Here is a 72,089-nt window from a genome sequence, read left to right as displayed (position 1 = left end):
CTCTATAAAAAGATATAAGAATTTTATGAATTTTTTTTGCAAAACAGCTTGAAATTTCACTATAATTTATGACATAGAACTTACCAAAATTTTATCCATACGAATTGTATTTTGAGATGGAGGAAAATCCAATGTTTTCTGTCCCTCATAACCAACATTTGGTAGAAGCAAGATATAAAAAACTTCTTTCTAGCTTGACAAATAAATTGCCAAAACTTGGAAGGAAAAAAGGACACTTAAGTGTCCAATTACAGAACTAGTGTTAAGAACTCCATTACTAGTGTGCAAATGGTTCTAAAAGGGAATTGTATATATTATTTCTTTCAAGCACATGGGATTGTTTGAAAATTAAGAAAAAAGGATGCTAAACTGTCCTTTTTGGTATTAAACTATTGTTAAGTCTATCTCGCCAGGTGCATCGATGATCGCATCAACGAGAAGCTTCTCTATTTAGGTAGTTAGATCACCATGCTTGAGGACCGGAGCAAACAATTCATGCGTAATTTTCGTAGCCAAAGAGGACGGCATGCTAATGCCCAACCTTCATAACTTCAGCCTAATCAAAGAGGACTTTGACTATCGTTGCAACGCATGGTATGCGGGGATCCACCGCATGAAGCCAAAAATTTGGATCTGATCGAGGGGTATGGAGGTCAATTTACATTCATTATTGGGGTTTTCTTAGAATTTCAGAGCTCTAACTCTATGTGGCGATGGCTAGAGGGAGCTTGCGGATATGGAAGGCTTGCAAGGATGCCTTATCGGATGCATGTGAGTGCAGCTAGCCCTGTTCTCTTCTGCAACAGAGAGGGCATTCATGCCATCAATTGAATTTCAATTGATGCACCTACGATGCAAAGAGAGGTGATGGTGGCTGTCGATGATGTCTATAGGTGGTTTTGAGGGTGCAGGATGTTGTCGGTCATTGCATCTGCAAGATGGTGGTGGCGGTAATCTCTATTGCCTCTTAAATCTTCTTGTGCGGGTATGTGGAGTTCTTGCTACACCCTCACTATGGTTGATGGTTTGGGGGTGCCGGCTAAGTTTACCTGATTCAAACTGCAAATATATCTCTACCTTTGGTTGCACAACACAACCTGCTTTGTTGAATCATTGACTTGTTCTTGCATGAACCAAAGCACAATCTCACTCCTCGCAGCCTCAGTAAGCCGCTCCTCCCGTTTTTCCTTTACTTCCTCCAAAGGTCTCCTTAGATTTCCATTAAAAAAGCCACCATCACATTGAAGGTATCAAAAACAAAACAACTTCATAATTTTTTTTTTCTGAGAAAAAGATCCTTCTATTAATTAATGAAAATTGCCCATAGGGCTACAACCACCTTTGCAAGAGAGGGCTACAACAATCAAGAAGGGGAGACTCTCCCAAAGAAAAAACAACATATGTACAATGAGGCCAAATCAAGAGATGGGAGGAGGAAAGAGACACATAGGTGGATGCTAGTGCCATCTGAGAACACTTGGACCATAGTGGAGAAAGTCCCAGGATGCTAGAGTCGAAGGAAATATCTTTATGCTCACCCATGTGGTTGTAGTTGTCATGGAGTCCCTCGAACTGTCCTGTGAGAGTATGGATCAGCTCTAGCAGAAGATCCCAAACTGACTCTGTTGGTGGTACAGGGCCAGCCTCGAAGATGCGGAAGCAACGGCCCCGTCAGATGAACCACAGTATCAGGCCACTCATGAGCTTCCAACACTCCTCTCTCTCACTACACCACTCCTATGGAGTAAGCTCTGTAGCAGGCTGGAGTGTAGGTCGACCCCCCTGTATCACTATCATCCTGGTGGTGGAGGATAGCTCAAACTGAAGTGCCAGGCCCGTGAGAGTAGACTAAGCAACTGCTCCCCATGTGCACTACTGAGTGGTGGAAAGAGCTAGCATCAGTTGAAGAACAGGAAGCCACACCTGCTGTGCTAAAGGATAGTCCCAAAGATAGTGATGCTGACTCTCACAAGATGGTTACAAGCGGCACATACGGCCGAGAGACCACTATGTACAAGCCAACTCCCAACTGTTGTGGCTCGGTGTGGTACCAGCCCCCCACTAGAACAAAGTGACTTGCCTCGGCTGTCTAGTGTCCAAAAACCTCTTTCAAAAAGATGCCAAGAACTCAAATGTGAGACCCTCCTCCTGCCAATGAGGTGTTGCAGTAGAAGGAGCCTCTCTCTACACTTCCTAAATGTGACGTCCCAGCCGAACAGTGTACTGAAAGAAAGGGACACCTGGATGGTCCACTGAGGAGAAAGGGTCCCTCCACATCCACTCGTCACGATCCCACTGTACTCGTGCCAGTGGACATCTCTCCCAAGCCCAAAGTCTCTAGTGACCTGTCTCAAGAGCTACTGGGTCGGGATGTATGACACAACTTCTAGGGATCCTTACCTGGAAGAAGTCCTCTGACGATAAACTTCCCAAGAAGGGCTGTGCTTTGCTGTGTTGGGTCTATGATCCCCAACCCTCCCTGAGAACAAGGAAGAGTGATGACTTGCCATGCCACTTTGGCCCGGGCTATCTTAGTGTCAGGCCCTGACCAAAGGAAGTTCCTGATCAGCCTCTCAACCTGTCTGATACAAGAACTCAAGAAGATCCAATAAGAAGTGATGTACCACATAGTAGCCAACAACACCTAGTTGGCCACTACAACTTTGCCTGCAAGAGAAGGTCGTGCGGAGATCCAATGTAGCAACTTCCTCTTGATGGACAAGAGGAGGAGAGCAATCTGCTGCTTGGGAGACAAGTCCAAACCAACCTGACAACCGAAGTACCAAGCTGTAGTCCCTGGGGGAATCCACCTGAAACCCTCACCTGGCATCCAATCAGGCATAGGAGCACTACCAACGAAGAAAGCTATTGTCTTTCTCCAGTTGATCAGTGTGCCAGATGCACAATAGAGCCTACTCACACCTCTGAAGATTGGCCTCCTGGACATCCAAGTACAAGGCTGAGTCGTCTGCAAACTCAGCGTCCAGTAGCTCATCTCCTTCAATAGGGGAGTGCTAAGCCACATAAACCAACCTACTGTGAAACCAAAAACCTGCTCATCGCCTCAGCATATAACAGAAAGAGGAAGGTGGAAAGAGGGCAGCCTTGTCTGATCGAACGTGTGAGCATGAAAGGATCATCTCTACGGGCAGCCTTGTCTGACCGAATGTGTGAGCATGAAACGATCATCTCTACCTCTTGACAGAAGTACCTGACTATGTGCCCGTCTGTACAACGCTGACACCCCTCTCATCCAAGCATCTGAGAAGCCCATCCTACGTAGAGTTCCCTTCAAAAAGTCCCAGTCAACTCTGTCCTAGGCCTTCTCAAAATCGAGAAGAAGAATCACCAAACCCTCACCATGGAGCCGTGCGAGGACAGAAGCCTCCCAAAAAGTAAAGATGTTGTCAAGGATACTACACTCCTTGACAAAACCTATCTGAGTCCCATGTATAATGCTCTATAGAAGTGGCTGAATCCTCAAACTTAGACACTTGGAAAGAATTTTGTAGGCTGACTTGAGGATGGTGATGGGGTGCCACTGTCGAATCTCATCCAAGGAGCCACCCTCCTTCGGATATAAGCTCGTGTTGCATTCAACCAGAAACCATCAAATTGCTCATGTAGCTTACTCTTGCATTGAATCTGTTCTTTAGCGTGTTCCTCTTTCAATTCTGCTACCTAATCTTACATTTGATTTATAACCTTTTGAACCATATATTTGTAGCATTTCTGTTTGATCTATTAAGTTGTAGTCCACTCCATTCATGGCTACTTCGACCTCATCTATAGATTCTTAATCTATTAATATTTTTACCTCCATTGACGTTATGTCCAGATACGATTTTTGAGTTAGTCTGACATACAGTTTGTTTTAAATATACAGATACGATGAGTGAGCAGAGTCATAAAGTGAAGTTGACGGTGTTGGGTGCATTTCTGACACCCTGTTTTTTGTAAATTTGTACATACAGACATGACGCCCGATGTCAAAAGGGCGTGTGGGCTTTCTTTTTGTGGGATTTTTAGCTTGCTTTAGCAAGCACATGTACATGCACTGCAAGTCGCTAGTCTAGTGACAGCTGTCGGGCTACTGTAAGTGCCCGTGAGTGAGTTTTTTGAAGTGAGACTTGTATATAACTTAAACTCATGTACAAACTAAGAAAAGTTCAGCCAAAGATCAGAAATTTGCAGGTTTTAGCTCGTTATGTCTCCTTGGTGCTCTTGGATGCAGTTTTTTGCCCCGACTAGCCTTCTCTACGTGTAGTCTTGCTGGGACAGCTCTCTGTTTGCGTCAATTTTGCTCATGGGGGCATATGGAATCAATTTTAGTCATCTTCAGCTTTCTCGCCAGTCATTTTTCAAGCTTTAAAGTGCCCCAATTGGAGTTTTGCTCATCAGGTTACGACTAGTTCTCTGCAGGGTTATGCTATGGCAGCCTAGTGGCAAATTGTGTGTAGACAGATTCGGAGGGCATGTATCTATGAATTGTGGAATTGATGTTGAAGTTGTGGGTTTGTGATTTTTGATTATGAAAGGAGAGGCTCTTGTCTTCATATGCATTGGTCGGCGTGTGCTGTAAATCCATGCTTTGGCAGGGTTTTGCTCCTATGTGACATAGTCTCTTGGGTGGGCGACGGCTAGTAAATTCCCAAGGGTCTACTCCTATTGGACTTGTGGTGTTTCAAAAGGATTTTGCGAAGCTTTTGGTGTCTTGTAGTTCTCTTTCAATGCTCTTGGGTGACATCACTATAGAGGTGTTTCAGTTTGTTTGTTTCCCAACGGTGTTTTGGTGCCCGCCACCGAGGAATCGCTTCAAGTTACCTTCAGTTTACAAGTTTTGAAGACATGGCGTTTAATTTTCCGGAGTTTAGTGGGAAATTAAATGAAAGTTCCAAAGCTTTCATTGAGAGAATGGAGTTTTCTTGCCTTCTTGCTGACAAGCAAGACCCAGCGTTGGTACTACGAATCTTCTACTTCTGTTTGAAGGGAGATGCTAGGGAATGGTTGGAAGGCTACGAAAAGGATCTACAATCATCCCAAACTCCTCAAGTTATGACTTATGAAATGGTAAGGCATGATTTTCTTACACACTTTCAACAGGTGGAAGACCCACAAAAGGTATGGCAGTCTATTCAAGGCTTAGTACAAGATGAAGGCCAAACCATAGAAGACTTTGTCAAGGCATTCAATGCGTTATGGGCAAAGTGGTGTACATCTTTGGGGGCTGAAATTCCTCCAGCCATGTTGAAGAAGGATAGGTTTCTTGCAAGCTTGAGGAGTAACCTACGCTTGAAGGGAGAGCTTAAGCAGCCAAGGTCCTTTGAAGAGGCAGTTGAAATTGCAAAGAATAAAGAGTGGAAAGCAGAGCATCTTCATCAACTTGGAATCAATGTGGAGCCAACGCTTGAAGTGAAAGCGGTAGAGCAACCAAGGGTCCTCATCATGGAGCCAGGTTATGATCAACAAGCTTCTCATGATGTGAATGCCTTTCTCAAGGAGATGCAAGAGGTGGTAGGTCTTATGAAGAATCTTAGTGTGCATATGATGGGAGGTGGAAGAGGTCAAAGTTATGGATATGGACGTGGTTATGGAAGCAATGAGGGTTATACAGGTGGTAGAGGAAGAGGCATGGCTGGAAGAGGGGATATGTTTCAATGCTACAATTGTGGTGAATGGGGTCATAAAATCCCTCAATGTGACAAGCCAAAGAGAATGGGTGGCAACATGTTTCCTCTTCCTCCACAAATTCATTCTCGAGCTCAAGATTATGGTATTGAGATTAAAGGGGAAGCAGGACCAAGTGGATTGACAGCAGAAGAGAAGGGCAAAACAAAAGTGGTAAGCATAATCCGTTTGGAGAAGAAAGAGGATGATTTTGGAGCTATGGTCATGCCTGTAGGTAAGAGGGTTACAAGAGATCATGAAATGAGTGATGCAAGTCCCAGCCATAAAAGAGGGAAACAGGTTGAAACAGGTACAGGTAAAGAGAAGAAGAAGAGAAAGCCCAGGAAACATTACAATGCATCTGACTTTCCATTGGGGGAATGGAAACCAAATTATAGTTTAAGGGCTGATTTGGTGGGTAGAAAGGCTGATGTTACCTTTGGGCAACTCATGGAGATGTGTCCCAAGTTAAAGAGGCAATGGAAGCACGTAGTCAACCCCATGAAGAAGGAGCCTGCAAGGGGGTCAATGAGAGTCTTGTCTTTGAATGAGCTACCTGATATATGTCCTACTATGGATTCATGGCATAAGAGGAAGTGCATTGGAGAGGCTTATATTGATGGAGGTGCATAGGTATGTGTTATTACTCAAGCTTGTGTATCAAAGTTGGGACTCAACATGGTGAAGAATTCAGGTTTTCGCATAAAGCTTGCCAACCAATCAAGGGTGAGGTTCTTGGGAGTTGTAAAGGACTTGGAGGTGGATGTATTTGATGTTAAAGTGATGTTCAATTTCCATGTTATGCCCGCGGGTATTGGTGCTTTCCCTCTCATCCTTGGAAGACCATGGTTACAGGCAACCAAAGCTATACAGGATTGGGGACATGGTACCATCACTCTCTACAATAGAAGGGGTGATAAGAAGAGGTTTGACATGGCTAGCAAGAAATCTTTGGATGCTAATTTTGATGAAAAAAGTGATGAAGAAGAGTACTCAAGTGAAGAAGAAGACAATGGGGATGAGGGCAATGAAGTGGAAGATAGCAGCGATAGTGATCTAGTTGTTTCCTCCTTGTTTCTTGAAGAAGAGCATGATGAGAAACAAAGATTTCTTGGCCTTATGGAGAATGAGGATATCTCTGGTCCTTATGAGCAAATTGAAGAGCTGATGCAACCCAAAGTTCAACCTAATGTCAAACAGGAGCTGATACAAGGTATGTTGTCTTCCGACTTGACTAGTCATGAGAAGGGTGAGTACCTACATATGATACAACAATTTCCCCATTTATTAATCACTTCTTATGAGGAAATTAGAGGCTTTAAGGGAGAGGAAATCCACATTCCAATCAAGGAAGGATCTCAGCCCGTACGCCAAATGCTAAGGAGAATGGGACAGGTACAACTTAAGGCTTTAAAGGAAGAGGTAGACAAGCTTTTTGAAGCAGGTTTCATATATCCTGTGAGCACTGCAGAATGGGTAAGCCTATTGTGGTCACACCCAAGAAGGATGGAAAGTGGAGTATATGTGTTGATTTTAAGCCTCTAAACGCAGCCATGAAGAGGGATCCATACCCTCTTCCTTTCATAGATGACATACTTGATTCTATTGCAGGGCATGAGAGGTATAGCGTATGTGATGGATTCTCTTGATATTTTCAGCTCACCTTGGATTTGGAAGATCGAAAGAAGACCACATTTATCATGCCATGGGGATGCTTTTGTTATTGTGTACTTCCTTTTGGTCTTATGAATGGCTGTGCGTGGTATCAAAAGCGCGTCAACAAGGTGTTCTCTCCCTTTCTTGGCAAGTTTGTGAAGGATCTTATTGATGACTTTTGTGTTTATAGCTCTAGAAAGGATCATTGTGCAAAGCTTGGGATGGAATTGAAGCAATATGATGAAAGTGGAGGTCAACTCAACCCAAAGAAATGTCATCTTGCTCAACCAAGAGTGAAGTTTTTGGGGCATATGACCTCAGAGAATGGGATTGAAGCGGATCCTGACAAAGTGAAGGCTTTGGTGCTCCTCCCATCACCTAAATATACAAACCAACTTTCTACTTTTATTCAAAAGGTGAAGTATATGGCAAGGTTCATTCCTTTGTCCTCTCAACTTCTTTATCCTCTACAACAAGTAGCAAGGTTGGATCCTCTACAATGGACAAATGAATGTGAAGAGGTTTTTCAAGGTATCAAAGAGGTTCTTGGTTCTCTTCCTGCTATGCAAGCTCCTAATTGGGATAAGGAGTTTTATGTGAATCCATCAATAGGTGAGGATGCTATTGGAGCTATGCTTCTTCAACGAGGTAACAATTCCCACTACATGAAGCCTATCTATTGTGCTAGCAGGGTGAAGCTAGAGGTGGAGAGAGGCTATACTGAGGTGGAGCTCATTATGGTGAGTGTGATTTATGCATGTAGAAGGTTTAGGCACTACCTTCTCCCTAAACCATTCACATTCCTCACTAGCTACACTCTTCTACCTCAATTGGTGAATAGCCCTACTTTGTCAAAGAGGCTCATGAAGTGGATTGTGGAGCTACAGGAATTTCAATTCTCTTTTCTTGTTGAGGAGAGTACAAGGGCTACATTGGCTGATTTGCTTACCTATAAGGAAATCCCTCTTCTTCTTAAAGAGGATGCAGTGAAGAAGCAACACATGGAAGCTCCTGACATAGACAATGCCTATCTATTGTTTTTTGATGGCTCTTACAGGAAAGCGCATGGTGAAGCTTCAGGAGGTGTGGTAGTTTATGATCCTCAAGGTGCTTTGGTAACTAAAAGGAGTTTGAAGCTTACAACACAAAGCAACAATGAAGCTGAGTATGCTACTTTGGAGAAAGGTCTCAACCTTTGCCTTGAGCTGGGCATCCGTTGTGTGAGGGTAAGAGGTGATGCTCTTTTGGTGGTTAACACTAGGTTGGTAACCTAACAGGACATAAAAGTGTCCTTTCAGGGTTTTGAAAAAAACCTCCAAAACCATAGTAGATCCACTCATTTTGTAAAATCCTTTCATGAGGTTATAGTTCAAGGCCTACTACACATGTAAAAAATAATAAACTTGTAAAATTTCTCATCTTTTGGTCACACCAAGCCTCCAAATTTGATGGACCAGTACATTTTCATCAAAACAGTCATTTCTTACGTTTTGTTGCATAAAAATAAGATTAGGGATTTTTGTAGGACTTGAGATAAATTCCCTAGTTAACTTCAATGGGTTGGTGATCAGAACATATGATTGCTTCTCACTCACTATTTTTTGTTTTGTCAAAAGAAATAGGTACAAAAAAGTTGATTTTTTACCATTCTGCAAACCTATCATCAAAGTTTCTATAGCCACGCTCAATACAAATAATATATGCATGTTTTCTTAGTTCCCTATTGTCATTTAGGTTTATAAGGAGACATGGAGCATGTCAAAAGAATAATACATCTCTTACCAAGGGGAATCTTGGGGACAAAGAGGAAGTGCTAAATACAGCAAACATGAAAAAACTGGGTTCAACATTATGAGTTGTAGAATCCCATAGAAACTATTCAATATCTAGCCAAATTTGATCCTTATGACTAGATATGGTTACTAGCTACAAAATGCATGTAGTTGTCACAAGAAACTAACAATATTGAAAAAGCTATACTTGATATACTAGAATGTTTCGTTTTCTTCTATAATTGAAAAAATCAACCATCGCTGTATACTATGCAAAATAGGGTATTAGGTGCCCCAAAACTCAAGGAATATTAGCTTTATGTTACAATATGGGACATAGAAAATCAAAACTGCATTTGGATATCATGAAAGCCACCAAAGAAATCATAGAAAAGCTAAAATTGGCTAAAAAACAAGATTTGACAATTTTTGTAATTTGGTCATAACTTACAACTTTAACATTTATTTCTTCCTAGAAGCATCAGGACATGTTGAGGACTACTAAAGATAGTTCTCTAGCATTATAGACCTCACAAACATGAATTCTAGAGTGGTATAGTTGCAAAAAGCTGAAAAAAGCAAAAAACAGGACCCGTTTTTTCACACAGTTTAGGTTGTGAAATGTTGTGCAAGGACAAGGTTAAAGATGGAATTGATATTCCAAAAAAATGTCGAGTTTTTTTCAGCTCATGTGACAACTTTCTAGACAGATATCACCTCAAAATCCATTTCGAAACTCTTGACATAATTCAAGGAAAATGGTCACTTAACAGGACATAAAACTGTCCCATTACCAAACTAGTGTTAAGCAAGTACTTGGGGTGTGGCAAAGTAAGAATCCAAGGCTGAAAAATATGTGTTTTCAAGTGAAGAATCTGCTTAAGCATTTTGAAGCTTGGAGTTTTAAGGCATGTGGACAGGTCTCAAAATGAAGAAGCACATGGTGCAGCGCAAGCTTCAATTGGGCAATTGTATGTGATAAGGGATGATTCTCCTATTTATTTGGGAAGGGAAGATTTACAGAGGGAGGAAGAGTTTCTACAAACAGGTATGCTTCCATCAGAGTTGGAAAAGCCAAAAAAGTACGCCTTCCTACGTCGTGCCAAAAGGTATGTTCTACTTGGTGATGCCTTGTATATGAAGGGGGCTGATCTTGTGATGAGAAAAGTGCCTTGGAAAGAGGAAATTTACAAAATTTTAGAGGAGAATCATGAGGGTTCTTGTGGTGGTCACTTTGCTGCAAAGATCACTTTGCATAAAGTCTTGCAGGAGGGTTATGTGTGGCCAGGTGTTCAACGTGATGTTCATCATTGGTGCAAGTCTTGTAAAGAGTGTCAAAGCATGGCAAATAGGGTTCTCAAATCAGAAATTAGAGGCACCATTGTGGCTTATGATGTGTTTGAGAAGCGGGGTATTGATGCAATAGGTCCTCTACCTATGACAGCTAGAGGCAAATGTTACATACTTACTGCTGTTGACTATCTATCCAGGTGGGCCGAAGCCAAAGCTGTTAAGCCCATCACGAGTAAAGATGTTTCCTTAATTATATATGAAGATATTTGCTGCAAATTTGGCATGCCATTGGAGTTACTTTCTGACAAGGGTCCAGGTTTCAAGGGAGAGTTGGTGGATTATCTATGTGAGAAGCTTCATGTGCATCGCAAGTTTACTACTCCATATTATCCCCAATGCAATGGCATGAATGAAAGGTTTAATAGAGAGCTCATAAGAATGCTTACAAAGATGACAAGAAACAATGTGAAGACTTGGGATTTAGAGTTACCTTGTGCTCTATGGGCTTATAGGACTGCCATCAAATCAGGTACTGGTTTTTCTCCCTTCCATCTAGTTTTTGGCAAAGAGGCTTTACTTCCTATTGAGGTGGAGATACCATCCTTGAAGATGATGATAAAGCTTGAAGAAGAGCCCAAGGATGCATTTCAAATCAAGTGGCAAGGTCCTTTGGTCTTAAACAGTTTCCGAATGGCACAATCAGCTTTGCTGACTTTGGATGGACCCAGCATAAACACCTTGAATGCTAACAGGTTTGAAGAGTTATATTGCAAGGTCGATGACTGTGATTGAGGATGACCTTCTTTTGAAGAATTTTTTGATCATGTGGTTAATGATGAAGATGAGGTGAAGACTCCCTCATGTGGTTTACAGGATCTCTTTCGTGATGCTGATCATGAATGATCTGGCAAGCTGGGGTGTGGCAAACTATGTTGGGCGCATTTCTGACACCCCGTTTTTTGTAAATTTGTACATACGTACATGACGCCCGATGTCCAAAGGGCGTGTGGGCTTTCTTTTTGTGGGTTTTTTAGCTTGCTCTAGCAAGCACATGTACATGCACTGCAAGTCGCTAGTCTAGTGACAGCTGTCGGGCTACTGTAAGTGCCCGTGAGTGAGTTTTTTGAAGTGAGACTTGTATATAACTTAAACTCATGTACAAAATAAAAAAAGTTCAGCCAAAGATCATAAATTTTCAGGTTTTAGCTCATTCTATCTCCTTGGTGCTCTTGGATGCAGTTTTTTCCCCGACTAGCCTTCTCTACGTGTAGTCGTGCTGGGACAGCTCTCTGTTCGCGTCAATTTTGTTCATGGGGGCGTATGGAATCAATTTTAGTCATCTTCAGCTTTCTCGCTAGTCATTTTTCAAGATTTAAAGTGCCCCAATTGGAGTTGTGCTCATCAGGTTACGACTAGTTCTCTGCAGGGTTATGGATATGGCAGCCTAGTGACAAATTGTGTGTAGACAAATTCAGAGGGCATGTATCTATGAATTGTGGAATTGATGCTGAAGTTATGTTGTGGGTTTGTGATGTTTGATTGTGAAAGGAGAGGCTCTTGTCTTCATATGCATTGGTCGTCGTGTGCTGTAAATCCATGCTTTGGCAGGGTTTTGCTCCTATGTGACATAGTCTCTTGGGTGGGCGACGGCTAGTAAATTCCCAAGGGTCTACTCCTATTGTACTTGTGGTGTTTCAAAAGGATTTTGCGAAGCTTTTGGTGTCTTGTAGTTCTCTTTCAACGCTCTTGGGTGACATCACTATAGAGGTGTTTCAGTTTGTTTGTTTCCCAACAACGGGTATGGAACAGAAACAAACTAGCTCACCGGATGCCTTGACAATGAAGACCACATCCAAACAATTTCAGTGTGGCGACGAAAATAAATCCCTCAATCAAAAAACAAGGCAGGGTCACAACTTCTAGAGGCCACTGTCAAACAAAGGGAGTGCCTTCTACAATTACTTCTGTTCGGACCACGCAGCTTCAACATAACCTCACCTTCAAAAACCACTGAACTTATTGTTCAGAACCCATATCTTGCACAACATTTTGTTACCACATGCATATCCTTGATTTGCATCACAGAGCCACAATATACGGCTATGCATATACACATACCTCGTTCCCATGCACTATGACACATGTTCGTCTGGGACGACTCACTCTAGGAAGGGGGGAAAATGTAGCAAGATCATTGTTTTGTATATATTAGCATCATTTATTTTTCTTTTCTTTTCCTTTAATAGTTTTTTAGAACTTTTTAACTCTTAGCAAAGCATAACCATGAGCCATATTGACACCATATAAATGTCAGGTTAAGAACATGTATGTATGAGAGATTACACTAATTTTGGCAAATTTTTGACCAACTGATAATAATTGTAACTATTTTCCTTTACTAAAAAGCTAAAGACGACAAATAATCACCAAAAATTAATAAGTTGAGCCAGGAAGGTCGGAATTGACTTTTGAAAGCAAATGCCAAAACTTCAAAGCAAGGGCTTCGAACATGGCAAATATTGAAAGATTCGGCACACGACGGATTTTGAGCCAACTTTTAAAGGATCAAAACTGCAGACTGAAGGCCATTTGTCAACTAAATATCAAATGAAGAATGGTGCAAACTACAGGTGATATGAATAGAAAGATACGATCAATGGAGGTAAGTATGAATGGGGTAGTCCGGGTAGATTGGGAACATATAGCAGCCAAATGGGGCAAGATAAGCTCATTTGCATTCACACACACACACACACACACACACACACACACACACACACACAGATCCACAAAAGCATAGGGTTTTCCGCCTTGTTTCTGCCCACTACGACCACCTCGGTAGCTCTTACTACACCGAATTTGATAGATATGATCATTAACCCTACAAGAACTTTTGTGTATGCCCCATACTGCACAAACAATACCAAAGCAACAGATCATAGCAGATCAAAGTTGCAAAATATGCAAATTGTCAAGGCCAATTGGGGACTTCAAAAATCACCCAAAACCAAGAACTTTTCATCAGTAGACCCTTGGTAATGGCAGAATCAATGGGAGCAAAAACAGTTGCAAAAGGTGGTGGAACATGGATCGCAGTCCATGTACCCCGAACCTTAAAATTTTAAAAATTTTCACAGTAGCATCCCCATGTGGCTAGGACCCTCCACTAGTTGGAATTGCATAATGCTTCCCAACATGGATTGTGATCCATGTACCTTGATGATAAAATCAGGACATAAGTTTTTCACTAGTTGGGGGATGCAAAAGTATGTTTGACCATGCAGAAATAGTCACAAAAAGGGCTTTTAAAATCATCAAACCCTCATTGTTTGTTACCTTCAGTCTGCAAATGGTCATTTGGTAGAAATCAAAGAAGAAATTGTTTGTTTCTATCAAAAAACTTATGAAGTAGGGTCAGGAGAAGAATATGAAGCTACCGCACTGGCCATAGTAGCAATTGGAACTTCTTAGGGCTCTATTCCAAAGCCAACTGAGACAGAAGGGAGTCCTGAAGAAAGTGAAAGAGTCTGCAAATGGTCATTTGGTAGAAATCAAAGAAGAAATTGTTTGTTTCTATCAAAAAACTTATGAAGTAGGGTCAGGAGAAGAATATGAAGCTACCGCACTGGCCATAGTAGCAATTGGAACTTCTTAGGGCTCTATTCCAAAGCCAACTGAGACAGAAGGGAGTCCTGAAGAAAGTGAAAGACAAGCATCAAGGAGATGTAACATTAAGGGTGTAATTGTGGAAAAAAAAAAGCAAGAGTACCTGCAAAGTTGTGAAAAAATATTGGATCAATTTCCCCTTTTAGAGATAGTTTCAAAAACTGATGAAAAAATGGTAGGGAGCTAGGAAAAGCTGTGCTTTTCATACATAAATCATCCAGAATCAAGGTAGCAATAGATGTCAGTCAAAGGAAGTGCCTAGTGGTTTCAAGAAACCAATATGGTCAAGATGGAAAAAACATGTCCATAAACTAAAAAGCTGAGTAAACATAAGAGAAACATGTCCAAATTTGAAAATATTTCACCAGTATGCTAGGAAGACCTATAGGAACATGTGTGCAAGAGGTTGTATCAAAACCCCTCCCAACATGGATCGCAATCCATATACCTTTTTGCCCAACCAAAGAAAAATTCATACCATCTAGCCTAGTATATTCAACAGAGCCTAGCCATGAAGTTTCAAGTCATTTGGATTCCAAAATCCACATCAAAATGCCAAATTTCTCTAAGTTTGAGGATGATTTCCAAAAATTGACCTAAGTACCAAACCAATGATCCAAATCCCAAAAAGTTTGCACCAAGTCACCATCTTGGTGAGCCCCACCAGCTGGTATCATCAGATCTTCAATATGTTACCAAACATGGATCGCAATCCATGTTCCTCAAACCCTAAAACTAGAGAATTTTTCACAGTAGCATCCCCATGTGGCTACCTTTTTGCCAGAATTCGTTTGTTACTTTATGTCCTTGTGCCTATGCAGTAGGAAAATTTGGTCAAATTTGGGGTAGTTTTGACAAAGTTATGCTCATTTTCACTTTATGGTCAAAGTTTGCGTTTTAACTTTTTGAAAGTTTTGATCAATTGCTAAATCCTATTTCCAATATGAAACTAGCCTCAGGATGCCTTGAAGGAAAGCAGAAAGGGAGTGGGGAGCACCACCATATGAGATCACAGATATATCCTCGAATGAGAAGGCCCATATCACCGAATAGGTGCTTGAAGCAATACCGGCTAATATATTCATCTGAAGATTTCAAGCAGCCGCGACAAAGAGATAGTAAAGACCACCATCTTTCAAAGGGAATTACAGACACTTCATCAAAAGTCAAAAGTACAAGGGGCGAGGTGCCTACAGTTGGACAGCTTTCTACGACTACCACCATGGGAAACGGATTTCAGAAGGGCTCATGAACTCATAAGATCAATTCAGTACAATGGGAAAGCCACCCTGACTGTCAAAGATGGAGCGACAATCAAAGTTTAAATCATTGAAGAAATAACCAATGAAGCTCTCCATCTGCAGCAGGGAACACACAACCTATTGCAAAAAACAAAAGCAATAGATAATGACAAAGCCTTTCTGAAGCAAAGAGGACACAAACTGACATATCAAGATTTGATCTACTCGAAAACAGAATTGCCGTTGCGCCTCATATCGCAACACTTCAAAGTAAAGAAGCCACCAAGATACACCGAACAATTGCTACACATGGCAGTGGTAATGGCAATGGGCTTAGCAAAATGAAGAGTGGTGAGCTGTGACTTTGGCAACTACCTCCTTGACAACATAGTACAAGCAAATCTTAAGGGTAGCCAAAAGAGCAAGACCTACATGAACGTTGGACTAGTGCTGACTCAAATTGCCTACCAAGCATTGGGAATGATTGATGATCTACCAGCTACTACAGAAGCACAAATAGATTTGATCCACAAATCCAAAAGAGCAGTAAAGCCAGTAGCAGGACCATTCACATGGTCAAAACCAAAAGTCAACCAAAGAAGGCAGAGCCCAACAAGAACTGACATTGAAAATGAGAAGATAGAGTTGGATACACCAAACAACAAGGAAGATTGATCTAAAGAAAGAGATACCCTTTCTAAATACCTGTCTTCAGATGAGGAACATAGGAGTGAGTTTTCTATGAGATATACAAGATTGAAGAAAAGAACAGCCCGGGCGGTAGAGGCCATGCCAGTTACCCAAGCCACAAGAACAATGGAAGAAGCACAGGCACAAAGAGAAAGAATCCACCAATAGAAGCACAAGGAGAAAAGAAGTAAGGAAACAAAAGCAGATGATGGAAAAGAAGAAGACATCCCTTTACTATGCAGGCAATAAGCTGCTCTAGAACGGATCAAACAACGGTGCAAAAGACAGGAAGCGAAGGAGAATCTGAACATTGCGAGCAAAATGCGGCAATGGATTTAGAATGAGCTCAAAGGAAAGATGGAGCAAAGAGAAAGAGAGGATGCAAAGCCGCCATGCATCGATGATCTCGAATCATCCGATGAATCTACCAAGATCAATGGAGAAGATGAAAGCCAAGAAGAGATGGGTGAGCAAGGCACACAGAACCAACAAGAATATGATTTTGAATCACCAAAAGACAAAGAGTTACCTTCATAGGCTAGAATAGGAAAAAGAGAAGAATCTGTAGATCTTCCAGAACAAATGGCGGATAAAGTGTTGTCACAAAAAAAGGTAGATCAAGAAAAAGAGACAACACCGAGAACTATCATAGCTTCTGCTGCTCTTGAAGTACTCAAAACAAAGGAAGGAACGACGGATGAGGCTCGAACCTCGGATCAGGGCCACACAAGTCATAGAAAACCACGATCGCCTCATTTGCAAGCTGTAATGAAGGAGAGAGCAGAGATGATCATGCCATTTGACATTGATGCCTATTTAGACCAGATCAAGCTCCAATTCCAATGCCAAAGAGCTCTCTACAACTTGCACAAGCTAGAGCTGGAAGATACCAAGAAAGAGGCAACTAGAGCATTGAAAACACACTGCAGCTACAAAATAAAATAGAGGAGTTACAAAAGGTCCAACTGCAACTTCAATCAGAGTTGCAAAGAGAACAAGATAATGCGACCTAGTACTACAAGGAGGTACAACAATTTAATGAGGCAAACATGACTCTGTAGGTTGAGCAACAATGACTAGAGGAAGAGCTGGTCAGGGAAAGAGAGTAGAGTGAAAAGCTGCAAGAGTCCTACGTGGTGGTTATCAAGACTCTGACCCAGCTTTTAGCCTTGCAGGAGATGCCGAGCTCCTCAAGCTTGAGAGCTAGATCAACCTCGGTGAACAAAGAGATCCAAGATCTAAAGGAGGCCCTTGCTCCAAAAACATATGACAAACAAATCATGACAGCAAGGCATAGAGCACTACAAAAATCCAAAGACAAAGAGATTGAAGATTTGAGGAAGCAGTTGGCAGAGATACAAGGATTTTTGAAGGCTCTAAGGGCAACACAAGCAAAGCCCAAAAAAACATCCCCAGTGGAATTTGAGCAGACAGGAGGAATTGATCATTTCACCTTTGAAGCTCACCAAACAGATGTACCAAGTACAAGCACAGGAAAATCAATGTAGGAATTTGAAGATTCAGCCACAAAATCCATCTCGGATTCAGCAAAAGAAGAAATTCAGTGCTGGATCTCAAAAGTCAGAGACCCCTTACACAAGGAGTACCTACAATATGAGTTGAAAGTGTTGAAGTGAGCTGCCCAGCTCATGATCACTCCAGATGTAGAGAAAAACCTTGGGCATGAAATGATCGCCCTGCCACCCACTGATGCGATAGGAGGCCAGATTATGGAAACAAAAATGCTACCTACCCTTGAGCCAAACAATAGAGGGGATTACAGAGATGTTCTTGTCACCGTGCTACAAATTTAGACTATCATTGAACATTCAACCCCTCTGACAAAAGAAATGGTTTCAACAGCAACCAACAGATGAAACATACTATAGGAATGCTCCATGGCATCTCAGAATCAACCCAACTTAATGTCCCATCAACAGACGACGATCCTAGGATAGCTTTTACCCTTGGCAAAGCAAAAGACCGACAGTGTTGAACTACCGCGTCATAACAAAGTCAAGAAATAACAACCCCCCATCAGAGAAGTATATGGTTCAGATTCTCAGAGGGGTCATCAAAATGATGAAGGAGATACCAGATCTCGCATGCCAGATGCTCATGAAAATCACCAAGATGCTACTCACCTGCATAACGGCATTCAATGATATAGAGGCAACCGAGCATCCTTGGCAAGTTTTTGTGGAAGGCACAAGAGGGCTCTGTTGGAATATGGAGACAAAAATCCCAAGCAAAAATATTTTCATGGGATTATATGCTTGAGTCATGTTATTGCCCTCCCACTACATGCAAAACTTTGAAGAGGCGTTCATGATCGAATTCTTTGAGGTAGACTCCTCCATCTTTAATCCCATGACCAAAGATCTGTCAGCAGTCGGACATATAGTCTATCAGAGAACTCTCGACAATAATCCTTTTAAAGAGTTGGCGACAACAGTGGAGATCAAGGAAAGAGCACAAAACTTCAGGCACCTCACTAGGACTCTAGAAAAGAGATAGATCAATTACTAGAAGACAATCAAAGACATATTGCACAAGGACATGCAATGATTAGGAAGGGGGGGGGATGTTTGGTGGACAGAGTGAACTAACACGTAAAAGGCGGATCTACACCAAACCTTGTTGTACTCGCTCATTTTTTTCACAAGAATCGGTTTTATTCTGCTAATAAGGATTCCCAATTGTTATATATTTTGTCATGCCCTCTTAACCTCTCTATGTCTACACCCCTTAGCTCTTAAGTCAAACAGTTAGTTTTGACTAACACATTATCACTAGCTTGGAGAAGTATTGGATGTCGATTGTGAGAGCTTGTTGCTGCTAAAATTTGTAAACCGCTTTTCTCTTTGTCTGGTTATCAGAATTAAATTCTGAGTAGCACATTGTGTTCCTTGTCTCTTTCTCTACAATCTAAGTGTAATCATTCTTGATTCTGTTGTGGTTCACAACATCTTATTAGGGCAATTAGCCCAAATACTATTTTTTGAAAGCTGAAAGGAGAGCTATGCCACGTTAGCGAAAAGACACAATGAGATCACAACTTTAGATCGTGGCTTTTCTCATTCCCCTTTCTCTCTGCACCCAATGTTCTATTTCTTCTGCTTTAATCAAAGTGCTCTTCTCACCAACGATTCTCCTCATAGAGAGAAAGAAGTTACAAATCTCTCTCTCTTGCTCTCTCTCTCTCTCTCTCTCTCTCTCTCTCTCTCTCTCTCTCTCTCTCTCTCTCTCTCTCTCTCTCTCTCTCTCTCTCTCTCTCTCTCTCTCACACACACACACACACACACACACACACACACACACACACACACACGTACGTGGCATGGCAACCTTCTTGCTTGACACAGACTAAGCTTTCCTTTAATCAATTGTGGCTGCTGCTATTAGTATTGTGAGCTCTCAAATGGCTGCTTGCATGTGCTCTCCCATGTACTTCATTGTCATTTTCACCATCATATATTGTGTGTATTTTCACTTTCTTCTCTATTGGGTTCCACTGTTTGCATCTTTCGTGGAGAGAGAGGCTTTTGCACCGTTTGTCGTAGGCATGTTGTTCATTATCTAGTTCCAATCAATTGGACAACCTCATAATCGTTCAATTTCTTTTGTTTCATTCAAAGTGCTCTTCTCGCCAATGATTCTGCTCGTAGAGAGAAAGCAGGTATAACTCTCTCTCTCTCTCTCTCTCTCTCTCTCTCTCTCTCTCTCTCTCTCTCTCTCTCTCTCTCTCTCTCTCTCTCTCTCTCTCTCTCTCTCTCTCTCACTCACACACACACACACACACACACACACACACACACACACACACACACACACACTCACGTACGTGCTATAGGCATGGAAACCTTCTTGCTTGACACAGGCTAAGCTTCCCTTTAATCAATTGTGGCTACTGCTATTTGTATCTTTTGTGGAGAGAGAGGCTTTTCAACCGTTTGTTGCAGACCTGCTCTTCATCACCTAGTTCCAATCAAATGCGACAACCTCAAAATCTGTTCTATCTTCCCTTTAATCAATTAGCGTGCTAAGCTATGAGTATTGTGAGATCTAAATTAGAAGGCTACTTACATGTGCTCTCAGCTATACTTTGTCCTCGTTACCATCCTGTATTTGCATCTTTCGTGGAGAGAGGCTTTCAAACGATTTGTTGCAACCCTGCTTTTGTCATCTAGTTCCAACCAAATCCGGCAACCTAAGAATCTGTTCTATCTTCCCAGCATCTACTCTCTTTACTTTTCTCCCTCGTATTTTCCACCTGCAAATTGGTTATAGATAACAGCCCTTGTTGGCAAGGCATATGCATTCCCGACTGACCCAAACCCCTCATGGAGTTGCCACCTTGATTGGGTTGTTCTTTTGTGCCCAATGATGTGCTTGACACAAGGACCAAAAATTCCTGTTAGATCCTTCACTGATAGCCCTCTTGCCTCCACCATACGAACCACGATGAGATGGTGTCCTAGTAGGAGGTATCTCCATCCTCTGTTAAAAACACAAGACAAGAGGCTCCTCTCCACACAAAAACGCAATTGCGAGGTGATGAAAACAGTGCTGTCCAGCTATTTTCAGCGTGCTCGTATGCTCTCGATAGGGTCCAAAATGGTGTAAATGGTGTAGGGAGGGTGGGGAATCAATATCAGAGCCCTTGGTGGGCTGAAAACAGTAGTGGACGTATGGATTCCACTGCAGAGTGTCTAGGGAGCGTGGGGAATCAATGTGAGAGCCCTTGGTGGGCTGAAAACAGCAGTGGAAGTATGGCTAAAATCTGGTAATCTTAAGAGGAACTGGATCGGAAAGCACAAGATGACGAGCTGGTGTGAAAGGCAAGGTTAGGGTTGAAAAGTTGAGCACTTTCCCCTTGCTACTAAAATGGTACAGTTGTCGCAGACGCATGTGCATACTCACTCGCCAAGAATACCCATTATCATCATTGACCTTGTATTCCTCTGTTGTGGATCGAAGCCAAGAAACTCTCCAAATAAACAACTCCGACAAGGTGTGGCCTAGTGCTCATTCAAGCCCGCGTTCCCACAAGACGAGTTCAGTCCTACATTAGTTATGTCTTCTTTTTTTGTCCATGTTGCATTCCTTACGCTGTTAATCACCTACGTGCCCTGCTCATGAGGGCCAAGCCCTTCGAGCATCAACCATACCAGAAGCGTCACCACCATCAGTGTGCCCACTCTACATAATTGGGGGCCATGCCCTGTTTCACTGGGGAGGTAAGCACCTTTGATCCTTAGTTAACCTCAGTTCCGGAGGCTTTTCCTTGCGAAGTTGATCATCTTGATCATTCATGTGCACTCCCACACCAGACAACATAGTTGTTGTTGAGCTTATATGTGAAGCTACTCAATATATGGCTTCTTTCTATATGGCACCCAGGTCCCCTCTATATATACATCATCTCATACACACTTTGGGGTTCTATTTATGTGCTCTCTTCTTTCTCTCTCAACATGGTATCATAGCTGTACATTTTTGTTTTCGATTTTTCTCCTGATCAAAACCGATTTTACAGAAACTACTCGCGAGAGGGACCAAAATCGATGTGGTCTACTCACGAGAGGAGCCGAAATCGATGTGGTCTACAACATTGCAGAAGAAAGTTTTTTCAAATTCTGCACCAATTTTGAGTTATCGTTCGCGGACTGCGTACATACCTGAAAAACAACTTCCTCTTTTTGTTTTTGATTTTTCTGCTAATTGAAAACAATTTTGCAGAAACTATTGTGTAGAGGGACTCGAATCGATGTGGTCTACAACTTTACAGAAGGAAGTTTTTTCAAATTCTGCACGGATTTTGAGTTATTGTTCGCAGACTATGTACATGTACGAAAAGCAAGTTTCGTTTTATGTTTTTGGTTTTTCTGCTAATTAAAAACGATTTTGCAGAAACTTCCTCTAAGGGTACCAAAATCGATGTGGTCTACAACTTTGCAGAAGGAAGTTTTTTCAAATTCTGCACCGATTTTGAGTTATTGTTCGCGGACTGCGTACATGCCTAAAAAGCAACTTCGCTTTTTGTTTTTTATTTTTCTCTTGATTGAAAACGATTTTGCAGAAACTAGCCACTGTAGGCATCGGAATCGATGAGAAACTATTCGCTTAAGCCATCGGAATCGATGTGGTCTGTAACTTTGCAGAAGAAATTTTCTCTAAATTCTGCACCGATTTTGGGTTATCGTTCGCGGACTGCGAATATGTTTGAAAAGCAAAATTTTACTTTTTGCTTTTGATTTTTCTCATAATTGAAAACTTCTCAATTATATTTTTTCTTCATTTTTTTCTCATAATTGAAAACGTTCTCAATTATATTTATTCTTCATCCATCATATATTGTTAACTGACGTAACTTTGCTGCATAAGCGAGTTACATGTCCGTTCCGAATCATTCGAGCCGTTGATAATCGTCCAAATTCAAATCGAGCTACTGTTGGTACATGATCTTTTGTTATATGATATACTCTTCATTGATTCGCTCCTATAATTATTCTTTTAGAGATATAGTTTACGTTGTTTTTATTGATAATTTCTCGTGAGTACCATAGTGATTTTGATGGTACCATGATGATTTTTGTTAGTACTTTGTCATGTGATTTTCGTTGATACCATGATGATATTTCATTGATACCATGGTTATTCTCGGTGATTCTATGATGATATTTCGTTGATTCCATTGAAATTGTGTTGATACCATGATGATGTTTTCGTTGATACCATGGTTATTCTCGTGATACCATGATGGTGTTTCGTTGATACCATGGTTATTCTCGGATACCATGATGTTGATTTCGTTGATACCATGGTTATTCTCGTGATGCCATGATGTGTTTCGTTGATACAATAATTATTCTCGGTGATATCGTGATGCTTTTCGTTGATACCATAATGATTTATTCATTTTTATTGATACAATATGATGTTTTTTGTTAATACTTTGATGATATTCATTGATCACTACTCATCGTGTACTTTTAAGTTCCTACTTTTTGTAGACATTATGTTGTAGTGAGTTTATATGTCCGTCAAAAGAGTGGCGTCGCAGACACCATCTCTTATGGCATTGTGAACGTAATTATTTCACTAATGATGCTAATAATTTTCATGACTATGTTTTTTTGAGTCTATGATCTATGTAGGATTGATCAACAAATTGATTTTATGAAGACAAACTTGGTGACAATAAAAGATTTATGAAGATATGTTTGGTGATGCCATATTGATGACAACATGAAGACATGTTTGGTGATGCGATATTGATGACAAGCTACACTGCAGATTCACGGAGACACTTTTGATTACAAGCTAATTGATAGCCTTTATACCTTTTTATTGAACCTTTGTATTCATTATTATATTTGATAGGATAGGAGTAATGTAACTCCTCATAAAACATTCATTGTAAAAGGAGTGATGTAGCTCCTCAGAAAATATTCATTGTAAAAGGAGTGATAGAGCTCCTCGTGAACATTTGTATATTCAATGATTTTTATAATATAACGGTGGGTGTATATAGAGCTGTGGATTTTTCCCTTGATCCCCCAAGGGTTTTTTCATCCACAGTTAGGGACCCTTATTTGAGCGGGGGTGTTGAGCTTATATGTGAAGCTACTCAATATATGGCACCCAGGTCCCCTCTATATATACATCATCTCATGTGTGTATTCTACACACTTTGGGGTTCTATTTCTGTGCTCTCTTCTTCTCTCTCAACATTTGTTGCCCTCTGTCTAGTCTCATGCTGATTCAGCATGACCTATTGCCTGGCTGTCCCCGCGAGCTGATCAATTGTTGGTCCATTGATTCGGGTTTGTCCTGCTCATCCCCTGTTCGTACAACGTGTATTTGCGTAGGGGGAATCCATCGACCATCTGTCCTCAAAATCCCTTGGCTGTCCCGCGTCCCATACCAAGCCATTCCATGCATTCGCCTTTCCAATTAGTTGCATTTGAGGATCGATCATCTCGATTATGAGACCCCTATTGTCTCTTCCCTTATACTTACCAGCCAACTCACATATCTTGTGTGAACTCCTTTGATGAGTGCATAGGTGTGTCCATATCAAACCACAAGTCAACACCTGCTTTGGAGTGTGCAACTTCCTAATGAAGGCTACAATGTATGGATTTCCCAAGGACTGTATGCCTGTAGATGATCAAGTTGATGTCGAAGATACCATGTACTATAGCAGACACTGGTGAGAGACCATACGAACCACAATGAGATGGTGTCCTAGCAGGAGGTAACTTCATCCTTTGTTAAAAACACAAGCCAAGAGGCTACTATCCACCCAAAAACGCAATTGCGAGGTGATGAAAACGATGCCGTCCATCAATTTTCAGCGTGCTCGTACACTCTAGACAGGGTCCAAAACAGTGTAAAGGGTGTAGGGAGGGTGGGGAATCAATGTCAGAGCCCTTGGTGGGCTGAAAACATCAATGGAAGTATGGCTTCCAGTGCAGAGGGTGTAGGGAGCGTGGGGAATCAATGTCAGAGCCATTGGTGGGCTGAAAACAGTAGTGGAAGTATGGCTAAAATCTGATAATCTTAACAAGAACTGGATCAGCAAGGCACACGACGTCGAGTTGGTGTGGAACACAAGGTCACGGGTTGAAAAGTTGAGTGCTAACCTCTTGCTATGCAAATGGTACAGTTGTCGCAGACGCATGTGCATACTCATTCACTAAGCATACCCATTATCATCATTGACCTTGTATTCCATTGTTGTGGATCCAAGCCAAGCAACTCTCCAAATTAAACAACTCAGACGAGGCGCGAGCTGGTGCTCACCAAAGCACGCGTTCCTACAAGACGAGTTCTATCCTACATCATCTATGTCATCTTTGTTTGTCTGTGTCGCAATCCTTATGCTGCTTATCACCTGCATGCCCTGATTGTGACTGCCAAGCCCTTCGAGCACCAACCATATGAGAAACGTTATTACCATCAGTGTGCCCACTCTACATAATTGGGGGCCCCATGCCCTCTTTTCCTAGGGAGGTAACCACCTCTTATCCTTGGTTAACCTTAGTTCCAGAGGCTTTTCCTTTCGAAGTCGATCATCTTGATCGTTCATGCGCATTCCCACACGAGACAGCCTAGTTGTTGCCCTCTGTCTAGTCTCGTTTCGGTTCAACATGACCTGCTGCCTAGCTGTCCCCGCCAACTCACACTTATCAGTTTGTGTGATCAATTGTTGGCCCATAAATTTGGGTTTGTCCTGCTCATCCCCTGTTTGTCCAGCGTGTGTTTTCCCAGGGGGAATCCATCGACCATCTGCCCTCAACATCCCTTGGCTGTCCCCGATCACATACCAAGCCATTCCACGCATTCACCTTTCCAGTTAGTTGCATTTGAGGGTCGATCATCTCGATTACGAGACCCCTATTGTCTTTTCCCTTATACTTACCAGCCAACTTGCATATCTTCACCTTCAGCAGCTCCTGCTCAGTTCCCTTGAGTAACCCGATAAGGGGCTCCTTATCCACAAACCCAGGAAGCCCTGGTCGCCATCCATGACTTCAACAGCTACCCACTTCAGTAAGCACAGTAGAGCCTCCTCTCAGGGTGTGAGAAACAACTTCCAACCCGTTCTCATTGTTAGCGAGGTTGGTCCGAGACCCCCATCCTTCCATACCAGCCAACTCGCCACCGTGTTCCATGCTACTCCAGGTGAGCATTAGGTTCCAATACCAAAGAAAGAACGAGCACAAAATTTTTTTGGGGTTCTATATCCCAAAACCCCCAAGTAATGTCATTTTCAAACACACACTCGGACCACACTTTGTCATATCCTTGCATCTCGTTCGACTCTCTAGTCCGGATACCAACTGTCCATGCCATCGGGACCATCGGGGAGGTCGCCCGCTGTATCACAGGACGCCTCCAAAAAAGGGACATCCAGCCCTCTAATTGCATAATATCTGGCCAGTCAAGCTAGGCCCGGAAGCTCAAGCTGCCTCACTGCCAGTTCATACCCCCAATCACGTCCTGCTACACCTCGCACATCGTTGACCACTTGCATCAAAGTCACACCCATCACTACTGTTAAATCCCTGCTCATTCCACCTGGTTGTGGAGGATCTTTCCACCCATTCCAAGCATCTCCACAATCCAATTTGCGCCCTAGTATACACAAAATCCGTTCACCATTCTAGGTCCACCACCTCATCTTGAGTTCATGGGCTGCCTACCCTCAACTTCTCGCATACAGAACGTACACCGTCATAAGCTTCCACAGTCCCCTTCTTGGGCACACCAAAAACAGCAGTTTGTAGGTCGTTTGCATGGCATATTTCAACTTTTCCCCATCATGTGGGGACATAGGAATCAGCAGGGTCCACCTAGTGCTTCTCAATCTCTTCATTCGCTTCATTGCTTTCCATTGCACGTGGCCCGCTGGTCACCAACATCCCGAAACCTGGTTATTGGGAATACTACAAAAACTTGCATTCACCATGCTGGCGTCACTAGAGACCTCATCATTAGCAGCATCCACATAACATCCCTTCCTTTTGGATATCCTTTGGGCCTCACCTGGCCTTACAGCTAGCTCAACTCCAATTTCTGACACATGCAGCAATCCATTCAACACTACTAGCACTTGCCCTTCACCGTCATGCGGGATATAGGAATCAACCCAATTAGCCTGGCATTCCGCTTTGCTTTCCTCACTCTGGCATTGCTCTATGAACCTGTCAGACTATAAAGGTCCCCAAATCCCCATCCCATGGGGCATGACCAACACCGCATTTGACTTCATGCATCACTTCTTCCTTATAAGAGGCATCGACATAGATGACAAAAACCGCATCTAGCGTCCTCGTCAACTCTTCCTCGCCAATACATTCTTCTCCTTCATCCACACATGGAGCATCCGTACTCTTCTCTTCTTTTGCTTATTCTCCATCTTCGACCAGCTCAGCATGCATCATAGACACCTTTTCAAAAGACCAGGTTATCCCTTGCTCTTGCCAATGGAGCTCGTCATCCATAATCATTTTCTTTCCTTTGAGCTCTTTTCTTGTCCTTTTACTTTCTAGCCTCATCGCATCTACATGCCTGTATTAAATCTCTGTAGTCCTCGAGCGTGTTTGAGTCAAAGCATGCATAGCATCTTGCACCGCATCCCAATCATATTCCGGTTCTTCTCTACTCAAAAATGTGCAAAGCATCATGAGCCATACCATTTTCAGCATATCCAATAAAGTGCGGTCCATGCAAATACGTCTCTACTTTTGGAAGAGTCAACAGCTCTCTTGCTTTCGCTAGGGCACCACATTTTGCATACATGTTAACTAAAGCATCAGAGAATTTTTCAAGCAGCCCAATTTTTGATATCTCATCATGTAAATTGGCACCTTTGTGTAGATCATTGTTCTTGGCACACGCTCAAAGTAAAACCAGAAAAGAAGCTTCCCAAACGGTTGTATTAAAGTCGGTTTTCCCGAGGCTACAGGCTCTATTGCACAAGCCTTGCAAAACCTTGCATTCCCGAAAAGAAAATCAGCGACCTATTGACCAGCATAAACCCTCATATCAGTTAACTCCAAGCCACAAAAGCGCATCCTCATTAAAAAAACAAAGCTATTGGTTATTGTGGTGCTTCCCGCCACCCTCTACATATGAAGTACACCGGCAAAAAGGAGCCTGTCAGGAATTAAGGCTCCAATGTGGAGAAAAGCAATGGATTTGAATTTGGAGGTGAGTGCTTTCCAACATCCATACGCAATCTTGAAGGAATGCCATCTTTGTGACTGATTTTTGGCACAATCCTTCAATTCAAGGAACCAGGCTCAAAAATAGCAAAATACACTCAATGGAACCAGATATACCAAATTTGTTCACTTTTGTTGTAAATTGAAGCTGACTTTAGATGATGGACCTTAAACACCTCAAGTGGTTTTGAGAAGATTTATCACACAACTTCAAGATTGGTGCTTTCATGATGGCACAACTTATTGAAGGGGATGGTCGATGACTCCACAGAGGACTTATAGGAAACACCTGGTCTCCCTCCCAGATTGCCAACCCTACCAAATAGGGGAATTCCACCATCAGTTTTTAATATTGTTTTTCACTACATTTATGGTAGTTCTAGAAGTCTAGGTATACATTGTCAACAACACAAAGGCCGTTCATCGTACTACGTGGTGGTAGTTCTTCGTACTACGTGGTGGTGGTGCAAATTTAGAAGAGCAGTCAGAAGTCTCTATGAAGAAATGTTTTCATGGGCTTATGACATGTAGCACGATGGAATGCTATCGAGATTACGAATGGCCGCCAGGGCTGACCTCTCTTTTGGCTAATCAGACCATCACACAGGCCTTTCCATTCTTGTACGCTTGTGTGATCTCAGTTGTCTCTTGCTGTAAGAGTGGTTGTTTGGTTTGTGACTTCTAATTTTGAGTTTTCTTGACATGTTGTCAGTGGGGCGTGTGGATGGAATTGGAATGCGGACATGTTTGCAGCATACATGGTAAAGAATTGTTGTGTTCCATCGGTAGAGGGTTGGGAGGTAGATTGTAGGGTCCTACATGACACCAAAAATGCGAAGGCAGGAAAGAGACCTGGAGACTAAAAAGGTCAAGCAAGAATTCTCTGAAGAGGACGCCAACATTAGAAAAAGAAGTTTGGCGAATAAGAAGGGTGTAGAAATCCATGCTTGTTTTCTTTTTGAGTTGAATCTTGTGACATGATAAGATTGTGGACCTCTTATCTAGCTGATTCTTTGTTTAAAAGAAAAATGTCACCTGCTGATTACATGATATGTGCAACATGGCTATGGCAAGGAAGCTCTATGCTGCTTTCACCCAATGCAAAGGGAAGAACTTTCTCCAGTTGCTATTACCTATGCTTGCGTTTTGAAGACTTCTACCCTCGCACAAGACCTTCAAGAAGTTCATGATGATAGTTTTTTATCAGAATTATCAAGTCTTGGAATCATCCATTTTAAGATATGCCCAACATGTATGTAGCAAACAATTAGCTCTGTGTTATTTTTAGTGGATGCAAAGAGAGGACCTCTCTCTAGATGCAATCAACAAAATCCATTGCTGCCTTTTGTTGTAACGACCCGCAACATTTTTTAGTTATATTAATATTATTACGTAAACGTACCGCTTCCTCAAGTCCCCCCCCCCCCCCCCCCCCCCCCCCACACACACACACACACACAATAATTTAACCAAGGGTCCCATTTATACTCATTTTCCTTTGTCCGACCACCTTACAATACCATCTGGTCCCGCTTCCATCTACTCCCCGTTTTTTTTAAACGTTCTTGTGTCATGTAGGACCTGCTCCTTCCAACTGAATTGGATGCTCTTGGTGACTAATCCCAGTGGCTGCTCCCACTGAGCATTAGGCTCCAATACAAGAGGATGAGCATAACAATAGCTCCAGGTTCGATATTCCAACATCCCCAATTCCTTACAGTTTTGAGAGAAATTTTGGCCCAAACTTTCTTATATTCCTGCATCTTGCTAGAGACTTGGGTTTCTTCAACCCCGCTGTTGGGGGATATGTGTTCGCTACGTGAGTCCGGCAGGCGTCGAGCCTCTGGCTGTGGGAGGTGTGAAAGAGAGAGAACAAGAGACATTGACAGCTCTGCCAATCATCGCAATCATCAATTAATTGAATATAACTTTGAGTACATAGCCAAGGTTGGCTGTTAACAACACCCTCACTTGGATCAGCTTCTAACTAGGGCTTTAAGCTCCCATTTACAGGATTAACCGGGCCATTAACGACATCGGACTTAACAAAATGCTAATTCAATCTCTAACGGATGACGGTGATGGAAATTTTCCTCTGTCGCTTTATCTGATTCGAATACCTCGCAGATTCTACAAGCTTCAATTCACTTCACTGCCTCAATCATCAAGCTTTGATTATTGTCAAATATTGTGTAGCTTCTTACTCCTTATGCTTTGCACTGGCTTAATTGCCGCTCATAGATTTCGACTTCTCCTCTAAACCACTTGCTCCGACTGCCTTTGGTGCTCCGCTTCAATCTTCTTTCCTTCTTGCAAGCCTCATGCCTCACCCTCTTGCTTCCTTAGTCGAGAGGAAGAGAGAGAAAACATAGTCGAGAAATTCCTCCCTGATGTCGAGAGGAAAAATTCCCTTGCTTCTTTGCTTAGATCCAAGAACGAGCTTGTTTGTCCGAGAACGAGATCCAAAGAGAGCCTCCTTGTGCCTGCTCCTTTTTCGCTTGCTTTGCTTACCGAAGAGTAGCCGAAAACGAGGGCAAGAAAAGGAGAGCTTGCTTGCTCCGAGGTTCTTCCCTTAATAACCCTCTTTGCCTTCGCTTCCCTTCCTCGTCTTTTTTATTGCGTCCAAGCTCTTCCCTGCGTTTTTTTTTCTTTTTGTTCTTCTTCTTCTTCCTTCTCTTTCTCTTCTTTCTTCTTCTTCTTCTTCTTTTTCTTTCTTTCTTCTTTCTTTCCTCTCCACGTGGCACTCCTTCCTTCTCCTTTCTTTTTCTCTTCTCCTTCTTCTTTCTTTTCTTCTCCTTCTTTTCTTTCTCTCCACGGCGCCTAGCCTTTTCCTTCCTTCTTATCTCCCTAAAAAAACCCTATTCAAGCTTTGTTTTTTAAAGAGGGGCAATGATGGCGCCGTAGTTGCCCTCTCTCTTTTTCCCCCTTTTGGCTTCACACTCCCTTTAAAAAAATAGGGTTGCCTCTTTTTGGGTGCGATCATTTAACGAGCGATGAAAAGCGAGCAAAGGAGAAAAAGCGAGTGACACTTAGTGAATAAGTTTTCCAATACCTTGATCACAAAACCCTTCAATTGATTACACACAAAAAGATTGATTACTGCTAGATGGTAGCCTTAAGGTCATAGGTTTCCCTCTATTCCAATTGGAGATCCTATGGTCCTACGTCCATAGGGTTACCATGGTGCATATGTAGGTATCCTAGAATGGCAGAGAGGATGGGGCAAGTAATAGAGCATTGAAAAGCAAAATAAAATTTCAAGCAAGTAGTTATTTTTTGAGGTTTATGAAAGGTTTAACACTAGAATGGTAACAGGACACTTTCATGTCCTTGGATACTTTTGTGTCCTGTTAAGTGACCATTTTGCTTGAATTATTTGAAGAGTATGAAAATGAATTTCTAGGTGCTATATATCCACAAAGTTGCCTTATGAGCTGAAAAAAACTTAGCATTTTGTTTGGAGTATCGATCTCACCATTAACCTTACTCTTGCACAACATTTTTGAACCTAAACTGTGTGAAAAAACGGGTCCTATTTTTGGCTTTTTTTCAATTTTTGGCAGCTATACCACTCTAAACTTCATGTTTGTGAGGTTTAGATGGCTAGAGGTTAGGCCTTCATAGTTCTCAACATGTTTTGATGCTTGTAGGGAGAGCTAAGTGTTAAAATTGAAAGTTATGAACAATTTACAAGAATTGCATAATCCTATTTTTTGGTCAAAATTAGCACTTTTATGATTTTTTTGGTGGCTTTCTTGATATCCAAATTCAATTTTGATTGTGTAAGTGTAATGTATAACATAAAGCTAATCTTCCTTGAGTTTTGGGGGACCTAATATGCTATATAGCATAGTATTTAATGAAAGAATACGATACATTTTAGAGTAGCAAGTATAACTTTCTCAATATTGCTAGTTTCTTAGGCCAATTGTGTGTATTTTGTAGGTAGTAACCATATCTAATCATAGACTACAAACTTGGCTAGATATTGAGTAGTTTCTATGGGTTTCTAGAGGTCATAATGCTAAACCCAGTTTGTTGTATTTAGCACTTTATCATTGCCCCCAAGGTTCCAATTCTAAGAGATCCATTATCCTTTTGACATGCTCCATGGCTCCTTTTGAATCAAAATGCCCAAAGGAAACTAAGAAAACATGTATATAGTATCTGTATTGAGCGTGACTATAGAAACTTTGATGATAGGTCTGCAGAATGGCAAAAATGCAACTTTTTTGTACCTATTTTTTTTGCCCAAAAAAAAATTAGTGAGGTAAAAGCAACCATATGTTGTGGTCACCAAACCATTGAAGTTAACGGGGAATTTTATCTCATGTCCTACAAAAATCCCCACTCTTATTTATATGCAATCAACCGTAACAAATTGCTGTTTTGGGCAAAATGCACTGGTCAATCAACTTTGGAGGCTTGTAGTGACCAAGGGATGAGAAAAATTACAAGTTTCTCATTTTTTCCATATGTAGTAGTTATTGAACTATAAGCTCATGAAAGGATTTTTCAAAATGAGTGGATCTACTATGGTTTTGGATTTTTTTCCCAAAACCCGGAAAGGACACTTTTATGTCCTGTTAGGTTACCATTCTAGTGTTAAGGTTATCTATTTTCCTGTCATAGAAAAGGTGAACTCTTTTAGACAACACCCATTAGCAATGACCTAAAAAAATTCATTTGTACTTGCTATAGTGGTTTGTAACTACGCAAAACTAGTCTTGGCTTGAACCACATGAGTGTGTAGCCAATCTTTGTGCTATATAATCAGCTTGTTCATTTGTGAGCGAGTATCAAAGGAAAACAAACTCTTCTTTGATTTGTCGTATCTTTACGAATGAACTATAAGGGAAGAGAGGAACTTGGTGGAATGCTTTGGTATATGCCAAATGTGTGATCGATCATGGAGGAGGCTATGAGGCATGAACTGTCAAAAATGTGCATAAATAACTTAAACATGCCCATGATGTTGTGCCTAGAATGTCGCCCCAACCATTAATCACATTTCTCTCTCTCAAGTTTTGAGTTCAATACTTGTAGGGTAGATATTTGAGGTCTCTTGGGATTGTTCGAACAACATTAACACCTCTCTTCCCATGAATGTGTGTGAATAATAAGAGACTGAAATAACCTTTCTAACACCCAAGTTTGTAGTTTGGTTTCGAGTTTCTTATGGAGTATCAAATGGTCTTAAAAATCTCCTTTCATTTTTATTATTGATATTATTATGCTTCTTCCTTTTTATCAACAAGTCTTAAAACTCTTTTTTCCTTTTTATTATTAATATTATTACGCTTTTTTCCCTGTGTGTGTGTGTGTGTCTCACATACATCGTAGTTGCAGCTTGTGATGACTTACTCACAAAATTAGTGAGATAGTTTGTCAAGCAAGGGTGAGTACATACAACGTGCAATCCGTTCAATGTATCCTCATTACAAACAATTTGAACAACTGTGCTACCTCTCACACATGTAGTCCAAAATCATGATGTTTGAAATGTATGCCAAATGTGGTTCTCTAACAAAAGCTAAGCTTGACAATTGTTCAAGGAGATATCCAATCCTGATCATGTGGTCTCTTAGTCTACACTGATTGCGGGGCACATCCAGCATGGCCAAGTCAAGATGCTTTGACAACAACATTGCTCATGGTTGTTGTATGGCAACATTTATGGATGCATGAACGTTGTCTCTTGTTGCAATACTCTAAAGTTGGACGTTGTTGCATGGGGAAGATGCAATTTGAGTGGTGGGGCAAAGGGTCCAACCCAACGGTTGACAAAGTCCATTAGTAGGCATTTTCAACACCACAGTGGTGTGTCGTCTCTCTCTCTCTCTCTCTCTCTCTCTATTATATCTTTATGTATTATATTATATACTAGGGAAAATTACCAAAATACACCGTTATCTTATGAAAATTCCCAAAATATCCCTTAAATTTCAAAAACTATCAAAATACCCTTGTATGTATTTTGGTTGGTTTGTTCAAGGTTTTCTAATGATTTTTCTTTTTTGACAATTGAGATCCATTTTTTAGTGCTTAGCATGTAGTTTGTCACAAATTATCTCGCAAAAAAGGATAGTTATGTCTATAAATAATGAAGCAATTTCATCTCCAAAGCCTACATAACCAACTCAAATTCTAGTTTTAGCATCTTGTATTGATAAACGATCAACCTTCTTATGAAAAGATACAATATTTTTAATCTTCGAAGAAATTTAATCTCACAACCAAGGGTGTTTTGGAAATTTTGGAAAATTTAAAGGGCATTTTGGGATTTTATAACAAAATTGTGGGGGTGTCTTGGGAATTTGAAATTTGAGGGGTATTTTTGGAATTTCCACAAATTAGAAAAGTATTTTAGTATTTTTTTCCTATATACTATATACTAAATGACTGAGCCACCTTTTTTGTTAGGGGCTCACCACTTTTTTTGCTCACTATCAGCCACGTGGAGCTCTCAAAACAGGCAATGGAGGCCCGAAGGATGATTGCTCGCAGAGAGAGATAGAGAGATGAGTGAGACGTTGACCCGGTGGTGCAGGACATGGGTGTCGCAGCCGCTCCTCTTCAATGTATTGATGGGCTTTTCAATTTTGCAAACCAAAGAATGGTATCTGAGCATTCTTGGAGATCTTTTGGGTCGTGAGCAGCGCTCATCGTTGAGCGAACTCAAGAAGAATCATGTGTATAAAAGAAGGGAACTAGCCATAAAAGCTTCCATTAGTACGTGGGCATTGGTTACGTGCAGTAAAAGAATGTTCCATATGAAGTGGTAGAGAGGATGGCACAATGTAGCGAGGGGGACGTGCAGGTTGCGAGGAGGAGGAGGGGATGTGTTGCATGCAGAGATGGGGCACATAAAGCGGTCGGGCAGCTTCATTGTACGTCCTGGCTGCTTGCTAATTAGCAATGGCGTAGGTGTTTAACCATGCAATCAAGACTTTGCTACGTACCACTGGACTATCAGGAGAGGCTTTAACGAAGGCTGTGTGACATTATATGGAGATGGATGATGTCGGTTTAGACAGCTCCATCAAGTTTCTTGGGCAATTTAGTTTGCCTATATGTCCTTGAGAGGGTACAGCCTCCCAGCCACAAATATGAGTGGAGACTTCCTCTCATGAAAATCAGACCATAGCGCATCAGTAATCTTGTCGATTGATAAAGTAGTGATGTCATTCTTTTTTTAATATAGAAATCTTAATACATGTATTCCCTTGATGTCTTTGTTTGCTTAGGACTCATATCCCAGGTACATCGCATTGCGAGAGTCATCGGCTTACTCCTGATGTACCTCCTAGTACTCAGGTGACACATGATTCACAGGCTAGTGGCCGTCAATCTCAGAGGTATATCTATTATGGTGATTATGGATTAAATATCAAGCAGTTTTTAAGAAGTCTCATCTCAACTACCGTATGTTTATATTGCATGTAGGCATCATTGGCAGGGTAGCACGCCACCAGGCCGATCGACTCGTGAGACACCACCTCAGTTGTGTCAGCTCCCCCGTTAGTGCCCCCACCTCCACCAATGTGCACGTGCACTGGCAGCTTGGGTATCACATGCGACATATTGCCTGACGGGGCTATCCTCCAGCTCAGAGCCAGCATTGCCCTCAAACGTTGGATGGGAGACCTCTGCTCGTCTTATCTAAAGAAGGTTCATATACCATGGGAGTAAGTAATAATTAACATAAAAAATATAAATTTTAGTTTGTTAGTTGAATTACTAATCGACTTTATTTTTCACTGTAGTGATCAGCATGAGGATGACAAGAAATATGTCATCAACACACTAGAGTATGGGACAAGATGGAGTCACAAGTGGATGGTCAAGCAAATGTGCAAACTCATGAGTCATCGACGCGACACAGCACTGTAAGTAGAGAAAAAAAAAAAAGGAAGAATGATTTTTAACGTCGATGTCAGGGCAAAATCGGCCTATGAGACAAATCAAATGTACATGGTGTGTATGTCTTCCGTCTATCGGAAACACAAATGAAACAAAACTGAAATTGAATTGAACATATGTAGTGAAGATTTACTGGAGATGGTTGTAATGGTATATCCATAGAGTATTTGAGGAGGGAAACTAAAATCTATTTTGATCTTGCATTTGCATCCGACTTTTACTGAAGTGTGTGTGTGTGTGTGTGTGTGTGTGTGTGTGTGTGTGTGTGTGTGAGTGTGAGAGAGAGAGAGAGAGAGAGAGAGAGTCTTTTATAAATGGGATAAAACTAGTGGCCAAATTAGTGCTTTCTTGCAATAAATTTGTGTATAAACAGCAAGTTGAATTTATACAGAACAGGTTGAATTGCTCAGCAAAAAGCCTCTTGAAGGACCTTCACTGCCACTGGTAGCGGCTGATCATCATCATTAATAAGATCATCATCATCAGTTGCATTATTTCCCATTTTTTCTCCAAAATTTGCACTTTCAAACTGGCTCTTTTCAACCTTCACCCAGCCTTTATATATAGCCCCATAACCTCTTTGCCAAGTTTCTCGCTGAAATTCTGCATCACAACCGTCAACTCATCATCCCTATTGACGCATTCATATGGTTGTGCCTCCTGCGCCGCCATATCATCAAAATGGCACATCCCGCCACCAATACTACAAGAGCAGTCACTCCTGCACGTACATAGTTATGATAGAGCTTCTAACAAAGTGATCACACATAAAGCCTTGCCTATAGGCATCAGCATGTGATGCTCGGCCAATCTCCAAGACAACTATCTTAGCTTTAATATCCTTCTTTGCAGCTCATTCAATAGCCTCTGAATGTGCCCCTGCTACAGCTGTGTTTGCTTCAAGACACATACATGCCTGAAGTGGCGCTATCACAAACATCTGATCATCAAAAGGACCAGCAGCTTCCTCCAGTTTCTCATCATCAACAGATGAAACCAGTGCTGAGTTATCATTGCTGATGGAACCAGCATGAGGATCCTCTCCATCCACATCCAAAAATTTAAATTCCTGACCAAAATCACAAAACACACTTCCAAAAAGACCACGAATATCTTCCTTGATGAGCGCAATAGGTGGAGTCTGATTACGGAAAAAACACAATACATGACTGTAAAAGTAACTTATGATTTTAGTAAGTGTGGACTTCCTTTCCACCTATCTCTATTCCCTAATTCCCACATGGACCCCTTTTTACCTATGCAAGTCTCAACATGTGTCTATTCCCACCTACCTATAATTCTCATGTGATGGATAATCCTCACTCCCTCAACTTGTATATAAATCCCATTAGCTGCCCTCATTTGTAACAAGGTCTTCACTTTCCATTCAAGTGCAATCTATTGTCATTGCTCTATTTCTATCTTGCACTCTCTTAATTATGTCTTGACATTAGCATATTAATTAATAGTGATATTAATCACATTTAAGTTAATATCTAAGTTCTCACATGGTATCAGAACGATAGTGCTTAAGATTAATTTTTCTAATTAGCTCTAAGAGTCTTCCATCTCTCTAGCCCACACTCGAAGCCTCACTCTCCATTCTTTTCAAGGAATCCGGAGCCTCGAAAGATGGCCGAGTTAGCTTCTTCATCTTCCGCATCCACCTACAAGCCCCGCTACATTATCGACAAGCTTAATGGCACTAACTACCAAGTGTGGAAGATTCGGATGGAACTCTACCTCACGCAGCTGCAACTTTGGGACGTCACGTCAGGAGTCGAAGAGCAACCTGACCACCCCGAAGACCCCGAAGACAAAGATTCAACATACTTCATCGACACCTATAATACTTGGCATAGTAGAAACAATAGTGCCAAGATGGAGCTCATTCTCCATTGCCAAGATCGGCAAGTCCAAATGGTGAAAAAGCTAACTACTGCTAGCGCCATTTGGAAGTTCTTCGAGAAGAACTACGAGCACACTGACCTCCTCTACCAAGTTTCCCTGATCAAGAAATTGATAAACACTACCATGCAAGAGGGTCAGTCATCCTCCAAGTTTTTGGAGACGTGGCAAATACTTCTAGATGAAGTACTTATCTTAGGGCTTGCCATCTCTGAAGAGCTTCAAAGTATGCTCTTATTGGCTTCTCTACCTGCATCATGGAGAGCCTTTATCACTACACAAGCCACCACGGCTAACTTGCAGCTACAAAATCTTGTAGCCAAGATCCATCAGGAGGAAATGCTTCGCGACCACACTAGCAGCTCGCAGAAGTCCACGGCACTTGTCACTATGACAAGAAACTCATGCCCTTACAACGGCAAGAAGCCTCAACATTCGGTCCCTCCTCGACAACACAATAATTCTGGAAGAAAGTTGCAATTTCAAAGCCACCACAATCACCAAAATTCAAAGCAATGCGCCAATTGTCATCGCTTTGGACACCTCACAAAGGACTGCCGGCAACCACGCAATCAAGGTAATTGTCCTATCTCTCACCCTAATCTATATCCTTCTTACCCTCAAGGGGGGACACGCCATGGCCAACCATCTCCTTTTATTTATGGTCAAGCTCATTATGCTGACATATCTACTTATGATAGCCCATCTTATCCTTTGCAAGTCTATGCCACCACTATAGCTACTTCATATCCCAATATCTGGCTACTTGATACTGGCGCCACCCATCATATGACACATCACCTACACTGGCTATCCAACATTACTTATCTAGAACACCCTCTAGAAGTATGCCTCGGTGATAACAACATCCAGCTCGCCAAAGCCTATGGATATGCTGTCATTAACCTACCTAATGGTCTACACACCACTATTTCTCATGTATATTATGTCCCTGGTCTCAAGAAAAATGTCATCTCTCTCAGCGAGCTAACCGACAACGGCATCATCATCAAATTCGTGCGAGAAGGCTGCCACATTTTGGCACTAAACAAAGATGGTCAGTATGTCACACTTTTGGTCCCCAAAACTGAGCGTCTTTATCCATTGGGTGACTCGTCGCCTGCACATGCATCTGCATCATCCATAAAAACACAAGAAAACACACTCAAATGGCATTATAGACTAGGACATATTTCTCAACATGTTTTGCACCAACTCACTCATCGCCAACTTGCACTAGGTCTTCCCAAGCACCTCACTCACGTCACACTTTGTGAGGGCTGCATTCTTGCTAAAGCACATCATGTCCCATTCCCCACTTCATCATCACGAGCCACTACACCTCTCGACCTCATCCACTCTGATGTTTGTGGCCCAATGCCCGTCAACTCCCTCACTGGCAATAGGTATATGCTTACTTTTATAGATGATTTCTCAAAATACACAACTACTTACTACATGGCCGAGAAATCCTCAACCTTCTCTCATTTTTGCACATTCAAAGCATTAGTTGAGACTAAACATGGCTGTCACATTAAAACTCTCCGCACAGATCATGGTGGGGAATACACTTCTCATGCATTCAAAGATCTATGTCTTTCTGCTAGTATTCGACATGAATTCTCCATCACCGACCACCCACAACAAAACGGTCGTGCCGAGCGCAAGAATCGCACACTATTTGAAGCTGCTCGTGCCATGCTTCTCCAAGCTAGCCTCCCAGACACCTATTGGGAAGAAGCTACCGCCACTGCGTGCTACATTCAAAACCGCATTCCATCCACCCGCAATCCTACTACTACACCCTACACCCTCTAGCACGGTCACCCACCTCATCTTGGCCACCTTCGCATCTTTGGAAGCATTGCATACCCACTTGTGACACAACCTTTATCAAAACTATCACCATGTGCTCAACGCACAACTTTTGTCGGCTATGGTGATCACGTTGGCATCAAGGCATACCGCCTTTATATCCCAGACCATCACAAGTTTATCTTTGCCCGCACAGTCATCTTTGATGAAGAATTCATCATCTCAGGCAAATCTTCTCATCAATCTTTGTTGACGGCCTCACCCACACACACACCCACGTAAATTTCCCACCCTTCTAGGCACAATCTTGAGCCTCCCTTCACCATCCAAAGGCCTTTCCTCATTGCCCATCCATCTCCTCGTGTCTCGCATTCTCATGCACAGCCAATCGGCAACACTCCTGCACCACCTCTTGCACGCAGATGTCGACGAAGTCGAGCCTCATAGCTCTACTTCTGTCACCTTGCCATCGCAACACTCTTCGGCTATACACTTGGACCAAGCCGCCTCTAGCTCACATGGCCGCACCCGCTCTCTTCGCGAGATCTATAAAGCCACCAATTTCTCTGTTGTCCTTAGTGATGAAATGATTCTTGAACATCCACCAGAGCCTCTCGAAGATGCCCTTCCCCTCTCTGTTCTCGATGCCCTCGCTTCTAGCGAGAGCAAGGAGTGGCATGCTGCTATATTGGATGAACTCCAAGCCCTCCAAGAAGCTAACACTTGGGAGCTTGTGCCACCTCCTAAGAATCATAACATTGTCTCTTGCAAATGGCTATTAAAGAAGAAATACCACCCCAATGGCTTAGTTGATCGCTACAAGGCACGCCTTGTCGCTCGCGGCTTCACTCAACAACAAGGTGTGGATTACTTCGACACCTATTCGCCAGTACTGGACTAGAATATCTACATATGGCAGACCTCTAAAGGCATGGCTATCTTAGGCCTCTTTGTGGATGACATTCCTCTTCTTGGCACATCAGAGTACATGTTGCTATAAGCAATTGATTGCATCTCTCATGAATTCCTAGTAACCGATAAAGGACCTATGACTTATTTTCTCGGCATTGAAGTCATAAGAGATCCAGCAGGCCATATCCTCTCTCGCTCTATGTCAAAGCCCTGTAAAGTGCACAAGCAAGCTGCAAAGCGCACCCTTCGCTACTTATGCACCACTCAACACTATGCCCTCACTTACTATTACGACCCCTCTAGCCCCATCTCTATTTCAGGATATGTTGATGCCAACAGGGCTGGCGACGACCCTCGATGTTTTTCTACAGGAGGCTATGTATTCAGTTTGGTTGGTAGTCCTATCTCTTGGCAAACCAAACGACAATGTTCTATTGCAAGTTCTTCTACTAAAGCTGAATACGTTGCTGCTACTCTTGCCTCCCGCGAGGCTCTTTGGATCTCTGAATTGATCAACGAATTGAAGCTACCCTTCAATATCTCGACTGATCCAATCACTCTTTTTTGTGATAATCAGTCTACCATCGCACTTACAGAATCACCTTCCTTCTCATCCAAGCTCAAACACATTAAGATAAGCTTTCATCTATTGAAAGAATTAGTCGTAAATGGCTTCATCAAGCTAGTGTATGTTCCATCTGCAGAAAATTGGGCAGACTTTCTCACCAAGTCTGTGCCCGCCACTAAACAAATAGCCTCATCGCGTAATTTGAGTTTGATCCCTACCGGATGAACTTCTCATTGAGGGGGGATAGCATGTATCTACGACATGGCTACTTCACAAAGCTCTTTTGTTCATCAATCTCAATGCTACAACGAGAAGTCCACCCTTAAGGGGGGATGTAAAAGTAACTTATGATTTTAGTAAGTGTGGACTTCCTTTCCACCTACCTCTATTCCCTAATTCCTACATGGACCCCTTTTTACCTATGCAAGTCTCAACATGTGTCTATTCCCACCTACCTATAATTCCCATGTGATGGATAATCCTCACTCCCTCAACTTGTATATAAATCCCATTAGCTGCCCTCATTTGTAACAAGGTCTTCACTCTCCATTCAAGTGAAATCTATTGTCATTGCTCTATTTCTATCTTGCACTCTCTTATGTCTTGACATTAGCATATTAATTAATAGTGATATTAATCACATTTAAGTTAATCTCTAAGTTCTCACAATGACTTCTTGCTCAAGACTAGAATCTATGACCACCACAGCCTGGAATCTAGATAAAAAGTCGGTAGTTATTTTAGACGTATGAACCTCAGCAGACACAGTTGTATTCAGTTCCTTGAATTTACTAGCACATGCAAGTGCTCTATTCTTTCCCCTATCAGCCTCTGACCAATAGAAGTTTGTCCCAAGGTCCCATGAATCCACACTCCTGGTGTCATGCAGTAGCACCACATATTCAACTCCAGCCAGTATGATGTAATCTAGATAAAAAGTCGGTAGTTATTTTAGACGTATGAACCTCAGCAGACACAGTTGTATTCAGTTCCTTGAATTTACTAGCACATGCAAGTGCTCTATTCTTTCCCCTATCAGCCTCTGACCAATAGAAGTTTGTCCCAAGGTCCCATGAATCCACACTCCTGGTGTCATGCAGTAGCACCACATATTCAACTCCAGCCAGTATGATGTTTTTTGTTATTTCGACTCCAAGACCCTGGATGCCTGAAACCAAAACATTTGCTCCAAAAAGACGACGCATGGTTTCTCTTCCATACACAACCAACTGGTGACTGTGTATATCCATCTCAGATAGGCTCCCATTAGAAGACATGGCAACGTGATGAGCCTCCTCCCCCCTTGTCTCAGTGTCCTTCGAGTGTAGCTTCTTCAAGGGAGCACTGCCCAGCTCTTCCCCAACAAGTCGGTTTCTCAGAAGCATATAGTGTAAAGAGCAAGTCAGATATGAAGAGGAGGCTCAGCGGTTTGATGGCGGATGAAATTTCTCACAGCAAGCCTTTACCACCTCTTGTTTGACCATCCCTCCAAACATAGCAGCCATAGGATTGAGAACTGACCTTGCTCCACTAGCAAAATGCTTCAAAACAACTTCATCAATTGTATCCAACTTTGCATCTCGTACCCGTGCATTCAAATGAATCCGATTGTCCTCAGAAGCCAGAACGAAACCAACATCTAATGGTGCGTACCATTTCACATCCGCAACTTCAATCTCCAAACAGCTCCATCTTGTATACCCAAATTGTTCCAACACAATCAAATCTTTGGAGTCATCTTTGATGGACATCTGATTTATGCCCGCTTCAATGTTTAAGACGCACAACAAAAAGATAATAATGCACAGGAGCCTCATTGTTAGAGACATCAAAATGGGGTTAACAAGCTTGTGCTTTTGAGCTTCTATAACTTAATTACACTGGCTTCCATCCAATGTGTTCTATGAGGTCCTGCACCATGGTTGGTATCTTGAATTTCTTCCAAGACAACTTCCTAGCAGGATCACAAATGTTAGATGGGCGGTTTTCTTCAACCCCAGCCCTGATATAGATCTAGGTTAGCCAGCCTAAGCTACAGTGAAGTTACTGTGCTCATACCAGCAGACCTCACACACACACACACACCATGTATCCCTCTCACTTAATCACAATACACAGAAACATAAACGAAGACATTTAGATTATGACAACTGGATACAAGATGGTACCCCCAAGAGAGAGCCATGCTCATACACACATCCATACCATAATACCCAGGCCGGTAGTAGATCAAGTATTTAGAGAAACGAATAGAGGAAAACTTTTAAGGAGGCTAAGAAGTTGTCGTGACGATGATGTGCACATGAAGGTGAATGGAGGAAATACTGGCATGAACCCAGCTAGGAGCTGTGGTGCGTTCTTGGCTCTACTCTTAGCACTCCACTATGTTATTTGTCATGTCCACTAGAAGAGAAAGCCTAGCTCTGACAGAGGGTTAACAGAAGAAAAGGAACTCTTTGAGCTATAGAGAGCTTGTTACTATATATGAGCACTGTGACGATAGCTTTGCCCTTTTAGCATGAGGGTCTTGACTATATATGATAAGAGGTAAACTCTCGTACACATTGACCATATATTGCAGTGTGACAGTAGCATAGATTAGCATCCAAAGAACTATACCTAAAGCATGATGAGGGAAACATCAACACTATCACAACCAGGGTTGATGCCCCATTCATGTATGGTGAAGATAGAGAACCTTGAAGGTAAGAGAAAATGCAAAGCTACATGATGTTGCATCCAGTTAGAGAATGGTAGAATGCTTCACTGGCGGTGGCAACGTCCTCGTATCTCATAGTAAATTGGGCAGTGGAGTGTTTTGATTACCTTGTACATAGCTACAGAAAGAAAATCGAGTTTGAGGGGAATCGAACCCCGATACTAGCCATATGAAGCTATCACCACGAGACTCCCCACCACCCACCCTTATTAGTAAAATTTCAAAAGAATAAAAATCATGACTTAACACTAGGTTGGTAACCTAACAGGACATAAAAGTTTCCTTTCAGGGTTTTGAAAAAAACCTCCAAAACCATAGTAGATCCACTCATTTTGTAAAACCCTTTCATGAGGTTATAGTTCAAGGCCTACTACACATGGAAAAAATTATGAAACTTGTAAAATTTCTCATCTTTTGGTCACACCAAGCCTCCAAAGTTGATGGACCAATACATTTTCATCAAAACAGTCATTTCTTACATTTTGTTGCATAAAAATAAGATTAGGGATTTTTGTAGGACTTGAGATAAATTCCCTAGTTAACTTCAATGGGTTGGTGATCATAGCATATGATTGCTTCTCACTCACTATTTTTTGTTTTGCCGAAAGAAATAGGTGCAAAAAAGTTGATTTTACCATTCTACAAACCTATTATCAAAGTTTCTATAGCCACGCCCAATACAAATAATATATGCATGTTTTCCTAGTTCCCTATTGTCCTTTAGGTTCATAAGGAGCCATGGAGCATGTCAAAAGAATAATACATCTTACCAAGGGGAATCTTGGGGACAAAGATGAAGTGTTAAATACAGCAAACATGAAAAAACTGGGTTCAACATTATGAGTTGTAGAATCCCATAGAAACTATTCAATATCTAGCCAATTTGACCCTTATGACTAGATATGGTTACTACCTACAAAATGCATGTAGTTGTCACAAGAAACTAACAATATTGAAAAAGCTATACTTGATATACTAAAATGTTTTGTTTTCTTCTATAATTGAAAAAATCAACCATCGTTGTCTACTATGCAAAATAGGGTATTAGGTGCTCTAAAACTCAAGGAATATTAGCTTTATGTTACAATATGCGACATAGAAAATCAAAACTGCATTTGGATATCATGAAAGCCACCAAAAAATTCATAGAAGAGCTAAAATTGGCTAAAAAACAGGATTTGACAATTTTTGTAATTTGGTCATAACTTACAACTTTAACATTTATTTCTCCCTAGAAGCATGAGGACATGTTGAGGACTACTAAAGATAGTTCTCTCGAATTATAGACCTCACAAACATGAATTCTAGAGTGGTATAGTTCCAAAAAGTTGAAAAAAGCCAAAAACAGGACCCGTTTTTTCACACAGTTTAAGTTGTGAAATGTTGTGCAAGGACAAGGTTAAAGATGGAATTGATATTCCAAAAATGTCGAGTTTTTTTTAGCTCATGAGACAACTTTCTAGACAGATAGCACCTCAAAATCCATTTTGAAACTCTTGACATAATTCAAGGAAAATGGTCACTTAATAGGACATAAAAGTGTCCCATTACCAACCTAGTGTTAAGAATTAAAATGAACTATTGTGAGATTAATTCTTACCCAATATAGATTGATTTGTGAGTTAACACGCACGGCTAATAGTCCTCATTGTCATCTCTGAGATTAACTGTCAATAAAATCTTATCTTCATTATCTTTGTTTACTTTTTCAAACTCCTATGCCGCTACATCTGTGTTGACGTTCATTTCCTCCATGTGTTCGACATCCACTAATTCTTCCTCTTTGGTTGTAAGGTCTCTACTTTCAAATTTCACACAAGTTCTATTACGCAGTTGAATTTTTTTAACCATCACTCATTATTTAAGATATTCAAGTTCAAATTATGAATCGTAGGTTGAGAAAACGTAGAATTTAAAATTTACGCAACAAAATTCTGACATGTTTAGCTATATGAATCACTAACTAACTTATTGCAAGACTTAGTTACTGATTGTAGAATTTTCTTTTACTACTGTAAAGTTATATAAGACTATAAAGTTTAACTTAAAAATGTAAAGTAAATTATCATTAAAGAAATAAATAAAATAATTATAAAGACAAAAGAATACACAGGGATGACAAATGAAGGCACATGGACTCCCTTGGACTCACATAGGAGGGGACAAAGTCGGACACACTGTCACATGAAAAAGGAGAGGCTACTCTTGACTAATCTTAATGAGGGGGGGCCTGTGTGGCCTTATCTTTTGATGATAATGACAAAGTGGTCAAGCTCATGGGTACCACATGGGTACCAAAAACGCGGGTATGATTTTTGGGGAGAAAAAAAAATTATTATTTTTTTTTTGAAAAAAAAAGTTGGATGTTTTTTTTTCTGCTATAAATAGAGCATCCATGCTCACACTTTAAACATAGAGATTGCCTCTATAGCGCTCACGAAGTGCTACCACTTCTCTTAGAGAGAAGGCGTCCACAAACCACTAAGAGAGCAAAAACTCTAGTGGACTAATAAGGTGCGTATTAATGAAGCATTCAATTAGCTTTAGGAATGATGTATGTGTGCTATCTCTTACTCTAATTTCTCTAATAGATTAGTAAGATTCAATTAGCTATGTGTATGTGTGCTATCTCTTACTCTAATCTCTAATGGATTAGTAAGATTCAATTAGTTATGTGTGTGTGTGTGCTATCTATTACTCTAAACTCTCTAATAGATTAGTAAGATTCAATTAGCTATGTGTATGTGTGCTATCTCTTACTCTAATCTCTAATGGATTAGTAAGATTCAATTAGTTATGTGTGTGTGTGTGTGTGTGTTATCTTTTACTCTAATCTCTCTAATAGATTAGTAAGATTCAATTAGTTATGTGTGTGTGTGTGCTATCTATTACTCTAATCTTCTAATAGATTAGTAAGATTCAATTAGATTTAAGAAGGATATGTGTGTGTGTGTGTGTGTGTGTGTTATCTTTTACTCTAATCTCTCTAATAGATTGGTGAAATTTAATTAGCTTTAGAAAAGTATGTGTGTGTGTTCTTTTTTACTCTAATCTTTCTAATGGATAGTAAGATTCAATTAACTTTAGAAAAGATGTGTGTGTATGTTTTCTCTTACTCTAAGCTCTCTAAGTATACCACTCTCTCTAGTTAGTACATCTTCACTATTAACTTATATATTGTTAATTGAAAGTTAATACATAAGAGAACTCATCATATTCTTATTATACATGATGAAATTCTCATTCACCAATGTTAAATAGAATTTTGAATAATACTAAAAATTGATTTAGTTGAAGTATAGAATTGAAGTTAGAATTGGATTAGAAATGTCATGCATTCCTAAACTTTCACTCGTAATTTACACACTTAATTTTTGATTAATTAAGATTAGCAAATATTTGATGTATAGAAATTAGATGTAGAACAACAACACTAAGTGTGAATCCGAGTTGGCGAGGGTTCAAATTATAGACTCTCTTTGAAAACAAGGAGATTACTAGGGAAATTGACCAATTTAAAGTTCTAAGTGTATAACATAAGTGTAGTACAAAAAAAAATGGCTCCAAAGCGTGCTCGAACCCAAGGCGCTAATGATCATGAAGCTGGTACAAGTAACGGTGGAATCCCTGCGGAAAATGCTATGTCTCCACCAATCGGACCAATCGGAGCTATGGTACAGGTTAGTATTGCAGTTTCAAGTTATGCATCATTGCATATGCGAGACCATAGGAATATATATTTACCTTATGAAAAGAAAACACGGACCGAAACCACGGGGCTTAACCCCAAGAAACTCGTCATATGTTTGACAAGTAGGAAAGATTGTCTGGTTAAACTGGTTGCTATAGGAAAGAATGTTTGTCCAAAACCTTCGGTATGGTTTCTCTCAAGTCTCTCTACTTATTAGCGCTGGTATTATGTGGCAGTTGCCGAGGCGTGAGATGACGCCCAGGATGGCACCACCGATGCTGTGGTGGGAGTACACCCAGATTAGCCCAGCTGGATACTGCGGTTTTGTTTTTCCGTGGCGTGAGGATGACGCCCAGATTGGCACCGTTGTTGCTGTGACGGGAGTACGTCCAGATTAGCACAACGAATACTTGTCGAGCTGTATGGGACACTCATGAGGACAAGGGTTTTTATAAATAATGTATATACCGATCGGACATAATAGCGCCAGTAGAGATTCTTGAGTGAACCTAATCCAAGGGTTGTTGGTTTAAAATTGGACGACTTCTTGTTTGACTATTGTTTGTAATACTGTTTGAAGGGCTGTTTTAATGAACCAGTATCATAAATAAAGTAAAGGAACATGTATGTTTAAACAGTGTGGTAGTAATTAGATAACAAAAGAAGGGTGAGTGTGGTGTGGAAAGTGGGAGAATGATACCCCGACGGTATCATTCTATGGACGGGTGGACCCGATGAGTCGGGTAACTTTCCAACGCTAGAATTTTTTTTATTAGTCATAAATCTTAAAAGAGACAAACCTTGGCGGCTGTGCTTCTGAAACATGGGGAAAAAAGCGCACAGGTTGGTCACTCTAAGATTTATACTTTTAGGTATAATTGATTATAGATAGGGTTATGGTGGTCACGCTCCGCCATAGCGAGATAGAACCAATCCTTCACTAACGGTTCATGCCCGTGGCTACGTAGTAGCTAAGGCAATGTCAATTGGTTTTTATTTCTCAGGATTGGAGACCTATCAAAGGTACTCCGCTCCTCTCAAAAAGGGGCAGGGACCTCACACTGGTGTCTGTAGTGTCAGAGTATGGATGGTTGTTGTTCTCATCATCTACAATGTCATCATAATCAGCAAGGGAAATTCTACACGTTTCTAACATGGATGTGTCTAGATTTGAGGATGTTACCAATTCATGCTGATTTGCTTCCTCAGGGTCAACGCTATCAAACAACTTTCGACCTCTAGGTTGGACATGCACAACTTGCCACCATGGATGAGAATCTAGGTTCTTGTAAAAGAACGCTTGCTCAACATCAGTTGGCAGAATGTAAAGCTCTCTAGTTGCATGCATTAACTTCGAGGAGTCGATGGACCAAAATTTGGACGGTTCTCTTCTCATTGTGGCACTATTGCCTTTATACTCGGCATGAAACCAATCCACCTTCAGAATCACCTCTCAAAATGCACGAATCAAAACTTTAAAATTATGAATAACTTCAAGAAATCTACAGGTCATTGTTGTATGAAGAGGGATTTTATTCACCTATTTGAAGATCCAATACGATATTTCATAAATGCCGACTATGGTTCCCACATAACCAGGTTCACTATTGGCAAGATTTGTGTCTCTGAACTTGCACGTGATAATTGCTTGAAAGAGGCAACAACGGACGAATCTTGAGTTAGACGTAAGTCGTCAATAGCTTTTATCCCAAGATGTTGACCATAATTTCACATGTTGGTATACATTCGAGCTTAGATCAATATATAAATGATATAAGAAAAAAGGGAATATTGCTTGTTTAGTTTAAATTTTTTAGAACCCAAAAGTTACCTTTCGTTCACATCCGATTATAAACTCTCTTTATTCCCTTGATATGGTCTCATGATCTCTCTCTGCCCATTGCATACGTGTGTATAACCAATCCCTGAAAGAAGGTACGTCTTCGATGTTATTTACGTTAGTTTGAAGTTTGGATCTCCTATTTTTACATATGCAAACTCATCGGGTTGCAAGTTCCTCCTCGTACTCATCAGCAAATTGTTGCATGCATTCGTTATTATAGATAATGAAAGTAGAAACATCCAAATTATCTTGGATCTTAAGTCGAAAAGGGCCTCCCTTACCAAACAATACCTCGTCTGACATGGTAGAAGAAGACTCATTTGTCGCGTGGAGCTTCAAAATCGGTTCACTCAAGATCTTCACAAACATATTACATGCATGTTGGAATTAGGGTTGCAGAGAAACACACACAGCTTGGAGAAGACGAAGGAAGCTCAAGGCACACAATAGAGAGTGTGTTACTTAGTGTGCAATGGAAATATAGATAGCCCTAGAGTGATGGGCGTATATACAATGCACGGGGGAAAAAACCTCCTAAAGAGGGAAAAAATGCCCCGGCGGTCCTAGTGTGTTCACACACATCACTACCACATGTATATGGTAACAAATCCCCCTTGGAGTGATGCGGTGAACGAGAGCTGGCACATGAGTAAAGGGAAGTGCCATGCCTTGAGGATAGGATCAGTCCACAAAGGGGAGTAAGCCCAAAGCTTTGCGGAAAGCTTCAAGCTTCTCACGAGACAATGCCTTTGTGAAACGATCTGCAAGGTTGTCCTGTGTTGGCACATAAGCCAAGCTGATCTCTCCTACTGAGAGCCTCTCCCTGACATAGTGGTAATGCACCTCAATGTGCTTTGTGCGAGCATGAAAAATTGGGTTCCTCGCAACTGCCAATGCGCTCTGACTATCAGTGTAGATAGTGTTGGCAGTGTCCTGTCCAACACCCAAATCAGCCATAAGGCGTCTGAGCCATACACACTCAACCGTAGCTGTGAAGACTGCCCTGTACTCGACCTCACAACTCGAAGTGGCCACAGTAGGTTGCTTCTTTCTCAACCATGATATACATGAACTGCCAAGCATGAAACAAAAACCACTTGTGGACACTCGCGTGTCAAAACAACCAGCCCAATCTGAGTCCAAAAAAGCATGTAAGTCTGGCGGCAATGATCCCCCCTTGGGATAAAACAAGCCAAGATGTAAAGTGCAACTAAGGTAGCGGAAAATCCTGTTGACACCCTGCCAATGATTAGACCCTGGGCTATGCATAAATCTGCTGACCTGTGAGATTGCAAACTGAATATCCGGCCTCGTGTTGCATACATAAATGAGGCAGCCAATAGCAGTTTGGTAAAGAGTGACATCAGCAGGATCACCAGCATCATGTAGACTCAACTTCAAACCTGTTTCCATGGGAGTGGCAATAGGTTTGCAATCCTCAAGTCCAAACTTACATAGCAATGTCTCTATGTAACTTTTCTGACACAAGGCAATACCACCATCACACTGCTTAAACTGTATACCCAAATAATGATGCAACAGCCCCAAATCTTTCATCTTGAAAGTAGCATTCAAATCAGCCTTAAATTCAGCAATATGTCTCTCATTTGGTCCAGTGATCAGCAAATCATCTACATAAAGAACCACAATGAGAAATACATCATCCTCACACTTTACATACAATGTGCTTTCTGTTGGACTGTTACGAAAGCCTTGTTTAACCAAATGAGTGTCAGCTTTCTCATACCAAGCACGAGGAGATTGCTTCAACCCATACAAAGCCTTGTTACATTTGCACACTTTGTCCTCTTGTCCTTTTATGACAAAACCGCGAGGCTGCGTTACATAAACTTCCTCAAATATGTCACCATTCAAGAAAGCAGTAACAATGTCTGATTGATGTACATCCCAACCAAAATGAGCTGTCAATGCACATAGAAAACGCACAGTAGTCATACGACAAGTGGGAGCAAAAGTCTCTTCATAATCTATGCCTTTTTGCTGTGCATGACCCTTTGCAACAAGTCGAGCCTTATGGCGATCAATTAATCTCACCATCTGGCTTGCGTTTCAACTTGTAAACCCATTTCGCACCAATGGCCTTTTTGCCAGGAGGCAAATCACATAAAGTCCATGTGTCATTTTGAATTTTGTGCTTCTTTAAAAGACAGAGGCTCCTCAACATCATGTAAACTAGACACAGCCAAAGCATAACAATCTGATGCATAAGATGCATGGCGAGAGCCTGAACGAGTACAACTAGACAAAGGTGCATCCAATTTACTGTCACGCAAAGTGTGCACCAGCCATTTTGGCATACCTCTAGCCTGCTCATTTTCAGCCCTTTCCTCATCAAGTACATCGTGTACATCTGCATCAGTAAAAGGTTGATCTAAAACATTTTCAGAAACCCCCATAGGCTGTACATTTGCCTCATTGGAACTTACATTCGTATTTCCACCACTGAAAAGAGTCAACAAAGTGTCGTAAATGTCCTGTGAGCTTACATTACTGTCTCTAGTACATGACAGCAAGGGCTGAACAGAATCTTCCACAAACACTACATCCCTTGAAACCAGAATAAGTTTTGTTTGTGGATGATACAACCTGTAACCTTTTCTTTCAGCACTATAACCAACAAAAATACATTTGACAGCCTTATCATCCATTTTTTTGCGATGCACTTGTGGCACCAAAGCATATGCCAAACAACCAAAAACACGCATGTGCTCAATAGAAGGTTTTCTATCATGCCATGCTTCATATGGAGTAATAGACTGCAAAGCTTTCGTAGGACACCTGTTAAGTACATAAGTGGCACACATAATGGCCTCAAGCCAAAAAGAATGCGGCAAAGCTTGACTTTTGACCATACATCATGCCATTTCCGTGAGTGACCTGTTTTTCCTCTCAGCAACACCATTTTGCTGAGGTGTATAAGGCACTATACATTGGTGTTTTATCCCACGACTAGCCAGAAATGCATTAAATTCATGAGACATATACTCCCTCGATCGAACGGACGGAGGGTGCGCTGAAACCTGCATGTGGCCCGAACTGGACCATCCTTTGGAAACTTAGAACGCTGCATCTTACCCAAAATACAGCCTTCACAAACATGTTTGACAGGTGCTTCAAGAGGTGGCAAAGAAGCAACCATATCAGATTGCTGCAAACGCAACAAACTAGCAAAATTCAGATAACCAAAACGTGCATGCCAAAGTTTTGCATCTGAATTAGCCCTTGAATCTGCAACAGCATTTGCATAATTTTATCCACACTTATCATAGAAAGTGAGCTTATACAGCCCACGGCACAAAAGCCCAGATGCAACAATTTCATCACCAAAACTGAGATCATGAACTGTACATCTGTCATCCACAAATTTGACTACAAGTCCAAGTCTAGAAAGTGCGGATACAGACAAGAGATTCTTATTGATCCCAGGTACATAAAGTGCATCAACAAGTGTGAAAGAACTGCCATTAGCAGTAGTAAGCACAATCTTTCCAACTCCCTGAACTGGATAAGAGGTGTTGTTGGCACAAGTGACTGAATTCCCATGAGGGACTGACTCGAGAGAGGTAAACAATTCACGATGTGAGGTAATGTGCTTTGTAGCACCACTGTCAAAATACCACACATGTGAATCTGCAGCAACTGACAAGCATGCATCATGGACAGCAGGATTGTAAGTGCACTCTACGCTAAAAGCCCATTCTGTATCAACATTAGCATTACAGTCTCCTTTCACAGAAGACTCAACAATGGCTGCATTTGTAGTGGAACCAGCATTTGCAGTGAAACCACCCTCTTTCTTCTTAGCCTCTTTGGCCTTCAACTTAGGAAACGACTTGATTAAGTGATCATTGGCTTTACAATAATGGCAACGCATCTTCTTTTTTCCCTTATCACAAGAATTGCCAGACGAAGTGCTGCCAGCAGAATCATTAGGAACAGAATTTTTGCCACTCGTAGCAGAACCATAAGAAGTGGCTGCATTACTGTTACCACCCTTTCTTTGAGAAGCAATAAAAGCCTGTTCAACTGCACGCTGCCTAGTCCTGTTTTTTCTGGAAAGTGACTCTTGCAACAGCAATGTGCATAATGCATCAAACTTGACAACTTCTGGATTTCCTTGGGTCATAAGTCTCCAAGTACTAGCAAAAGTCTGGTAGGAATCTGGTAAGGCATCAAGAACAGTCTGCACAAGGGAACTGTCTGAAATGACTTCACCTGCAGAAATAAGCTGCTCATTGATATCCGTGACACTAGCAAGGAAAGTGTCCATATCATCTTCCTCATGCATAATCTTCGACTCCAGCTCTTTACGCAGCAAAGCAATTTTAGCCTCATTGCGGCTTGCATAAAGACCTGCTAAAATATCCCAAGCCTGTTTTGCAGATTTTGCTGAACGGATGTGAGGAACAATGGTGTGCTTCACAGACAACGCAATCAATGCATGAGCCTGCGCATCCTTAACATCCCAACGAGCTTGTTCTGCCGTAGGAAAAACAACTCTAACAGTTGCAATCCTTGCAGCAAGACCTGCAACATCCTCAATATCGCCTACATCCTCAGAACCAGGACGTACATCAATGCCCTGCACAATGTTCCAGACACCCTTTGACACAAGAACATGTTGCATCATATAAGCCTACATAGGGTAGTTGTCCCCATCCAACCTGTCCTTAGCAGCAAACATCTTGAACCCATCTGTGTTGTTGTTGTCAGCCATGGTAAATGTTGCACCTGATGTGAAAACTGCCCGAAAATAGGAGAAACGGAGCGGGAACAACCTGTGCTATATAGCACAAACCGTAGAAGACTATAAGGCACCTGTTATGCAGAAAACGGCACTGACAGAAATTATGCACAAAATGACGAAATAGCCTGTGCAGTACTGTCTATAGTGGAAACGGAGGCCGAAATGAGCCTAAATCCAAAATCTGAGCAGACCGAGCTCTTTGAGGCGTCCCAAAATTTTTGTTGACCTTCAAACTCTCGCCAAAGTTCACTGAAATCGGAGAAAGTGAACAGGCTTGTGCTGGAGCAGCTGGCAACTAAGCTCGGGAGGACGTGACCTGCTCTGATACCAATTGTTGGAATTAGGGTTGCAGAGAAACACACGTAGCTTGGAGAAGACGAAGGAAGCTCAAGGCACACAATAGAGAGTGTGTTACTTAGTGTGCAATGGAAAGATAGATAGCCCTAGAGTAATGGGCGTATATACAATGCTCGGGGTAAAAAACCTCCTAAAGAGGGAAAAAATGCCTCGGCGGTCCTAGTGTGTTCACACACATCACTACCACATGTATATGGTAACAATGCATTCTTCAAGCATCCATCCTTCCGCCATAGAACCCTGTAGTCTTGCTTTTTGACGTACATAACCTTTCAGTACTCCCATAAATCTCTCGGCCCAAAACATCCATCGAGTAGAAACAACACTAGCAAGCTCTATCTCGTCCACTAGATGGATTAGAAGATGAACCTGGATATCAAAAAAGGAGGTTGGAAGCTCCTTCTCCATTAAACAAAAAGCTCTATACATTCACACTTCTTGTGTGGAATTAACCCTTTGTCAATTTCTTTAGATATAATCCATCTATCAATAAAAGAAAAAATATATTAAAGTTATATTTGAATTAACAACTTATCAACTAAAATTTTATACTAAAATTTAATGAGTGATAAATACCTTGCAAGCGATCCAAAGCAATATATTACATCTTGGACTCCTTGGGTAGTACATCCATCAATAACAAGGGGTAGAACATGTTGTATACATTTATTAATCTGATCAAAAAAACATGCAAGAAAATAAATACTTATGAAGATTGATAAAACTTTACCTTCACAAAGTTATGCCAATCATGTGTTTTTAAACCAGACAAGCTCTTGTCATCTAAAGTGAATATGTTTCGACAAGATGCTCCATATCCTATAGGCGTACCAATCAATTGAATCCTCTTGTTGATAGTCTGCAACACTTCTTGTTGAGCACCCATGGGGTAGGCTCATAGGTTTTCTCATGTCCAATTTCATCAGAAAGTGGCCATAGATTAGGCTTTGAGTTTCGATCCTTTAAGTCATTTCTTGCTGCCGTTGTGTCTTTCAAGCCAACAAGGTGTTGCCTTAACGAATGACCAATGTTCTTAAATATATGCATAGGATCAAGAAGATGACATATCTTCAAATCCTTCCAATATTCCAAAGTGTACCATATCAAAGGACTTTGAACTAGAGAACTTTAACCTGTGGCTCGCACCTTCACAGCATCATCATCATTGCCGCTTATGATCTCAGACTCTGTATCGATAGTGGGTCCAACAATCCACTTTAGATACCAACCCTTTGGTGTGTTTGGTATTGGACATCTCCCTTCTTCTACCTTCCCGATAAAATGTATGGATTGCCTTCTATTTCTTAGATGATGCTCTTCAGGTAAAAATCGTCTATGTCGAAGATATATATTTTTGTTGAGGTTTTTGCTATAAGTCGATCTCAACCAATCACCACACAGAGGACAAGCTTTATAACCCTTGGTACATATTCCTACATGAAAAACATAACAAAGATTATTAGTGCAATAAATATACAAAAAACGTATGAAATAATGTATATATCTTAACCATTTATCTGAGTAAAAACCATATCCTGGAAAGTTGTGGATAGTCCATGCTAAAATCCCACAAACAATGAATCGTCTTTGACCAATGCTTCTTGACATATCCACGACATCAATCCCTCTCCACAAATCTTAAAATATTTTCAATGAGAGGAGCCAAATAAACATTTAGATCTTTAACTTGTCCCTTTCTTGGGATTAAGAGTGAGAGCATTAAATTATCTCTTTCTTAATACTAAGATATGGGGGTAGATTATAGTTAATAATTACCACCAGCAATGTAGACCATTTACTTGATTTCATAGAAAATGGATTCTCACCATCTAATGCTACACCTATCTTTAAATTGCGTGATTCATTTGCAAAATCTAGCCATAGCAAATCAATATGCTCAAATGCAAGACTATCCTATGGAATTTTCATTACTCTATCTTTGCTCTTGTGCTCCGCTCCCCATGTCATAAGCTTAGCTAATTCGGGACTTTGAAACATATGTTTTATACGCGGAGCCAAGGGAAAATGTATGAATATCTTTCTAGGGACCTTACCTTTCTCCTCTATATAACAAGACATTTGATATTTTGGGCACGTCACACTATCCTGGTACTGATGTTTATATAAAATACAATCGTTGGGACATACATGTATGGAAGAATAGTCAAGTCCAAGACTACTTATCATCTTCTTTACCTCATCATGTGATGCAGGAAGGGAATTGCTTGTCATCAAGAACTTTTGAGAGAGTACCCTCTTGCAAGGTAATTAAAAATATGATCAATAACAAGCACCAATGTTTAGAGTGTAACAGACAAATATATTAGATGTATGCATACTTCAATAGTGTTGAAATGGATACATTACTCCATCCAAAACAATTTTGAAGATTAAGAATGAGTAAGCTTGCACTTAGTCGTGCTAGTTGGCTTCCTTTGTAGATATACTTTAGAGCTTCTTCTCAAAGATACTTCTCGTTGTTAGGAATATCGCTCGCACTATCATTTTGATGCAAATCCTCAATAAAATCAGTCATGCCATCGTCCTTATCAAAGATATCATCATGTCCATTAAAGTCCTTAGAATATTGTTCCTTTAATCTTGCATACGTATTAGGATCACTCCTGTGTAGGATCCTCATGCACTCTATTCACATTTGAGATACGTCATGTGAATGTTGATTTGTGACATTATCAATGTCATAATCTAGAACCTGCATATTTGAAGGTAAAGAAGATTGTATCAATAGCATGCTTCTATATAAAAGGAGAGAGAGATGTGCATGGAATTCAATAACATTCGGAGACAGCAAAAAACGGTTATCAAATTAAATTAGCGATAGTATGGAATGTAATGCAAATTAAAGTGTACAATTAAGGTACAAGAGCTCAAAATAACATTAGGAATTGTATACAATGAGCTCTTAACCCTCATCTGTTAAGGGTGCTCGTGGAGGTCTACTCCATCCATAATTGACTAGCAATTCATCACCAAATCGTAATGATTTAATAGCATGGACAACTATATATCTTGGTAAATCCCTACTCATATTTCTTGGTTCATGACTATTCTCACACTCCACAAACGTGCGATTGGTTCTTGCACTTCTCCCTCGACTACTATTGATTAAACCTGCTATGTTTCCTTGGGAGTAAGGTCTTCCATCAACATAGAGTCTTTGGCCTTCTTCATGTGTAATCCCTCTAGCAGAAAGAGAGGCTGCATTGAGACATAATCCATAAGTATTCATGCTCTAGATGTAGCGAGTAAGCTGATGCCATGGACCCCATCTGTATATAGGTCCACAAAAAGACATAAGGGTGACCTCTGAATGAGGAGGCACATGCAAATCTTGTGCAATAAAGAGGCCTCGTCCCGCTCCACTGATGGTGGACGGAGCAATCATGCAATGATTGCCCCAAAAGCCAAAAACCACTCCATCTGAAGGAAGTGGTCCTCCCTGACAGCTTTCGTATCGTCTACGATCGTAGGTCTGTACTAGATCCTGTAAATGAGTAGGCAACGGATGATCTCCACCCATCTCAGCCTCCAATGGAGGAGATAGAGGATGTCAAGAAACCTCGAGCTGCAGAAGCTGACAAATGACATGTCCATGCCGTGTGCGAGAGACATGTGCACCACTGGTAGTAAAGTCGTCCTCGTCATCAAGTGAAGATACCTACATATATAGTCGAGTTACATTATATATATATATCAATCTTCAATTTTTAAAATTCCAATATCAAACAAAGGGGAATAAAAAATATACCATAGGTTGATGTTGCTCCTCAGGTGGTGGTGCTTGCTCAAAAGAACCATAAGTCATTTGATGTGAAAAGAACTCACATTGTGGCCTGTGATACGTGACACAACAATGAGCACACCAGCATATAATAGGCTCATCGTAGTAGAAATTATCATAAACTAGTTCATGTGCAGTATTGGAACTCTGTGCAGGAGGTGGTGGTGTACCCTCTGATTGATCCGAATCTGGATTTCAATTACCATAAAAACATGAGACACTTATCAAATGATCAAAATAAAAAATTCAATAAAAGTAACAAAACATTGAAGTCTAATAAGTTATATGGTATATTCTGACGCTTATTGTAATTTAAAAAATAAATAAGCGCTATTGTATGGTGCCGTCAAATAAGAGGAAGGCAACCATTTGCATAGAGACATGGCAATTCTTCCGCAAGAAGAATGCGCCTACGCATTAATTTTCCCCAACAAAAGGTATGTGACTTTGGTAATATATATTAGAATTAATATAAACTTTCCTAGATTGATTCTAACTTTTCTCTAATCTATGTTATTCTGTTTATTCAAAATTGCATAGGAGGCAGCACAAAAGAGACTAGCTTTATGTCACACATCTAGATTAGAGAGGATGGGATGGGATGGATTTGTGGACACATTGGTGCATACAGAACACTCAAATTTTAACTTTTAAAGGTATTATTATTGAATGAAAAAATTAATAAGTCTTTGGTTGTGTCTTAATGCAGACGAAAGACTATGGTCTTGCATCGACGGCATAGGAGATAGAGTACGCCACATACTGTGGCTACCGCGCTTTGTGTCCGACACGTACTGACAGTCCAAATCCACTTGTACGTATTCTTGTGTTTCTTTGTAGTTTTTTTCATAATAACTATGATATATTCTTTTTTTATTTCACTAACTAATACAGGAGCAGTATGGCAAGGCTGATATGATAGAGTTGGCTCGACAGGAGGCCGAGGGGCGACGTCGAGAGGCTGAGAGGAGCGGCGGCCCGATCAGTGGCCATGATGGTGATGGCGGTCGTGGAGATGGGGACGGTCATAGTGCCACAGTTCGGACCATTGGTGGTGGCACTAGTGATTATGAGATCGATGATAGTGATTCTTCCAGTAGTGATGGATCACATAGTGATCCTGCATAGAGATTTATTTTGCATATTTGGGATCGTTATATATGTATTTTTCACTGTTCTTTACTACATCATATGTGATGATGAGATTTGTTTTGTATATGTGAGTATTGATCACCACACATTTTGGACACATGTACATAAACTTACTGATGATATCTATTGACATATATTTGTGGCATCACTGAATTTGTCTATTGTCAAACAGTTAATTATTTGTCGATTAGATAATTAGCCTAATTAACTATCTCAATGTTTTTTATTTGTCTTTATATATATTTTTTCAAAAAATATGGATTGAAATCGATGGTCATTGTGCTACCAAATGATGATGTGGCATGTGAAACCTAGTCCTAAGTTTTCTGTTAGTTGCTCTACTTCTAAAAACTAAGGCATTTTGACCTTATAGCACTCTTGTGCAAGTCTTTAAGAATATAAAAGAAATATTGCAAGGGACGCAAGTCTTTCTGTTCAGTTGTTGTTGTTCTAGTTTTGGGTCACCGCCTGTGGCTTTTCGTCTGGTCGGTTTACACATTGTTAAAAAGGTTTCTAATGTTTTTTTAAAGATGAATATTTGAACTATGACGTTTCAAAGTTCCAAGCATCATACACTCCAAGTTTCAAGTTATGCACCATGTACCATGCACCAAATACAAGTATCAAGTTTCATTATGGAACCTGGTACCAAACCCTAAATCAACTTCCAAATCGAACACTAACAAGTTTTCTTGGTTTCTATGTCAGGCTCTAATATTAACAAGCTTTTGATTTCCATACTTTTTGTAAAGGTAGCAGATTTTACACTAAGTGGCAGATTCTACATACCTTGTATCAAATCAAGTACCAAGTACCAAGTACCAAATCTAACACTAAAATGTTTTTTTTGTTTTCATGTTAATTTATTACAGTACCGCAAAGTTACACCGACCAATTAGTACCATGGACCATGTACCAATAGCAAGTACAAAGTTTCATTATGGAAACTACTACCAAAGCAAGGACCAAGTACCAAGTATCGACATATACCAAATACCAAGTACCGACATGTACCAAGTTCTCTTTATTTTCATGTTAAACCCACATGTCCCGAGTTGTATGAAATAGGGAGAAGTTTTTTTTATCATGGACTCCAGAAACGGTCCATCAGCGAGCCATTTGAGCTCTTGTGAGCCCACATGGAATGTCCAGGTACCAATGAGGCATATGGGCAAGCTATACGACTTGCTAAGAGCTCCAACAGCTCGTCGATGGACCGTTTTCAAAGTTCTCGAGCAAAAAACGATCAAAAACGACACATCGATCAGTTGTTTGAGCTCTCAGCAAGTCCTATAGCTTGCCCACATGCCTCTTTGGCACATGGACAAGCTATGTGGGCTCACAAAAGCTCAAATTGTCCGCCAACGGGTCGTTTCCAAAGTAGTCCACGAGAATGTTTTTGGTCTTGGACTTCAGAAATGGTTGATCGACGAGCTTTAGCGCATGGAGCCCACATGCCAATGAGGCATGTGAACAAGTTATACAGATTTCGAGACTTTGAAAATGGTCCATTTGCGAGCCGTTTGAGCTTTTGTGAGCCCATATAGCTTGTCTATGTGCCAACGATGCATGTTGGCAAGCTATATGGGTTGCGAGATTTGAAGCGTCTGGCCAATGGATCATTTTCAAAGTTTGCAAGAATTGATTCTACGCTCTAATCTTCTCTCTCTCTCTCTCTCTCTCTCTCTCTCTCTCTCTCTCTCTCTCTCTCTCTCTCTCTCTCTCTCTCTCTCTCTCTATGTGACTTCTTTATAGATCTTCTGGTATACATCAAGAACGTTTTTCTTAACCAGGGATTTAATATTTACGTAATTACCAAAAAAATTGTATGACCACAAGGTCTTGTTGAAATATTTACATAATCGCCGTAAACGTGATCATAAACAAGCCGGTTCAGAGCAACCTGGAAACCCACAAAAAGCCCACCAGGCTTTTGCATTTTCCCTACAGCCCCGCCAAGGAAACCCTAAAGCCCGGCAGGCTGCAACTTAATATGTAGAGGGCCCTAATCGGGCCCGTTGGGTGTTTTTTCTTGAGCCACACACACACACACACACACACACACACGCATACATACATACATAGAGAGAGAGAGAGAGAGAGAGAGATTACCATCTTTTTAGGTACGTCGAGAGGAGAGAGGGGGTCATGAGAGAGAGAGAGAGAGAGAGAGAGAGAGAGAGAGAGAGAGAGAGAGAGAGAGAGAGAGAGAGAGAGAGATCAATGACTACCTTTGTTGTAGGAGCTACCTAGTGTCACCACAATTATAATGACTACTTGCATGCAAAAAACAAACATCATTTTGTACACTTACAACCACAAATAGCTCGTAGATGTGTTAGCACACCTACTCCGGTTTGCAAGGGATGCTTGGCATTGTTGTGTAGCTCTCTCTGAGACAATCTTGATGGTGTAGTTGAATCTCCAATGCGATGAGCAAGCAAGAAGAAGCGTCAGGATGAAGCTCACACACTCTCTCTTTCTCTCTCACACACGGTAAATGACAACTTAAAACTTTGATTATGATTAAGTTCTCTTTACAAAATGACCTAGGTACCTTATATACTAAGGTTACTATAAGTTAAATCAAAATAGAGTTCAAGGGGTCAAATGGATTTGTATTTACAATCTAGAAGTGCCATTGCACCCCGGCTTCTACAACTAGATTAACTACTCATTATAAATAATGTTTTTAACCATAATCCGCATCATTTCATAAATATCAAAAAATAAGACTTTGGTATGGAAATTGAGTTATGTCATGTTGTTGACCCATGGGTCAACACTTCCCCCTCCAAATTCATGTCATCCCTGACATGACCTCATTGTCAATGTCGGTGTGGTCTTTGTTTTCATTTTTCTTTCTTGTGCTTTATGTCCACATCCAAACCTTGATTTGCAACATCTTTTGTCGTCATTATAGGGCTATTGCTAGATCTAAATTCAAAAAGAAGCCAACCTTGTTCAGCTTGACTCTTATCATCATGGATAGATAAAGATGCAAATTCATCCATTGGAAGTTGTCTAGTAACTTGATAACAACCACTTTTTGTTTCCATAATTGTGATCACTTTACTTCCATCCATCATTCGCTTCAGTAAATTTGGCAATTTTGAGTATTTCTCATTCTCAAAAACACTTCTACAATCTGTAAAATTGAATGATTATCTTTTAGAGCTTATGAACCAATGACAACTTTGCAAGGATCCTGAAGAAATTGTCTAGTGAAACCTTCAACTTGTTTAGGCCAAGTTATACTCCAATACTAAGTCTGTTTGTCAGGCCGAATCTGGTAGATAAATTTTTTTATTTGAGATTCAAAACCCATGTTTGCTAGGGGATTTTTAATTCTTTGCCTTCTTCGTATCACTTATGTCAACATTTTTCTCCATTGCTTTCATTTTAATACTGCAGACATAAGAACTAGATGTTCATTTAAAATAAATAAAAAAACTTTTCAATATATATTAGAAAAACAATCACTAAGAAAGCAATCAGTTCTACACAATATGAGATTTGCAATGCACTCTAGTCAATTCCACATATCGACCACATATGTTTTGAGCGAACATACACATTGCAATGCACTCTCTACATGGAATTACGGATATAAAAATAATATGAAATTGTCAATGCAATCATAAATATAATGATTAGTTATACAACCTCTGCGATTTGAAAACAATAAGGCACAGCTATTTTCACATGCTACTGATAGCCGTTTTCCAGCTTTCCATAATTGCCATAGTAAGCTACCTCACCCTATCAAATCACTCAAACATTTTGGCTATCCCTACCATTTCACTGTATATAGGTGTGTGTGAGTTAGGGGACTTTTCCCATATCTTCTTAAAAACCCTTAATTAGCTAGTCACTAGGCTAGTTGAGCCAAAAAAATAAAAAATAATAAAAATTATAAGTATATTATGACCCATTTGTGTGTAAATATTTCATTGTATATATGGCCTAAATAAAAGGATTTTTCATAATTATTTTGTTATTTATTTAAATATTTCTACCTATGGTGTGTTATTTATGCTATGTACATTGACTCACTATTACCATATTTTTTCTTACCATTTTGCATACTCTTTATTCCATATAAAAATAATTTCATGCAAGCTTCTCTTATTTTTGGTGTAACTCCATCCCAACAAAAATCCAAAAAAACTAGTTTATTTATGTGTATAGGTTTTCACTATTGTCATTTTTTCCTTCCTACATCTATTCTCTATTACTGTCATAAATTAGACCACCAAAAATATTCATCTTTTTATGGTAGACTTATAATGAGAGATTTTTATTTTGATCCCTTTATATTTTTTCCACCTATATTATTTATATTTGACATGTACATATTTTTTTAGACCCCTCAATATTTGATTTTCTTAGTTGTACTATTCACTTATATCATGATCTCAACAATATCTTCAATTATAGAACTACCAAATAAGGTCAAGGTATAAAACTATTGGTTTTGCCTGAAGAATTTTTAAAGTTTTCACTGCTCCCCGAATTTGAAAAGGTGATACAAACAAAAGTTTTAGCTTGTGGCTGAACTTTCACCTCAAAGTTTTTCATATTTGTTTGAGCTACGAGATTGTGAGCTTGGAATAATATAAAACTATTGGTTTTGCCTGAAGAATTTTTAAAGTTTTCACTGCTCCCCGAATTTGAAAAGGTGATACAAACAAAAGTTTTAGCTTGTGGCTGAACTTTCACCTCAAAGTTTTTCATATTGTGTTTGAGCTACGAGCTGTGAGCTATGATTTTATTGGTGGACCCCAGTTTGCCCATGCTATGCAGCCACACTCCCTCTTCCACTTTATCATTTTCCTCTTTCACACACACTCATCCCTCTCCTTCCCACTCCCAAACCTACAACTCCCATGTCCTAATTCACCCTCTTCACCATTGCCACTTCTCTCACACCTCCATAGCCTTCATCCTCCATTTCTACACCCTAGGTGTCCCCCTTTCTGTCTACATATATGTCCATATTACCATACTCTCTTCAGCTTTGTAAAGAACTTCAAAAAATCAGCAAAAATCCAAGGTTAACCTCTGCAAATGAAGGCTTTATCATGAATTTTCCAAGGTTTGAAGATAACGTAGCTTCATCGACACGCGTTACTTCGCTATGCTGACCGCTTCTTCTACGGGTGATGTAAAGAGGTGAATGTTAACTTCTCCAAGCTTCAACCTTGCTTTACAAGCTTATCCCTTCTCTAAATTTTTTCATCATATATCTCACCATTTGGTGAATGATTTTGTAAATATTTTTTTTGTGATAATTACTAACTACTAACCACTAACCTTATTGTAAAATGCACCCTTTACTAGAGTAGGCACTCCCAAATTATTCACTCAATCCCTCTCTCCTTTCATCCTCAATAATTCTCTTCCCTTGAGCCCACATCCATGTGACTCAAAGGACAAGAGAGACCCACTCTCATTTTTTTTTTAAAAAAAAGCATAATCTTGTATTCCTTCAAATAAACTTGATTAGGCCTAATCCTAACGGGGCTTCTAAAACCTATAAATAGAGCCCTTCTCTCCCTTGTAAATCATCACATGATCACACTACACCACACCATTCTCAACACATAACACACCACTCTTCAAGCCTAGTTGTGTAGAGTGTGTGCATCGTGAGTGCTCTATTCCATCATTACACATAGGTGCATGGAGAAGCTTGAAGTTAGTTATGCCATCTAGAGGAGCGGAGTGTATGCTGCAACTACGACTCTTCTCTCCAAATTGACTTGATAAGTTGGCTAATCAGGTGGTTGAAGGTATATTGTCCTTGAAGTTTGTTGTGCCATTTCATGCTTGGTAGTTTGAGGGCTTGTTGAATTGTTTGCCTAAAAGGTCAATTGTAAGAGGGTGCTCGGTGAGAGGACTCCCGTGACCCTAAGACAATTTGTGTATTGGCAACAAGGTCAAGTTTTGTGTTGTCTCTCTATTTCTCATCGAGCTTTGTGTGCATCTAGTCTTTAAGGCTAAGACTGAGTTGCTCAAGTTTATTTGTGCTCTTTATAACCTCTCTCTCGCGTGGTGAATGTTTGTGTTTGGTGTGTGTGGCTATCTTGCATTCCCCTCTCTTTGTGCATTTGAGTACAAGGAGATATCACGTGCGTCCTTGTTCGCATCTACAACTAGGTGGTGCCCCTTTTCTTGTTTGGTTTTTGGCTATGGGTTGTTGTTGTCTCTGATTGTGCTTGCCTCAGCCCCAATTGAGCAGCACGGGAGCCTCGAAGGGTGTTTAGAGGCCGCTCTTCTTGTTGCCTGCCCCGGACCGCCTCACTACAAAGAATCATCAACATTTACATTGAAATGATGATAATTATTTGCAAAACACACATGAAAGAAATAATGTCAATGATTGACCACCTCATGCACTAACAATCTTTTATAATACATAATTCACTGCGTATATAAACCAATGCATAAAACAAGGCAATGAAATCTTTAATACAATTACACATTTGAGGACTACTTGTACTCAATCAAGGATTGTAGCCCCCTTATGCATCCAATTCAATATATAAAATCTAATTTCACCCAATTAAGGATTGTAGCTCTCATATTGTGCAGTGGTAATGTATATGAATTCAAATCTATGATGGTGAAAAATGCAAGACTTCAAGGATCTTTATATACCCAGTACACTAGTACAGGGCATCTGACCCTTGATTATCAACTTCTTATTTAAATATGCTTATCTTCTAAAACCAACTTCAACCCTTTTATGGACCAATGGCTTCTTCACAATGAGCATGACTCTCCAAATTCTCAATTGTTTTGGTTTCTTACCTTTATGTTCGATGAAGGGTTTAAATAGTTTTAGAAGTGGTTATCGAATTAAGAATCATGTTCGGCCCAAAAAATAGGACCTGTGATTCTATAACCTTAGGTCAATTCACAAGGAGATGACTATACCCGGTGCTCGAATACACTCCCTAGGGATTTGCCTAATTAAAATGCCAAAGTAAGAAGAGGTTTACTATATACAGTCGGGTCCATCGGGCTTTTTCATTTTCTCGACAAGCCCACCAGGAAAAATCTATAGCCCGGAGGGGACCGCCACGAAACCCCTATAGCCCGTAGGGACCCACCGGGAAAATGAAAAATCCCGACAGGCCTACCGGTTTGATTGGTTTCTGCAGGTCACCATCAAGATCACGTTAACAATTAATGTGTTCACGTATTTTCTTGTGTAAATACTAGAGTTATTAACATAATCACACAATCGTGATTACGTCAATGAAATCCCTGTCCTTAACTGAACAGAGGGAGCCGATTTAGGACTTATAGCAACGACTGCTACATGACAGAAACTTAAGAGCCTCCTATTTAAGACTCCATGTATATATTTTAATACATATTTTTAATAAACAAACATAATCGTCTATTTTGTATTTAATTTAAAGTTCTAACTTAAAAAATTAGCAAAGAGAGAGAGAGAGCAATTTTTACCATATTTCATCTTGAGGCCAAAATTGTAAAGTTGAATCACTTACATACGCACCGGTCCGACCATCTCCGCACTACTATGCGGAATGCAAACAATAAGAGCAACGAGAGCAAGCACAAATGCAAGAACACTAGCGCCACACACACACACACACACACACACACACACACACACAGAGTGAGAGAGAGTTAGAGTTTGTGGGTCTGTGTGTTTCACTCTAGAGCTAGAGTTTGTATGTGTGTGTAGAAGAGCCAGAGAGAGAGAGAGAGAGAGAGAGAGAGAGAGAGAGAGAGAGCACTAGAGCTAGAGTTTTGTATGTGTGTTTCACCCGAGAGCTAGTGTGTGTGTGAGAGAGAGAGAGGGAGGGGAGAGAGATCACGTAAAGATCTCGAGTGAAATTTGCACACCTGGCTTATCATATAGTCGCTGTGCATCCACACCGTCGCTGATGCGACCTTTTTTAAATAAAAAATTACGCCGCTTAAGTGGCACGCTACTTAGGCCACGCAATTTTTCCGCTTATGCCACGTGTTGTTTATGCCACGCACCGCTTATGCCACACAAAGTAAAAATCTCATTTCAGCTGCTTATGCGATGGCTACGCGTCGCTATAACCCTCGCTAATAGCCTATTTTGCGACGTACAGTAGCGACGGTAAAAGCGATGCCGTTTTGCCTCATTAATTCGACGATAATTCGTCGATGTAGGGGGAAAATGTAGTAGTGGAATCAATTTTGTCCATTGTATTAACCATGCCCATAGGGAAATAAGAACGAGAAAACAACTGACGCTATTGTGATGTCTTTGAGCATTCTGCTTGGAAAGCCATTGTACATGAAGGAAGAAACATAGCTGAGAAGCATATCTTTGTTACAAAGTTCTATGGAGCCAAATTCATGCGTATTGGATGTGGTATATGTGTATCGTCTTGATGGCTCAGCCAATGTTTCCAAAATTGAGAAGCTATTATTGTTATAGGAATGATCCATTCGGTCAAAGGGTTGTAGCTCTAAAAGGAAATAAATCATTTTCCTAGGACCTCTTCAGATAGTATTCACAATCCTCCATGTGGTTGCTCGGCCATGCACTTATATCTCTGCAATATGGATTGTTCTTGATGTTGAAAGCTAGGACATCTGAAATGGTTGAGGTGGACAATTCATGAGTTGTAGAGTGTAGACTAGCATCACATTACCAAGATAGCAGTGGGGTATCTAGCAACGATCTCCGCTCTAGTAATTTTCATATTGTTGCATGTGTAGTTTTTGTCACACTGATCGATACATCTATAATGCTAAGAAACTATGTATGTAGTCGTTGTCTAGAGAGAATTTGTTGTATGTAGTCAGGTGCATGGATGACAACATATCTTGGATGGGAATTAGATGGTTTACAAGAAGTACAAGTAGTCCATGAGTATTTGATTTTTGGATTTTCCAAAGCACCCAACAATAATATTGAAGTGAGGGTGGCAAGAGTTTCTATTTCATTTGTCTAATGACCTTGTTTATTGCTCTACCTGAGGTCTTCCTCCATGCAAGAGGGACATATTTCTAGATTGTGACCAAGAACATCACATTGCATGCTCCAATCTTTAAAAAGTGTAGTAAGTCCAAACCATGACCTAGCATATGGACGGTGAGCTAGTTTCAACTTGGTTACAGTTCGTTCTCTGGATTTTTGGCGCTTGGATTATAATCTTGTAGGCCTTGAGAACTTCATATTGACACCTAGTATGGTCTCAATTATTTAGAGCTAACGTAAAGATGAACAAGATGCATTCACTTCTATAATATACCACATGCACTCACTACTATAAGACAACACATGCATTGACTAGCAACTATATGCAAAGAGTTGCGTGTGTAATTAACATGTGTAGATACTGATCGACATCAAGTATATAGTTTTGAAAACGAGATCCAAGTAAACTGAAGCAAAGGAAGTGATGTGAAAAAATCTAAAACAAGAAAATGGATGAAGCATCAATGAACTGCAACAATAAATAAGTTACTTTACTGATGTGCAATGTTGTACTGGTGCTTTTTTATTGTCCGATCTACATGTCAATATTTGAGTCAAGCTACAAAAAGCAATGTGAGTGTTTAAACATTTCTTCTTGCAATGAAGCCCCACATAGTGAAAATGCTAAATATATAGTGCATGTCATACAGAAGTGTCATACAAAAGCATAGTGAAGAGTTGGTACTGTAGTCTCTCCAAAAGTTATAAGAAATGAAAGTTGTGCCCCCTCTCGTAGCATTTATGTGTTGCACCCAGCAAACACATACGCATGGGGAATTGGATGCAGATAATCGACCTTATAGTGTTGTCGAGCTGGAGTCCCACTTGTGCAATCAGAACATCCAGTGTTGTGAACATATGTCCTTCCTGTCATACACAAGACACACATTAAGACAAATATAGAAGATATAGGATATTTGTTAAGCTTAAAGAGAAGCAGATGTAACTTTATGTTCTATGTCAAGGTCCAGTACATAAAGTATTAAGTTAAAGTTTGATTAGAGAAAATTTTCTTGCCTATGCTACTGTGGATGGGAATTTGTCGATAAGAATTCTTTCCTCCCAGGCTCCCTATGCACTTTCACCGACCTTGGCCCAAATTTGAGTTTCGTCCGCGAGCTATACACATCTGAACTCTTCAACTCACGTCGGCTCCAAGCATTCAAAGCCATAAGAGATGAGGAGGTTAGGGTGCTCCTACAATCGATTCACTCTGATGCTAGTGAATGTGCAGAGAGTCCAAAAATAGTACAGCATAGGGTTAGATTCCTTGGCTTTTCTCTCTTGAGGAGAACAAACATCTCATGGATAAAGTTATCAATCTCTCGAACTGAGGGAATTGGAAGCAAGTGCACTATGAGCTAAAAGAAGCTCCTCATGTTTAAGTTGAATTTTGAGTCTGAAAAGTGCTAAGGTTGGAGGATCTATCCTAGGGCTAGATCCCTCAAGCGAGGAAATCTTGTCTTTAATCATCCTCCTATTTTGCGCTTATCTCCCTAGCCTTGGACCTAAATTCTATCGAGAGAGTCAAAGTCTTCTTAGCAGACATCTTCCAAGCCTTGGAAGTAAACTTCTATAAGTGAAAGATTTGACCCTGTTTTTTACAATGAATCCATTTAATTTTTTTACTGAATTTCAAGCTTTCTTGAATTGAGCAGCAATCAACGCTCGGAGCTGCAACCCCGCCACCCCTACCCTTAGGTGCCTTCATTTTTCCACGCCCAGGTTTAGGTAGAGTAGAAACTCTCTTCCCGGGTTTTTTTATGTACATCGCCTCCTCCTACTTATTGTCGCTCGTTACTTAGCTCTGCTTTTTTGTCTCCTCATGATTTATACTGCACAAAGAAGGCAGTCGGTCGGCACCTCCCGCCTTGCCCCACATGGCCCAGGCCAGCCACACCCGTTCCACCCAGCAGCCTCCTCAAACAAAGACCTGGGGAAGGAGCACTCTTGACCGTTGTTGTAGGGATGGGAATCAGTGCCCTACATATTGGAGCCGAGCATGTTGAGAAGCGAGCAGAAGTGCTCATTGCCTACTTTGGATGGTGCCACAAAACAAAAGAAGAGGGACACAAGATATGTACGATGTAGGAGCTCTATTCTTGCACACATATTCAAGATCATATTAAGAGAGAGAGAGAGAGAGAGAGAGAGAGAGAGAGAGAGACCTCATACTCAATCTATACTATCTATTAAGCGGACATGGATTCCGGCCCTCCACGTGGCAAAAGAAGAGCTGCAACAAAGGCCGGACATGTGGGGAGTTGAAAAGGCAGGCGCAAGGTAAGAAGAGGCATCCTCTGAGGGCACGTCCGACAAGTGTGCCCTGCAGCAAAGCAAAACGCATGGCGCCCCACAGAGAGAGAGAGAGAGAGAGAGAGAGAGAGAGAGAGAGAGAGTTCGCCAAAGCATCCCCCATCTTCCTCCTCGAGACCTTACTGCCATAGCAAACCCCCTATCCCCCCATCCTTGCGTCGCCCGTCGGCCACAACAGATCTAGCTGGGTGCCACCTTGGCTGCGTGAGAGAGAGAGAGAGAGAGAGAGAGAGAGAGAGAGAGAGATATATTAGCATTCAAAGCTAGCTTGAAAGTGCCTTGCATGGGTTCGCCTGAGAGAGAGAGAGAGAGAGAGAGGGGGAGAGAGAGAGATCAGAGGATCAGAGGCCGGACTAAATGGGGAGAAGCCAGTCCATTAGGGAGGAGGGCTAGCAGCTGTTGTAGTGCTAAATAAGAAGTTTTTGATAAGCTCAAAAATCTTACATTATGAGAAAGATTAAAGGTAAAATGACTATAATTGCAGTTTAAAGTTTTCTCATCCTCAAATTTATTTTTTTTTGGTAAATCTCAAAATTACAGGTGGGATTACACTAAGCTAAGTTTTTTTGAATCCCCGTGTTGTTGCTACACGTTGCACATCTAGCCGCATAGAGAGAGCAAGGATAGAAATCTTAGCATCCGAAAGTTTCAAGAACATGAGTTTAGAACTCAAATCATGTCTTGGAAGAAGGCGGTGGCGGGGTGAATTTTTTATTGTCGCGCGTAGGAACAATCCCAATCGAATTCAACAAAAGAGAAGGGAGAAGAAGTTTTTGAGGTTGTAGGAATAATCCCAAGATCAGACCTCAAACATCATAGCAATTGTGCTTTAGAGCTGTTTCTAGCAACTGACCCGAGAGAGAGAGGGGGGGGGGGGGGGGGGGGGGAGGGAGGGGGGGGGAGAGCCATGTGTAGTTTATAATGATATTGGTGAAAGAAAATGTCGTGCTTGGCAATGCCTTGGTTGACATGTATGCTAAATGTGGTGCACCTCACAAAGCACAAAAAGTTTTGCACTCACCACATTGGGCTCATAGATGTTCAAGAAGCCCACAAGACAACCTTGAACCTGCATGATGATCCACTGAGCTCTGCGTGGCACAATAACCCCTCTGTCCACAATGGCCTGCTGCAAAGAATCCGCAATAGTCATACATACCCCGCCTTGGATGCCTCCAATTCCAAATGTAGCTGACCAAAAAGTCTCAGATCGCTGACAAAAAAGACGACCACAATGTCTAATGCGTCTCTCACACAAATGGTGCTCCTGTAGCATAAGAAGGTCAATCTCTCCTCCCACAAGGCATCGCTGAAGCTCCTGACGCAGTCGGCCCCTCTCATGCTGAAACTGGGACCCACCTAGTCGCTGTACATTCCATGAGACGATCCTCATGGGGAGCGAGTGAGAACTAATACTGCCACAGCATCTAACTGTGTTGTCTTTGAGAGAGTCTTAGATGGGGAGTTATCCCCATCCGAACGTCCTCGAGATAGGCGTGATTGCAGAGACTGTCTAGCCCAGGCCCAAGTAGACCGAGCCGTGCGTAAAGATACCTCCTCTGACCATGAGTCCTCATGTATGTGTACATAG

At 40.9% G+C, this 72,089-nt stretch overlaps 1 pseudogene; it reads left to right on the top strand.

The window, feature by feature from the left end:
• Positions 1 to 32,644: 32,644 nt before the first annotated feature.
• LOC147458226 (uncharacterized) lies at positions 32,645 to 60,314 on the top strand (annotated as a pseudogene).
• Positions 60,315 to 72,089: the final 11,775 nt, after the last annotated feature.

This window comes from Adiantum capillus-veneris, chromosome 5 (genome assembly GCF_014529385.1).
Source record: "Adiantum capillus-veneris isolate H3 chromosome 5, ASM1452938v2, whole genome shotgun sequence".
NCBI lineage: Eukaryota > Viridiplantae > Streptophyta > Polypodiopsida > Polypodiales > Pteridaceae > Adiantum > Adiantum capillus-veneris.
This window is presented reverse-complemented; position numbering and strand designations above follow the sequence as displayed.